The sequence below is a fragment of the Melitaea cinxia genome, chromosome 20, assembly GCF_905220565.1.
Source record: "Melitaea cinxia chromosome 20, ilMelCinx1.1, whole genome shotgun sequence".
Classification (NCBI taxonomy): Eukaryota; Metazoa; Arthropoda; class Insecta; order Lepidoptera; family Nymphalidae; genus Melitaea; species Melitaea cinxia.
In genome coordinates, this window is record NC_059413.1 from 967,327 (window position 1) to 1,039,415 (window position 72,089).

The window sequence follows — 72,089 nt, forward strand, 5'->3', positions numbered from 1 at the left end:
TAAGCATTTAAAAAATGTATAATACTTATACATTTATATCAAAAACTTTCGAGTAATGTGGCGTTCAAATTTACTAATTTTTAATTAATTTTTTTTTTATTATTGCGTCAAAATTACGTTATTGAACATGAGTTAGCTTATATAAGCCTATTTATATACATTATAACAAAAAAAAAAATAGGATAAAGAAAGCTTATTTATTAGACTATATTAATTTATTATTTTTATTCAATAACAACGACTTTCTCGTGAAACGGTTTTGAGACGGCTTTGTACGGGGCTTTTCCATAGTGCGCTGGTGCGGTGCGGCTCCTTCCCTTTTCCTTTGTCTTCAGCCTCAGTCAAGTTCAGGGTGCGATTTTATTGGGGTCCTTGGCGTGGTGGACACGTGCGGTGCCGTTGTTGCTGGTGATACCACGTGGCAGGATTTTGTGGGATAGCTGCTAGGATCCCAACATCAATGAGCACGGATCAGCATCGGGATTCTTCTCTCTGGCTGAGATTTTTTTTTAACCCCGGCTGACATCGTAATGGAGATGGTGTCGTGGAGCTTGGACATCTGAACTCGAGTGACTGGTGGGTGATCATCCAGGGAGTTTCTGCGGAGCCTTGGTCACGGAGACCCGCTATGATAAGTGACCACAGTTAACCTCCAGCCACGTTTCAGAAATAATTCGAACCCACAGTGTAGTTTAAATTAATATTAGATTAATCAAAAATTGTATTTCGGTCTATAGTGTAGATTTAAAATAATTTCGGGTTGTGTTAAACTCGTTCGTTTAATCAATAAATGGAAGATAAAGTTGTTTGTTCATTCAAATTTGTATTAAGCTTAAAAGTGTGTTTCCTTGTATTAAATTACTTTCTACATTAGTCTAATTTAATTTTGTTCTCCAATCCAATCTGATTGCTAACTTTTTTAAATATATATTTACTTCTCTGTGATTTAGTTCGTCGCGTTAAGAAAGAATTAATATTCTCTTATTCTATACTCTTTTAATTTAATTACATTTACATATATTTATTACCTTTTTTTTTAACGCGCGTCAAGTTCTCGTAATGAGTGAGTTAGTGACTTTTCGATGCATTATTTGGACACCTCCTCACCATCTATAGAGCATACATTTTAAATTTCTAGTCTCTTACTTCAAAAACATAGGACTTTCATACAAACTTCCAACCCCCGTTTTATCCTCTTAGGATCGAGTTTCATAAAATCCGTTCTTAGCGGATGTCTACGCTCTATAAAGAACCTACCTTTCAAGTTTGTAGCTGTTATAGTTTCGAAGATTTCGTGATGAGTGAGTCAACCTACCATCCCCCGTTTTAACCCCAAAAGGGAATTGATTTCTAAAGAAACATTATTTGGACACCTCCTCACCATCTATAGAGCATACATAATTTCAAGTCTCTTACTTCAAAAATATAGGACTTGTTAGTTACTATGCTGTACTCTATTATTATTTAGACTTAATAATTCACACACTTTAATTTAAATCAATATTTATTGAAAAAAAAAGGAACACCTATTCCAGAAGCAAAATAAAACAGTCTAGTGCCTAGGTTGCTATCTCCGAAGCCGAAGTCATGAATGAGTCGGCGTTAAGGATGTATGTCTCACAAAGGTTCTTCTTTTCAAACTCTGCCAAGATCGCGGGATCTAGGTGGCGATTGACAATGTTACTGCAACTTAGATCTTCGGTAGCGGAGGCGAATGGAGCTTGTAATTCGTATTCTATAACAGGCTTCAAAGAGTATTGTTGTAGGTTTGAGGTCTTACAAATCTTGCTCGATCGAGGACGTATAAATATCACTTGAGAACGAAGTTGTCGAGGCTCGTAATTACAACGACGTACTTGCAAAATCCTTCCGCAAGCTGCTTTGATGAGCTCCTCAGTGTATTGATTTGAATGAACTACTTGACCTGATATCAAATTAACACAAGCGGTAACCTTTTCGTTCCATGTCACTTGGTTAGACAGTACACTGTCCAACTTCTCTGTATCTTCATCGTTTGTCAACAAAGTGTACATGTGACGAATGACAGCGTCCTGAAGCTCGTCGTCCGTTTTGTAATCTTTAAGGTTTTCTTCGAAAACCTCCTGTATCTCATTCGGGGTGCCGCCGAGACAGTAAACGGTACCAGTTAATCCTGAAAATATACAAGAATAAAGTCAGGTAAAAAGTAATTATTGTAAAATTAAGTTATATTTTAACTTTACCAACCTTGGTCTTCAAAGATTTCAGCCATTTTTAAAGCCACCATTACGCCGCTTTCGTAACCCAATAAATAAAATCCATTCGGTACTCTTGTTTTCTTTAGGAGGGTCTGAAATTAAACAAACATTAACTACCGTAGGACTAAGAAATTACACAGTTGTGGATGGCTCGACACTTATTTAAGCTAAGTTTTATTAATTATAGTTTGAATAGTTCAACAGAACATTTTAACTTTTACATATTACAGTGATGGTTCTTGAGGTGTAACCTAGTCGTGTGTCAGAGCTGACACGCACACTTTCATAATAACAGTCACCTTTGCGAATCGGTCAGCTATGTCCTGTATGGTCTCGTGCGGGTCGTCCAGGCCGGGCTGCATGACGAGTGCGGGCAGCTTGGAGCGCTCGCACAGCGTGCGGAAGCGCGCGTGGTGCCCGTCCGCGCCCGGGACCACGCACAGGTACGTTTGGTTTACGTCGAATTCGTCGTCGCGCTACGAAATTAATTATTGCCATTTATTTATTTATCGTTTCCATGAAGAATATTAAAAGTTTACAATAATACAGTAGTAGCAACTGAAATGTTATTGAGACAGTGCAGTGCAGGAAATATGTTGCTCAAAATCTTGAGCACTCCGAGTGGGGAAGTTCCACGACACTACAGAAGATCGTAGCTAAATAACGCTGCGTTCGAGCAGTGTTGTGTTTCTGTTGTAAGTAACGTGACCAGAGCTCCTGGGGATCGTGGGTAGGTTGTGTGACGTGCAAAACCGACGTTCTTAAAGTTCGATGCGTCTGGTGCTGCAGTTGTCTGTAGGCTACGGTGACCGCTTAGAATCACACGGGCCGTACGCTTGTTTGCGACCTAGTCGCACAAAGAAAATAAATAACTAAAAACCACAGGCTTCAACAATATTGAGTTATTTAACATGTTTGCTTCCAACAGCCTTATAAAAGGGGTTTTCAATGCGACTATCTGTTGCACCTCATAAATTTTTACTGGGTGTTACCAATTTCGATGATTCTTTTTAGCGCCTAAATTATTGTTGATAAAACGTTCCTATTATTCTTAATAATTTCTTTTTTAAATTTTAATTTAAAATTTGGAAAAAGCTGCACTTAAAATTTAATGTCCATTTTAAAACTTTTCAAATACTTGTACATAAATGTAAATAAAATAATTTGGATTAACGACTTCCTGTGGTGCCAAAGTGGTACAAACGATGTGTAAGGATTGTTTAATACTATGATATGTTTTACCTTATTAGAATTGCTTGTGAGTGTCGGTAAAAAGACCATCTCAGTCGTAGCTAGAAGCTCATCACAATCGATGTAGGAAATAAATGTCTCCAAGCCTTTGGGCTCTGTGAAGACCTTTTCTGACAAGCTTTCTCCTAAATCGATGATGCTACAAAAAATAAACGAATCTTGTAAGTCTTACTTAGTGACATCCACTTAGCTTTTGTTTTCTCTAAAAAAATCCAGAAGTCTGCTTTAAGTCTTAGTTCTATTTTGTTTGCATTTTTTAAGATCAGTAATTACTTCCATTTAATTGACTCTTTGCTTAGAATAAATATTTGAAAATAAACTACGTACTTTGAAATAGTCACCAGTTCTATTTCCTCTTCACTGAGCAATGTCAGCCAGACATCTCGCAAGTGAACTCGTAAGACTTCAAGTTTAGTGCCATCGACGCCTAAATCTCTCAACGTAGCGTCCCGTGGTGTATCCTTTGTGATTTGTATTCCTAAAATACACTCAACGCTCAACTAGGAATTACACTTGAGTTAATTAAATAATTTAGCGTTGATTCAGACTCCAAACACATACAAAAATGACCAGATAACGGCACACATCTGAATAACCAATACAAATATATACCATATGCGGAGTACGAACCCGCAAACGCTATAGCGTACAGCACTGGCTTGTGCCAGTGCTATGCGCTAACAACTTGTCAAAAAAAAAAAAAAAACGAGTGTGCTTTAAACCACACGACTAAAATAAAACTTCTTTATTTGCCCCTATAGTAATATATTAAATGAACCTAAAATGAGAAGAGAATGCTGGCTTGCTAACATATCATAGTTACCCTACAGCCAAAAGATCATACGCATCAGGGATGTAAAAAATTAATCTAATTTTACTGTTGTAAAAAAGTCTGTTAAAATATATTTTCGCTGGACTCGATTATTTTATGGAATTACGGAATGGTTGGCCTAATTAGGTCAGTCGACAAATTTTACCAAAAATAATCTCTTATTTATTAACAAATCCCTAATGCTGATTTTACTTTTCCCATTCCCATTACGGGGTGGCAAATTAAAATGACCCGGGGCGCTGAATCTTAAAATACGCCACTGCTAGAGAAATCGAAAGTAAATAAATAGATAATTACCTACGAGTGAAGCTACTTCATCTACTAAAGATGGACGAGTAACCTGTTCCACCGAGTGTACGACTACAAAACGCTCTTTGGAACACAACGCTTGTTCAATAGCATCAATTGCATCGAGTACTGAAATAGCTCCTTTAGTTTCTTTAACAGAATTCTGGAAGTATAAAAAAAGATGAGTAAGACATCATATTAACAGTTTCAAATTTTCTTTAGTTAAACTGCCCAAAAAACTGCAATAATTGTACAAAATTACGCTTCAAAAATTACATTTTGAAAAAAAAAGAGTCATAATAAATTGAATGAAACTGTACACTGTAAGCAGTCGTAGTACTTAATTCTTATTATTTACCAATTTCAAATTGGGTAACTTGATCGAAGTTACGTTTTCTTGCAAGTTTTTCCCAATCACATTTATCCAATCCTCATTTCCAGTATTTACTATTGCGAAGTATCTAAAACGATATTATAATGTCTAAATAAATCGTGAACTTAATAATAGTATGATTAAACGTAATTGGGATTATTTTCCAACCCAGTGAAAATATGACTTATACCTGTCGTCACATGTAGATCATACATGTAAGTGTAATACTAATTTACGTCAATTTGACATAAAAATGACTCTTCCTATGATATCATTGTGACTTCAAATTGACATAAAACTTGACTGCTGAATGATATTACACGACTTACATGTATTATTATTTTTTATTTTTTATAGAAGTAATGCGGCAAAAAAGCATACGGCTTATCTGATGGTAAGCGATTACCGTACATACAGACGCTTGCACCACCGGAAGTGTCACAGACCCTTTTCCGACCCTACCCCCAATCCACCCCTGGATGTGTAAATGACTCACTATGTAATATTTACGTGGAGTTGTGATGGAAAGTCACTGTTTTACGTGCAGCGTACATACCGAGTCTATCATTCTATTGCATCAGTTGTAAGTCCTTTATTTATGTAATATTGAGATAGCATATCCATGTGTCATATTATTTCATGTCTTGAGTGCTTTATTCACATAAAATTGATATAGCAAATTGGCCATACGATTACATAAGTTTCAAATGCTTTATGTACGTAACATTGACATATCAAATTTATCATATAGTTATTTACGTTCTAAGTCTTGTTTTTTGTTATTGATGGTGAAATATGCAAGCAATCTGTGAATCTTGCCTTTACTTCGTTTTCTCATCTAATTATTTACTTAAATTATTATAATAAACAATGGATCCATTTGATAAACGGATCTTTCTCGACCAGTATAGTGTCAATAAGGCAATATTGCGAGCAAATAGTAATAAATCTCGGCTCCTCAAAAGTAGATTTAAATCGTCATTTTACAATTATAATATAACTAGCTGACCCGGCGAACTTCGTATCGCCTAACACAAACTTTATCGTATGGTATTAAAGTTCAAATTGACTTTTAAGTATTATCACAAATCTTTTGTATGGGAGTATAGAAAAGTGTTGTTTTTAGACTTTTTCAGGAAATTTTAATTTTTTTTTTTAGAATTTTTCTCTCCGTAAGAACCATCCCCGTACTTCAAGGAATATTTTAAAAAAAGAATTAGCGACATCGGTCCAACCGTTCTCGAGTTTTGCGCTTAGCAACACATTCAGCGATTCATTTTTATATTATAGATTGCGTAATCTACGAATTCAATATAAATTTTAAAAAAAAATTAAATTACCAACAACTAACACAGTAATATCCCCTTTCACATTTACGTCTTACGGTAAATGATCATGAATTAAAGTCTAAATATTTATTGAAATTGAACAGAAGAGCTCGCAATAGCCCAAATGCTTACTTTAATGATGATTGTGACATGTGCGACGTCAATACTAATTGTTCCAAATTCTTCGTAGCACTAGCAGCTTGCACTTCCGGCGAAACTACGTAAAATATACCTTCAATGCCATTCATAGACTTATTTTTCTCAACAATAGTTGAAAGAGATCCCTTTAAAACGTTCTTGTTCAAAAATTCGACATTTATTCCTTGGGTTTTCCACTTGCTGTAAATTTTTAAAATTATAAATTTGCATAATTAAATTAAAACATAATATAAACCTGAAATATTAAGTATAATTTAAAAGTATTAAAGACCTCAAGTTAAATGAAAGGTAGTCCGATGGATTGGAACTAACTATAATCAGTTTCTTGGCTCCACGTTTTATCAATCTGTCAGCCAGATGGGTTCCTACTACATCGTTCTCTAAGAATAGTAATTGGTGAAGATCGGGTGAGCAGTTTACTCTGAAAAGGACCCATTATTTTACATTCACAGCAATAAAAGTAACAACTAGACAACGTTATCAAAAGAACTCATTATAATATACAATTAAATCAGCACGTAAAATTGAGAAAAAAAAGTCATAAATAATAAATTTTTAATTATTACCTTGTGCGCAATGAATACATATCTACAAGTAGGTACATGTTCATCAAGCATAACGCTATTCTAGCTTACAATAGTTTTAGTTTTACCGATGTAAGGCACAGCAGGAAATATCCTGGTCAAAACCTTGAGCAGCCCGACTAGGAAAATACCTCAACTTACAGAAGATTACAGCTAACATTCTGCTCTCATGCGTGTTCCTGTGGTGAATAAGGTGATCAGAGCCTCTGGGTCGGCAAATTGCTACTAGTTTTTCAGGCGTCTATAAGATACGGAAATGGCTTACCATCAGGCGAGTCGTGCACCTGTTTGCCAATATAGTTGTATAATAATTGTGTTTGCAGGCAAACGAAGAAAAACCGACTTCAATTACATCGACAAGTAATACAACGTAGATCGACGTATATAGTCAAGCAACTACGCGTTATCAAAGATTACTCAAAAAGTAGTTATCAGATCTCGATAAGATTTATACGTGACCACATGATAAACATCAGCTTTCGATTAAATTAAAAATTATCAAAATCGGTACACCCAGTAAAAAGTTATTGCGGATTTTCGAGAGTTTCCCTCGATTTCTCTGGGATCCTATCATCAGATCCTGGTTTCCTTATCATGGTACCAAACTAGGAATATCCCCTTTCCAACAAAAAAAGAATTATCAAAATCGGTACATCCAGTAGAAAGTTATGCGGTATAATACAACGTAGGTCGACGAAAAAAGCGTCAAGTAAAAACGCATTATTAGATATAACTCGAAAAGTAGTTGTTAGATCTCAAATAAATTTAAATGGGACCAATTGGCACACACCAACTTTCGCACCACCACCAAAATTTGTCGAAATCGGTCTACCCGGTCAAAAGTTCTGATGTAATATACATAAAAAAAAAAAAAAATACAGTCGAATTGAGAACCTCCTCCTTTTTTGGAAGTCGGCTAAAAAAGAGTTAAATCTTATAATGCACAAAACAAAACGCAACACTCACTGCGGGTGCACGGCGGCGGGCTCTCCCCGCAGGTCGAGCAGCACGCGGCCGCGGTGCCGGCTAAATACAAAGAGTTTCACCTTACAAAGCACAAAACAAACGCAGCACTCACTGCGGGTGCACGGCGGCGGGCTCTCCCCGCAGGTCGAGCAGCACGCGGCCGCGGTGCCGGCTAAATACAAAGAGTTTCACCTTACAAAGCACAAAACAAACGCAGCACTCACTGCGGGTGCACGGCGGCGGGCTCTCCTCGCAGGTCGAGCAGCACGCGGCCGCGGTGCCGGCTAAATACAAAGAGTTTCACCTTACAAAGCACAAAACAAACGCAGCACTCACTGCGGGTGCACGGCGGCGGGCTCTCCCCGCAGGTCGAGCAGCACGCGGCCGCGGTGCCGGCTAAATACAAAGAGTTTCACCTTACAAAGCACAAAACAAACGCAGCACTCACTGCGGGTGCACGGCGGCGGGCTCTCCCCGCAGGTCGAGCAGCACGCGGCCGCGGTGCCGGCTAAATACAAAGAGTTTCACCTTACAAAGCACAAAACAAACGCAGCACTCACTGCGGGTGCACGGCGGCGGGCTCTCCCCGCAGGTCGAGCAGCACGCGGCCGCGGTGCCGGCTAAATACAAAGAGTTTCACCTTACAAAGCACAAAACAAACGCAGCACTCACTGCGGGTGCACGGCGGCGGGCTCTCCCCGCAGGTCGAGCAGCACGCGGCCGCGGTGCCGGCTAAATACAAAGAGTTTCACCTTACAAAGCACAAAACAAACGCAGCACTCACTGCGGGTGCACGGCGGCGGGCTCTCCCCGCAGGTCGAGCAGCACGCGGCCGCGGTGCCGGCTAAATACAAAGAGTTTCACCTTACAAAGCACAAAACAAACGCAGCACTCACTGCGGGTGCACGGCGGCGGGCTCTCCCCGCAGGTCGAGCAGCACGCGGCCGCGGTGCCGGCTAAATACAAAGAGTTTCACCTTACAAAGCACAAAACAAACGCAGCACTCACTGCGGGTGCACGGCGGCGGGCTCTCCCCGCAGGTCGAGCAGCACGCGGCCGCGGTGCCGGCTAAATACAAAGAGTTTCACCTTACAAAGCACAAAACAAACGCAGCACTCACTGCGGGTGCACGGCGGCGGGCTCTCCCCGCAGGTCGAGCAGCACGCGGCCGCGGTGCCGGCTGGCGGCCTGCAGGCGGTAGGCGCGCGGCGCGAGCGGCGCGCTGTACGTCACGCGCGACAGCGGTCGCACGTACCCGCGAGCTATGCCTTCGCTCAACATGGCCTGCAATTTCTGCGATCCACAACGGTTTACAGTGTTTTACGGTGTTTCTTTGGTTAAAACATAATAGTTTAAAATAAACGTGTTATGTGATAAAAAAAAGCGTAACTCCGAATTGTTTAATACAATAAAATTCTGAAATCTAAACGTAAATTTTACTTGCCACTGGTATCGGCACATTAAAGGACGTGTTTTATCGACTACTAGTCGATAAAACTTTATATATAAAAATAATCTTCAAAGTGAACTATTTGGTTAATAGCAACATAATATTTTCGTAACAAAGCAGTGTTTACAAGTAGGACATTTTTCTTTCCGCCCGAAAAATATTTGTTTATGATTTATTATTTATGACGTATAATATTAGTAATAGGATCTGTACATCTACTGTGGCTAGAGTTTATCATGCACATAAGTGACGAATAGGCTTTAACAGCAGGAAGTAAAGACAGGGACACTATGGACTGTTTCATCTGATTTTTAAACCCCTAATTTTAGATTCATAATTACTTATAGAAATATGCCATATTATAAAGTTGAATTCGATGATAATAAAGAATAATATATTAACAACTTTTATCTGTTGGATACCATTATCCGTCAAATAAGGTTAATCAATCGGAGAAACTGGTCAGCAATACTGATCAGCGATACTGGTCTGGTCTTCGATAACTGTTATACTCTTTTTTGCATCGTGTTATGACTATTAATCTTAACGAATATTGCACATAGTCATTTTGCCCTTACAAAAAAAAAAACTTGATGACAATGTGTAAAGAGAAAGACCTACACAGAAACAGCAAAAGTGAAATAAATAGTTAATGGAGTTATACAAATTAATGGCTCAGCCTATTGCAGTCTACTGCTGGACATAGGCCATCCCGGTTTTCCGCAATCCTCATCAAGCCTGCTCAGGCTCTACACCCCACACTGCATTTGCCAAGGCGTGGTCTCCACTCCTGGACCCGTCTGCTCCAACGGCCGGTTCCAGTTAGTAAACAAATTATACAAACCCGGACACGTAAAATTTTGGTAATCGGAGAATGGCCTGCAAGACCTTTCTGTAACGCTCCTACGTAACGACGCACGCGTCTCGTTACCTAAACAAGCTGCGTCATATTTTGACTTTTTATTTTTATTGTATTTTTTTTCAGTGTTTATTTTAAGTTATTTTTGTGTGTTTTTAAATTTGTTTTAAGTTATTTTTTTTAATGAATGTATTTAAATGTTTTAAATGCAGTCCGTGACCCAATCTTGTGATGGCACGTCGAACACGACCCATACATGTACACAGTGTAACAAAACATTTAAATCTTTGAAAGGCCTCAACATACACGCTACAAAAACACACAGGAAATGTATTAGCCAAAACAGTACACCTTCAGACATCCACCCTATTATTTCGAATGCGCCTACTTATGTAGCCAACGATGCAACTCCTTTCCACACATATCTTAGCCATTTGAAAAATAGTATACCCATAGTTAAAAGAATCCCACGAGGAGCTCGAATAAAAGTTGCTACACATTTGTCACAATTAGCAGTCCTCAGTCAGTGTTCGTCTGATCAAGTACAGTTCAATCGTTCGCTTACGACTACCCCCGAAACAAAAATAAAAATGGTCAAATGTATAAAATGTACGAAAACTATTACAAAGAAACTACCTGGATTGCAGTGTGGCAAATGTAATAAGTGGTTACATGCGTTATGTGCCGGTCTTACTCCTAATCAATTGATCACCTTAAACTCCACCGAGGCTATTGACTGGAAGTGTAGAACTTGCGCGGAAGGTAAATCCAGACGTCTGTCATGTATCATGCCTGATCTCGAGGATGAAGGTGACGATAATACCGACCCAGAGTTTCTTATCCCAGACAACAATATAACGCAGCAAATATTACGGGAAATAAGAAATGAAATCAAGGGCATTGTTCAGTTTGAATTGCAACGTTCGCTTAAGTACTACTCTGACAAGATAGACGACTATGAGGAGCGCATGAAATTATATGAAACCAGGATCAAAACGGTCGAAAATCAATATGGTGATTTGAAAAATAATCTCAAAAACATGTCCTTAAAATATGACGTCCTTGAGGGGAAGTGCAACCAATTAGAGCAAGCACAACTATCCCAACAGCTGGAAGTCTGCGGAGTCAAGGAAGCGGAACGGGAAGATACGATGGAAATAATAAAGAGAGTGGCATCTAAAATTAACACTGACATCTCCGACGTCATCAAAGCATATAGGAAGAGGGTACCAGCCCACAAGCGTACTGAATCGAAAAGGATTGAATCACCACCCAACCCCATTACTGTTATTCTGAGGAACGGTGTGCGTAGTGCTTGGCTGGAAGCGAGTAAAAAGGTAAAAATTCTCAGCTCGTGATATAGGGACGGAAGGTGAACAAAATCTATATCTACGCGAGTCTTTAACACCGGCCACTGCATATCTCCTTTGGAAGACAAAAGAAGAACTAAAGGTACGTCATGGCTTTAAATATGTATGGTGCAAGAATGGAACTGTCCTAGCGAGGAAATCCGAAAATGAGAAAATAATTTCTTTTCACTCTTTACAACAGCTGGATGTGCTTACTCGTAAACTAGAACAATTAAATTAAATTATTTATATTTTAATATTTGTACTATTAATATGTATTTCCTTTTGTTTAAAAAAAAATGGATGACTTAAATTGTGACTCGAAAGAATTAACTTGTATTAACTTTAACGATTTTACAAATCAATTACCGAATTACGGCAAACCGCTATTGTTATTTCATGTAAATATAAGATCTACCCTCAAAAACTTTGCTGAACTCGAATACATATTATTAAATTCCGATAAAACCATTCATTTGTTGATATTAACTGAAGCTAATATAAAAGAAGACTGTGTTAATATGTACGAACTCCCAGACTACTCAATGTACTACGAACTTCGGCAATACAGGAAAGGTGGAGGTTTATTATTTTATGTTCACAATTCATTATCCTTCATTAGACATAGTGCTTCCTGTAAATACTTCGAATGTATTACTGGGGAGTTAATTCTAGACTTTAGTTATAAATTAGGAGTTTGTGCAGTCTATAGACCACCGGATTATAGTAAAGAAGGATTTATTAATGAACTTTTATCCCTTGTCTCAAAATATAACCCAAAAAATAATTATGTTATTATTGGCGATATAAACTTAGACATTAAAAAATATAGCCCTATTACAAATCTTTACTTAAACTCCCTATCCGAATTAGGCTTTTACTCGGGTATAAATCAATATACACGAATAGAAAAACGCACGGACATAATTTGTAAATCTTGTGTTGATCATGTTTTTATTAGAAATGTCACTAATTGTGAAATATATACCGGCGTTGTAAAAATCGTTCTAGCCGATCACTGCATAACTTGTTGTGCGATCTTCGACGCGCGGCTCGGTACCGATGATTCACGCCTGCCTCAGCTGTTTACGAGAATAAATAATAACAATCTGCGAAGCAGGTTGTGCAGTGTTGACTGGAGCAAACCGCTTAGTTATAGTGACCCTAACGATATTTATAATTTTATTTACAAAGAATTTAGGAATGCATATGAAATGAGTAAATATTGTGTAGAATATAAAAGCAAAAGAAACACTTGTAAATGGGCAAACAAAAAGTTAAAGTATATGTGTAAAAAACGGGACGAACTTTATAATATTTGGCGTGCGGATGAAAATAATACTGTAAAGAGATTATTATATAATTCGTATAGAAATAAAACAAACAAGTATACTCAGTTCATAAAAAATCGTAAAATTAAGAATGATATTTGTAAAAACTTTAAAAATCAACGAGAAATTTGGAAAATAGTTAATGATCTTACCGGAAAAATTGTTAAATGTATTGATGATGTAATTATTAAACATTTTAAGCAGGATCCGCTTAGTCTATCTAATAATTTTGCGACCGAATTTAACAATAATGTGAAAAGTATATGTATTGATTGTAATTTGAAAATGTTAAACTCAAACTCGTATGAGATAATACCAGAAACTTCAATCAGACTACAGCGAGCACGTGAAAAGGATGTTAAACGTATAATTTTGCTTATAAGTGACAGAAAAAGTCCAGGTTATGACGGAATTAGGGCAAGCGATATAAAATATACCTCCTCACATCTAGTACCAGTCATTACTCACCTCATAAACCAATGTATAGCTACATCAATTTACCCGGATATTTTGAAAATTGGCGTAATTCGGCCAATTTATAAGAAGGGAAAGCGTGACGATTATAATAATTACCGTCCCATCACTATTTTGTCATGTGTAGATAAAATTATAGAAAGGTACCTAGGGGATAAAATAAATAAATATTTAGCTCAACATTCAATCATTAATAATAAACAATATGGTTTTCAAAAAAATAAAAGCACCACCGAACTACTAAGAAAATTTACTAATGAAGTTAATACGCATTTGGACAAAAAACTTCACGTGCTCGTTCTGCTCGTAGATTTTAGCAAAGCCTTTGATGTATTAAATTACAATATCTTATTCGATAAACTTTCGCGGGGTGGTATACAGGGTCCTTTACTGAAACTATTAAAAAATTATCATCATAACAGAAAAACCACAGTAAGCTTATCTAAACAATGGAGTAACTTAATACCAACCACACGGGGCACAGCACAGGGCTCAATTATTGGCCCCACTGAGTACTTGTTATACGTAAACGACATGGTTAATATAATAAAGGAGGGCACTGTATACCAGTTCGCGGACGACACGTGTTTAGTGGTAGCTCAAAAAACAGTTAAACATGCCCAGGAAAAATTACAACATAATTTTAATCAATTATGTAAATGGGCACACGATGTGGGTCTGATAATAAACGCACATAAAACGAAGATGATACACATTCACTCGTCACACAACCAGACAGACATCAGACCTACCATCGTGGCTCACAGCCACTCTTGTTTGCACTCCTCATGCAGTCTAAATTGTTCGTGTGAAAATATTGAACAAGTGAAAACACATATGTACATAGGCTTAATAATCGATGACAGATTTACTTGGGGCCCGCATATAGATCACGTGTGCACAAAATTAAGATCCTTATTAAGCAAACTAAGTATACTCAAAGCCAAATTACCATACCAGACACTGCGGCTCCTATACGTGGCCTTGGCTGACTCGGTTATCGATTACGGTGTCAGTAGTTACGGTAGATCCTGCAGATCAAACTTGGAAAATATTTACAATTTACAGTTAAGATTATTAAAAACAATTGTACCTAAACGCATACTTAATAATTATAAGAACAACTATAGTCAGCTCTTTCGTCATTGTAATGTTATGAATATATATGATAAAGTTAAATTTTCTGTTCTAACCCAAATTAATAATACAACCTTGTTAAATGAAAAACTAAGACCTATAGGCTTACGTAAACTTGATTCAAACCTTAAATATCACCTACCAAAAACTAACAATAAGTATGGAAAGAGAACTGACGACTACTTAATACCCGAATATATTAACGAACTGCCCAGAGAACTGCAAGAAATGTATAAGAGTACCACGAAAACCAAATCACGTTTAAAAAAATATTTTTTACAAAAATAAACTGAATTAACTGAGTGACTCCCTGTACCCAGATAAACCCGCGAGGTTTTCGTGGTACTTAAATTTCAAATTAAAATGTATTTGTTATGTATTGGCCAATAAATTGAAAAAAAAAAAAAAAAAAAAATCCAGAAATGTTACATTAGCAATTGTACTCAAGACTGGCAGAACCTATTTTTATTTTCATACAGCGCACTACATATAATAAAGACTGATGAACCGAATTTATCCTTGACACAAAAGATCAAAAATAACTGTGCTGTAAGCTCCTCGCCTTCTCCCGCACCTCCAATCAAACATGATTGTAATCGCAACAAAGTCATCCAAAACAAAATATGTGACGGAGATCTCAAAGGTGCCGCTCGCCTTTTGTTCTCCAACGACGTGCTATCACCAGATACCCCTGACACCCTTCAGGCCTTACGGACAAAACACCCTCCAGCTCCTGTAAACCCATTTTTTATCGACCCACCAACAGCAGGGCAAGAATGCCTTCAAATTCAAATCAAAGATGTTATGGATGCTATTTCATCTTTTAAACCAGGTTCGGCTGCAGGTTTGGATGGAATCTCACCACAACATTTGAAAGACTTAACATCGCATCCTGTGGATGATGCAGGTGAGCAACTTGTAAATTCGATCACTAAATTAATCAATATTATGTATTTTGGTAATGTCAATCCAGAATTGTTCCCATTATTTTCGGCGTGAACCTCATCGCCCTCACCAAAAAGGACGGAGGGGTGAGACCAATTGCTGTTGGATCAACACTTCGACGTCTGGCCTCCAAAATTGCTGTTCGACATATTTTACTAAAATTAAATTCGGAATTTGAACCCGTACAGTTAGGTTTCGGTGTAAAAGGAGGCTGTGAGGCAGGCGTCCATGTCCTATGCTCTTTCCTAACTTGCGGCCAGCTTGACGTGTTGCCCAAAATCGACGTCAAAAATGCTTTCAATTCGGTATATACCCTGTCAGAAATAAAACAGCATAAACCGGAAATATACAATTATCTTCTTCTCAATTACGCTGACCCAACAAAATTATTATATCGTTCTAATGAACTGTCCTCGCAAGTAGGTTGTCAACAGGGTGATCCCTTTGGGCCTGCAATTTTTAGTTTGGCTATAAATACGATAATTAAAAATTTAAATCCTAAATTCAATCCGATAATTAAAAATTTAAATTCTAATTTCGTCTGGTATTTGGACGACGGAACCCTAGGAGGTGATGTGGATACTGTGTTTTCGGACCTTTTTTTAATCAAAAATAAATTTGAAGCCATTGGTTTGGAACTTAATTTTAGCAAATGCGAACTTTCTATAAATAACTGTGACTTAAATTTAAATAATGTAAAACAAAAATTTAATATTTCGGTTCCAAATATTAAAATAGTTAACAGTAATTCCCTTTACCTTTTAGGTTCTCCAATTTTTGATTAATCTATTTCTGAATATATTAATAATTCAATCACTAAATTTCAAAATTCTGATGATCGTCTCCTTGAAATTAGTCCACATTATGCACTTTGCATCTTAAAATACTGTCTTTTCGTTCCAAAATTTACGTATGCGCTTTTGGAATCACCCAGATCTTTTAACACAAGTAGACGACTTAATAAAAATGAGCTTAGAATCGATTAAGATATGCAAGTATGCAATGCATATTAAGATATGCAACTAAACGAGCAATCTTGGACCCAAGCATCCCTACCTATCCGTTGTGGTGGTTTAGGGATTCGCAAAATTTCCAGTGTCGCTTTAACAGCCTTCCTATCTTCTGTCCATAGTTCAGTAAATCTTATAAGTAAAATTTTAAGGGCATCCCCTTCAAACTTTGAGATTGCTGGTTTGGAAGAAGCTAGAAACGCTTTCTTAATTGCATGCCCAGGTCAAAATTTTCCAGTTTCTCCAAATTCACAGAGGAGCTGGGACGACATAAACTGCAAATTGACTTAAGACAATCTTTTAAGCTGTAGTACAGGTTCGGCGCGTGCTAGGCATTTGGCCGTGGGTACCCATAAGGCCGGCTACTGGCTTCATGCGTACCCTTCGTCAAATACAGGAACATTTCTTGAGCCTGACACGCTCCGAATCACAACCTGTCTGCGGCTTGGGGTTCCGGTCTGCGCTCCTCATAAATGTCCCTGTGACAGTGATGTCGACAAGCTAGGACATCAAGGTCTTTCATGCCTTCTTGAGACATGCTGCACATAACGATATCATATGCCGGTCCCTTGCCACCGTCAACTTGCCAAGTGTACTTGAGCCGACTGGTATTGCAAGAGACGACGGCAAGAGACCGGATGGTATGAGTTTGATTCCATGGAAGATGGGCCGGGTGCTGGTATGGGATGCAACCTGTTCAGACACGCTGGCCCCTTTCCATCTACATGGAACCAACAACAGAGCTGGTGCGGCTTGTGAAGCGGCTGAAAAAACTAAAACACACAAATACAGGGGTCTAGGCTCCGAATATGATTTTGTCCCATTCGCTGTCGAGACGTTTGGTTCGTGGGGTCCTAGCCAAAGAGCAACACGGAGGGGAGTAGCCATGTACAGGCGTTCCCCTCTGTCAAGGTATAAGGCCAAATGGCCATATGCATACCATAAAACTAGTTGCAGCCGCACTGATCACTAGACTAAATCTAGTTGCGCGATTGAATCAACGTCTTTCAAAAATGCCAGATTGTTCTGTTTTTTGCTGCAAAAAAAGATTTGCCACGTCAAATTTACTAAAAAATGGCGTTACCTTTTATACGTAAGTATTTTTAATCACATTATTACTTGTATACTTAAACCTTTTTTAAACTTAAAAATTACAAATATTATCGGTCGTGTTGACTCGATTTGTTTACCAACACAGGCCGCTTGCCCTCATACAATATGCGGATCGGTCGAGCGACTGATCGAAGTCTATTTCCGAGAAGTCACTGTCGCCGAGCGATAGTGTTGTTACCGGTTTGTTTGTAGATGGTTATCGATAAAAACGGCAAAGGCAAAAGAGGAGACAGATATTTTTGAGATTTTGATTTATTTAAAATATTATATTGCTAGCTTTTTTTAATAAACATAGTTATATAATAAAATTGCATTAAATTAAATATAATACACGTATTATGAGTATTAATACATTTTACTAGAATTACTTAATGTGAACTTCGACCATAATGTTTTATATAAAAATTTGGCAGGTTTTCTAAAATCCAAATTTAAGGGATACGTGGAAAAAAATTTGTAATAACAGATTAACTTGGACGCCCAAAAAAAATAGTGTAATTTGTTCAGATCATATCAATACCACTAACTTTCAAGTGTTGGCGAACAATAGCACCAAGGGCACCAAACCAACACTAACACCACACTGTTTTTGTCCCGTAAGTTTTTTTTTTGTCTCATGTACAAGGTAATCAAGATATGGTTCACCTTAGTCATAGTAGTGAAATGAAGCTTAGATTTATCAACTTTGAAAATTAACAATGTCCATCCTTTCAGAGTTATCGACAAATCATTAAATCTAGCAGATGACAAGCTATCATCTTATGATGCCATTAGTGCTACGCTCCCTATTCTCGATTCGTTGACATCATCGTGTACATCATCAACTCCTCAAAATGTGTTAACTTTAAATCGTTTATTGTAGACTGGCATTATTTGGCACAATAACGTTGCACCAAACGTATTGTGACATAATTATAATAGTTAGACATATGCTGTCGCGACACTTTTTAACCGACTTCCAAAAAGGGAGGAGATTCTCAATTCGACTGTATTTTTTTATATATGTTACTTCAGAACTTTTGACAGGGTGGACCGATTTTGATGATTTTTAATTTAATAAAAAACTGATGTTTATTACGTGGTCGCGTTCAAATTTCACCAAGATCTGATAACAACTTTTTGAGTAACCTTTGATAACGCGTATACATTAGGTATATTGTATTACTTGTCGGTGTAATTGAAGTCAGTTTTTTTTTCGTTTGCGAGCAAATACAATTATTGTAGATAGTGATGTGTTGTACAAAGTCTTACTACATTATATATTTCTATTATCATTAGTTTTTGCAGCGCACGTAATGTAAGGAATTTTTTAGGTTATTTTTTATCCCTTGGGTTACATTATTGGAGCTTTAGTAAGGATCCCTAATATTTTTGAAAATATAGTATAACCTATGTCGCTCAAGAATAGTGTAGCTTCTCAACGGTGAAATAATTTTTTGAATCGGTCCAGTAGTTTCGGAGCCTATTCAATGCTAACAAACAAACAATCAAATCTTTACTCTTTATAATCGTTTATTTTACATAGTATACATCGTTTATGTTACGTAGTATATAATAAATTAAGTCTATTTTTATAATAACATCTTACCTTTGTATCACTTTAAAAGCCTTATTTCCCTAACCGAGTACTTGAATTTATCGATAATGCGTATCGATAGTTGTTACAACCATGGCTGTAAGCAATTTGTCATTGTAGTTGCGTCGTGTTATTATACTGTAATGACACAGAATGTATCTATATGTGTGTGAAAAATGTAAGTGTGATTTTAATTTAGTATGTGTGAGTTTCGTAGTGACAGACGATTATTATTGTGTGGGAATTACATAAAGTGTGCATGTGTGTAATTTTACCCAGGCAAAAAACGACAGACAGTTTTGTATCGGTAACAAACCCAATGGCTACTCCCCTCCGTGTTGCTCTATGGGTCCTAGCACTATAAGACTTTTTAAGAAAATAACAAAAAGGTTATTCGACGTCATAGGAGACCGAAGAGCTGGCAGCTACTTCGGACAAAGAATTAGTCTAGCTATCAAAGGGGGAACGCTGCCAGTATCTTCGGAACCTTGCCTAAAGGGACTCCTTTTAATAATATTTTTTTAGTTATTATGTTATGTATATATTATATACTTAAGGTTTTTTTAGTTTAATGTAATTTAACTTAGTTATATAGTAATAATTGTATATATTATGTGCTATGTGCTCAATCAATTTTATTTTTCTACTTGTAAATAAAGCTTATGATATGTATATTTTTGCCCTCAACTAGTAGTATATTTACTTAAAACAATTCTTTAGACTGAATTTTTTCAAGTATTAACAAATCGAACTTCACATTAGCAACTTATACTCACTTTCAATTCACCCTTTTTATGATGCTCCAGAATTGAATTCATATCAATAGATGTGTAGGATATTGATTGAAGTAAGTACTTCATTCCAAAGTTGTATTCCTCGCGATTTAATAAAACAGTCGTATCAATTACAATTGAGGATACATTGCAACATCTGAGGGTAGCCTGTCAATAAAATAAAAGGATATAAAATTACATTTGTCTTTATAATTCACGTGTAAAGACAGTTAAACAGTAACTGCGAAGTTACTTGCTGATTCTTCTCTGCAGCATCTGTGTTTCGCGGTATTTTTTTGAATTTACTCATAATGAGAGGCTGTATGGATCAAACTGACTTCAAATCCAGATACAGCGCTTCAAAATACATAGTCCCAGACAGGTCTGGTCAAAGGTACAGAGTTTGTTTTTTTGTGCCTGTGTAATCAATTAAATGACTAAGACAAAACAAATATAAATTTAATTTGCAGAATGACGATATAATGATGCTTTTGAAATTTATGTATGATTTTTTAAAATACGATCACCGTAACGATGTGATTTTATAATTTTACACTTACGTTTTTTATTTCTCCTCGAACACAGCATATTGTTAAATTGACACCGCGACCTTTAGTGGCACTTAGGACAGTATCAGCAAAAGTTATATCACGTGAGTTTCCAATGTATTCCTCTGAAATTGAAAAGTACGTTGCAGAACGTAGTGTCGTAAAAAGCGCCAGAAGATAATTTTATATTCTATTGAGGTAAGGGAAATCAGGAAATTTCTTCCTCAAAATTTGGAGCAGCCCGACCTCAACTGTACAGAATATAAATAAATAAATAAATTAATTAATTAAATAAATTTTACTGGTAACAAACAAAAAACACTGCTTACATTAGATAGAAAACAACAATATTTGATGTTATTATTACAAAGCTATTAAAAAATTAACTTGTCACTTGTGATATCACCAATCGGACGCCCACCCAGTATTGTTGAGATATCGTTGCCCCAACAATGATTTTCAGCGAGTACCGTGTATATAATTGTTGCAGTACGGACAGTCACAACATTAAAAAATATTAAAAACAAATAAATAGTAAGAAATCATTGGCCCCAATTCGTCTGTTGCAGACGATTTAAACAGTGTCAAGTTGAGTTAATTACACATCTCTTTTCGTGACTGAATAAGCCCATACGTGAGGGACAGCCTCTACCACATGCCTTGCAGGTAAACTGGGAGGTGTCAGTGACGGAAGAAGCTCGTTGTTGTCGCATTTTTCTTGTCGCTAAAGTCCAAACCAAGCTTGATCGTGTACTTTGCGTCCGTCCACAACAACTTTACGCCACCTGTCACGGTTTTTGGCAACTGCTTACCAGTTTTGGTGGTCGATACCAAAGGCGTGCATATCTCGTTTAGCACAATCCTTGAACCGTAGCATGGGCCTCCCCATGTTATTTTTGCGATTGCTACAGCACCAAGCAAGATCCGCCGAGGCAGGCGCGAGGGCTCCATTCGATGCACATGCCCTAGCCAACGCAACCGCTTCTGCTTGAGTAACGCTGTGAAGCTAGACAGCTGTGCAATCTTAAGAACCCGCTCGTTGGTAACTCTGTTCTCCCAGGATATGCCCAAGATGCTACGAGGATAGCACATATGGAAGGCGTTTAGTCGACGTTCTTGTTTCGCGTACGTCGTCCAGGTTTCAGCTCCGTAGGAGAGAATACTCAAGATTCATACCTGATACACGATCATCTTGGTACGCGTGGTAAGATGTTTATTTTGCCTTACTCTCGTATTAAGCTGCCCGAAGGTGGTCGCCGCTTTGCCGATACGAATATCGATCTCCGCATCAAGCGAGAGATTGTTTGACACGGTAGACACACGAGGGCACACCATCCAACATAATTTTCGGTATTTTCGTGCTTCCCTGCACCATCATAACGGTTTTTTGGCATTTATCACTACTCACCCGGGCGAACCTGTCCAATATGGTCTGAAGCTCGAGAGCGGAGTTAGCGATAAAAGCTGCATCATCGGCAAATAATCGTCTGTCTACAAAAATGTCCTCACGATTACGCTTGAATTTGAGAAGTTTTGTGATGTTATAGAGCTTCCCATTGGCCCTCGTATAGAAATGGATACCCTGTTGGTCGTTGCCAAACGCTTCTCTTAAGAGTAATGAATACCAAACGGTAGGGGCCAATACGCAGCCTTGTCGTACACCTCTACGCATCTCAAACGGATCGGATGTGTTTCCGTTGAATACGACAGAACCTTTCATATCTTTATGGAAGCATTTCGTCAGGCTCAGAAGTTTTGATGGACACCCAATGCTCTCAAGTCCGGTATATAGTCCATCTCTGCTAACCATGTCGAAAGCCTTATTTAGGTCAACGAACACCATAAACAGAGATATGTTCTGCTCCCTACTCTTCTCCTGTAGTTGCCGGAGCGTAAACTCCATATCGATTGTAGAACGCAGTGCACAAAACCCGCATTGTGATTCCGGATACACGCGATTAGCTAGTTTCTGGATTACGTCCTAAGCCCCCTCATCCTTAAGGAAAACGCAGAGTTGCCTAAGCTCTGCACCACCCTCTCGACCTCACTGGCGAGGCCCACAGGAATGACGAGTCGATACGTGTGGAGTCAGTTCGGCTGCAGGAGTCTTTCGCATTTAGAGCTATGCCACGAATGGCTGACGGAGACCCCGTTCCGGGTTTCAAGTGAAGTTTTCCTTCTCCAGGACTCTGATAATTTTGAGCCAGGTTAATCCCTCGGTCGCCTTTTACGACACCCACGGGAAGAAAGAGGGTGGTGCTATTCTACTCTAACGGCAGCACATGGCAAAAATAGTAAGAACAAAATTAATTTATATAGGGATTTAAGTAAGGAATATATCTGTCAAACCGCATTGGAGCGGCGTGGTGGATTAAGTTCTAATCCTTCTTCTACATGAGGATATTACAGGCTTGCAAGAGAAACTTCGTCTTGAAAATCATGTGATACAAATGGCTACAAATTTTCCCTAAACCCTTTTACTGTTTCTAGAGAAAATCCATATGTCATAATATATCATCCATAATATCACAGCTAAATTATACTGCTCTCAAATAGTGTTGTGTTCCTGTGGTGAGTAAGCTGGTCAGAGTTCCCGAGGAAGATCAGAGGTAGGATCAACAAAGTGCTGGCAATGCTCCTGGAATTACTATTATCTATAAGATACAGTATCAGCTTACCATCACGGAGACCATACGCTTGTTTATAACTTAAAAAGCATGTTTAAAAAATACCTTTCAAATCCGGGAACAATCTTAGCAAGAATTGTTTTTTCTTGATGTCGCTGACCGTTGTGAAGATTTGACAACCGTGTGCCAGTGCGATAGATATAACTGCTTGACCGAGGGCACCGGCTCCACCGTGAACGAGTATATTTGCGCCTTTCAGAAAAGTGCTCTTTATTTCCTGTAATAAAAAAAATAAAACTCAGACGTACGTATATTGATTACATAATAATAATTGTGTTTGTAATTGATCAACGCGCCAATTGATTATTGTTGAAATTACAATTCCACATGAAGATAATCTCGCAAATGTGGAAAAAGAAAATTTTAGTAAATATTCAGATCGTATTCACGACATTACCAGTATGTGGAATGTGAACTCAACAATAATTGTTCCTATCGGTCAATGATTATTATCGGTCAATAGTTTTATTAACGAAGAGTTTCGACCAACACTTTAAGAAACTTTCGCTTGATGGTAGGATTAAGGGTGGGACACAAAAGGTAGTTTTGTTTCAGACGGTCTAACTCTAGAGGCTTAACTACGGGCGCCCGGGGTATCAACCTGCCACGGCATACTATTCTAAATTATGATTTTTTTTGTATTATATATTTCTATTTTTTTTTTTCAAATGTATATACGTATAATGGTTTCAATGTGTATACGTATAAGGAAAGATATTGAATAAAAGAAATTAACAATAAATAAGAGATTAATAAACGCTTCGAGCAACGGTCCACGGGATCAATCAAGTGTCAGGTATCCGGGAACTAAATACCCAGATCAGGCCAAACATCTATATGGCCAATACAAACATATACAATTAATAAAGAACATAATTATGTAGTAATATTTACCAAACAGTAGAATGCCAAACAATACGCCAAGGGTACTGTAGCAGCGTCCTCAAGGCTCCAGTGATCAGGCACTGGCCACAATAGATCAGGGCTTGCTCTTACGGTTGTTTTGATTGATTTGTCATAAACAATGCCCATAACCCGATCTCCGCTGCAGATACACAAAAAAAATATGATATTGAATGATAGCTATAGTCAAAGCTATTATATTAATATATAGAAACAAATGCGATTGGATTGATATATCTATTATTTATTTAACAATAGTTTTTGCACACTAAAATAGTAATAAGGATCAGTAAATGAGGCCAAAGATCGCATTTACGGACAAAATCATGAAATTATAGCCCAGCGACCTATATGAAAAAAGGTATGAACCTATTTTTTGATTTGAAATCTAATATTTTAATTAATATTTTTATTCATATTTTAAACTAACTTTTTAGTGCTGCTACCATTACCAGGCCAGGCAAATATTTGTCGCGAACATAAAATAAACTCGTGACCTCTAGCTCAGCAGCTTCTTGCTGTCACTAAACAACTCTTCGTCATTCGTCATGAATCGTCATCGTAATTACTGGACTGTTAAAGCTTTGGTTATTATATTTTTTTGGAAAAGGGTCGAATCGTAAACCAACACGCCGCTTCATTGTGAGTTGGCGGATATATCCGTCCTACGAGTAACGAGTATGAATGACGTTAATAACTTACTTCTCAGTAGTTCCACTGAAGTCGAGGAGGGTATTTTCATTGTTCTCATCTGAAGCCATAAAACCACTCTTTTTCTTGACCTCTATGTCATTTATTCCAGCGTAATGAACCTAAGAAATCATTCAAAACTATTATTGAAGTCTAAATGTTCATCTTTAAATAAGTTAGATTGGTATAAATTTCACAATATTACTATGCAATTATACAGTGTAAAAAAGTGATAAGCTAACAGTACGAAAGACGTACCTTCACTTTTACGCCACTATTACTTGGTTCTGATGCCTCCGCCCAGTACAAAGTGTCAAGTTCACCAGGTTTCTTAATTTCAAGAGACATTTCACGTCCTTTAATTGGACTTTCAATTACAGGTAGATAATATTCTCCACTCCAAATTCCCTTTAAATTGATGAAATAAGATATTATTTTCGTAAACTCAATTGTATTGGAACCTAAGCATTTCATGTATCGACATTAAAACCTTAATAAAAAAAATATTTGTGAAAATAAAAATTGTAATAATTAAACTCATCTCTGGCATTTTTTCTTAATTTATGTATCAATCATGCATGCATATACAATCTTTGGATAAGAATTGATCCAAAAATATATCAAATAAAATAAGCAGAGAACCGCAGCTAAGCTAAAATGAGCTGGCCTAGTAGAAAAAAATCGTTAGTTCTTTTTTTTTCATATAACTAGATCGGCAAATAAGCGTACGGCTCACCAGATAGTAAGCGATTACCGTAGCTTATCATCATCATCATCATTTCAGCCTATCACAGTTCACTGTTGGACATAGGCCTCCACAAGTTCGCGCCAAAATGGAGTGAACTCATGTGTTTTGCCCACAGTCACCACGCTGGGCAGGCGGGTTGGTGACCGCAGGGCTCGCTTTGTCTCACCAAAGACGCTGCTGCCCGTCTCCGGCCTGTGTATTTTAAAGACAGCAGTCGGATGGTTATCCCACCATCGGTCGGCTTTTTATTTCCAAGGTGGTAATGGAACTGTGTTATCCCTTAGTCGCCTCTTACGACACCGACGGGAAGAGAGGGGGTGGCTATATTCTTTACTATCGTAGCCACACACCGTAGTTTATAGTTGTCTGCAACATCAAAAGCATCACAAGCGTGTTGCCGACCCATTCCCCAATTTTCCCCAGGAGCTCTGGTTACCTTACTCACGAACAGGAACACAACACTGCTTGAAAACAGTATTATTTAGCTGTGATCCTCTGTAAGGTCGAGGTACTACCCCAGTCGGGGTGCTCCATATTTTGAGCAGGAAATGTCCTGCTGCGACCAACCTCAGTTGAAACGTCTAAGTATACTATTGTTTTATTAAAACCTTTAGAATTGTGCAAGAAAAAAGGGTAGAAACCTGCAGGTTTTGAAAGAATTTCCGTATTATATTAATTACATATATATGTCAAACTAAAGGGTACAAAATTTGCAGTAACTGTCAACTTAATCTAGTGAAATAAATTCCTTCAATAGTAGATACCTAATTAATTATTGTTAAAGATGAACTTTTCGAATAGCAAATATCGCATAAGATATAAAATTGTTTACTGAGGGCAGTGTTTACCAAATGACAAAAATACTGCTTCAAAGACAATGTTCCAATGTGAAAGTCATCGTTACCTGGACTTTAGTTGGATGCCACAACGCCAGTTCAATACATAATGATCCTGTTGTGTGAGCGCATACCGTGCGGTACAACATAAACGACGGACTTTTTGCAGTTTCTTTAGTGTTCTCGTTGTTAATTAAGAAAGAGTTACGCTTTCTTACTTGAAGCAAAGCTTGCGCTAGCTGTGAAACAATAAGAACTATAAGGGCCTATTTTACCGGTCGTGGGTAAAGTTTATCCTCCACATAAGTTACGAATACTCATAAACAGCAGGAGGTAAAACAGGCTGTTAGAATCTATTTCGCCTTAATTAACAAACTACAACTTTCGGATTTACAATTACGAATAAGCTTTTATCCGCTGGATAGCGTCATTATCAAATGGCACAACAAATATACAACAGACCCTAAGAATTGTAAGCCTGACGAAGCACATAAAACACGGAGTAGTTTTGTAAAATATTGTCAATCAAGAAACAATGAGAATGTTTAGTTTTCTAATGTCTACGCGATTTTCACTCATTTTAATAAAACAACTTTTTCTGATTTTATCGCGGTTTTTACTCCCTTCTCCCGTCCTCCCGTGACTGTGGTTGCTGTAACGTATCCGAAACGTCTAATAAACTTAACAAACCGCGATAAAATCTAAAAAAATTGTTTCATTATAATAAGAATGATAGTATTATTATTGGCTACAAAAAACAGTAAAGTTACAATAAAGTTCAAATACGTTTATGTTGTACGATTTTATATTGTCACCATGATCAAAACCAGACTTGGATCAGAACAGAACAACATTGTATTGTGGATTTTCACTAATTTTTAAAAATATTAAGCGTATATCATACATACATTTTCATTATTTGATAAATTGTTCACCAAAACCACATCGACATCTTTCAAAAAGTCACGTTGTTTTAAGATTTCGTCTCTGCACACAGTTGAGTATTGTATAAGTATTCCGGGAATATCATTGATATTCATCTTTGATTCATAATATTTGGCTTTATCAGTTTTATTATCAACGATTTCGGCAACACTTATTTCCTGTTTTTTTAAATTCTCAGCAACTACTTGTAAAATGACGTAGAGCGCGGATGTTTTCTGTAAGTAAATGATATTTTTTTATAAATCTTTATAATATTATTAAAACTTTTATTAAATGAATATATACTTACATCAAGTTTATCTTTAGTTAAATGAGGGACAAATTGCACAGTTTTAAGTGCGACATTACTGTTTACCGATGGTAGATCATAGAATCTCAAAGTAAACATGTCAACTCCTCCGCAACTGGAAACGAGATCAAAGTTTAAATAATGTAAATATACGATTAATACGAACTATGATTTCAATTTTAAATAACGCACCTGACTCTATCGCGATTTACACTAACTATTGCGTTCATGACTGTTGTTCCATCATTTAATATTTTCATATGATCTAAGTGATTGTCGAGATCGATAACAATTTTTTTTACCGTGTGCAGTTGGGAAACAGATTCGTAGTTTCGTCTGAGCACGTTTAGTTGAATCAAGCCGTCGATAAAAGTAACCCAGTTATTTTTCCACAGAATGTTAGCTTCGTCCAAAGTTTGGTTTGCGTTATAAATACAACGGAAATCGCCTCTGCGAAAAAAAAACGCTATAAATTAGTTTTTTAAAACATATATATATATATATATATATATATATATATATATATATATATATATATATATTTATATCTAATAATATGCCATTCAAAAACTTACGAATAATTATAATCTCTTGAATTGAGAAGATTATAAATATCTTTTGAATCTAAAATCATACTTCCGTCAGATTCGTTGGTAGCGTGTATCATTTTCTCCTCATTTTCTATATTTGCATTTATGTAACCCGTTGCTACTTTTATTTTGTTACTCAAAACCTAAAATATAAATACACAAATATTTACTACAAATTAAAAAAAATCTTCTAAAATTTTATCTACTTTGAATCTTATAATCTCTCGTATTTTATTTTCAAGCTTTAAACATGATACCAATTCACTTAAACAGTTTATCAGAATTTTGGTGTCAACGACATATATAAATAATTACTTCGAATCTTCCGGTGCCTCTAAGAAGAGTCACGTTCAGTGTGACCTGCCGTTGGTCGTAAAGAACTAGTTGGGAATGTTGTTGCACTTCCTTGAATACCACTGATATCGTTTTCTTCTCGGCTCCCAACGACATCGCTAAAGTGTCCCACACCGCCACTAATACCGCCGCAAACGGATATATGTTCTTTTCTGTAACATTTTTGTTATTATTTAGTAAATTAATAACAACAATGAGTTTGTTGCATTTCGTAGCTCTCACAGACAAACTGATATCTTGTTTAACAGCAAATCAATATATTCTTTACTTTACTGAGGTAGAATACTGCAGGAAATTTCCTACTCAAAATATGGAGCAGCTCGACTGGGGTAGTACTTCAATCATACAGAAGATCACACTAGCTAAATAATACAATTGTACCTGTTGGTGTGTAAGGTGACCAGAGCTTCTGAAGGGAATTGGGAATAGAGTTGGCAACGCGCTTGTGCTGATTTTGGTGTTGCAAGCGTCTGTAAGCTACGGTAATTGCTTACCATCAAATGAACTGTACGCTTGTTTACCGACCTAGTTTTATAAAATATATATAACGTGTACTGGTTGTTCATAACAGTGTAATTTTAAGAATTATATTTTATCAAAATCAACTTTGATACTGCAGGTATATGAACTAATTTGACAGAACTTATTACTAAGAAATGAAACAATTATGATCAAGTTATTGATTTTATACAATCACCAGCCTAGAACAAAATAATAATTTAAGTTAGTGTTTTGTTTATAATGTAAATATTCTCTATAATTATCACAACTAAAAGCAACCCGCTAAGGTTGTTGTTAATGCAAAAATAACATTATTCAAACATACTTCAAAAGAACATTTGAACAGTAATTTTAAAAATTAAAATGTTAATTACAGTCAGAAATGAAGCTACCACTGATTCGGAATGTAGATTCTGAAGGGAAGAATCGACAAGAAGCTCCGATTCTTATTTGTGCGATTTTATTAAAGGTATATTCGAATATCATAACCCAGCCACGAGACGATTACTTGGGGTCACAGTTTTGTCATTTTTTCCTCTATACCTTATATCATCATAGACCTTTTTTGCAAAAAAATACAGTCACAATATCTATTGTACCCCACAGTAACAGACCGTAAGATAAAACAGTAGCAACACCTTACCTCTTATAACATGTCCTTTCAAATAGGCGCTGCTATCGTCCTGAGTAGATGTTATAAATTTACTAGCGGCTGCTGTTTTTCTATGTGCAGATACGTAAAGCGGTAAATTCCTAAAAAAACATAGGTATACTCAAATAAAACTAAATTAAATGTTTAACGTTTATTAATTCTTATGTTATTAAATTTATTTCGGTAAATGTAATTCAATATTAGTACTCACCATCGTTCATTATGAGCCCATTCTACCAAGTGAGACAGCATTGGTGTTCCAGTTGAAACAGGGTATTCGATTTTAGGATAAATTGCTTCAACTTTTGGATTATATCCTTCCATATACAGTCTGTGGAAGAAACGTAGAATTAGTTTTTAGATAGTTAGTTATTAGTTTAGTAGAGTTTACACTTTTAGGTAATCAAAGATATTTACTTTCCAATAGCTTCAAGGAAAAATGTTGCATTGTCTGGGTGTCCACGTCTCGTGAGTGGAATGTGTTTGCAGGATTCTGGCAGCGATCGCTTAAGGATCGCCTGTAGAAGACCGTGTGGAGCAATTTCTACTAACACAGCGTTGGGTGGAATCAAAGCTGAAGTCTCCTCAAACAGGACTGGGTTCTACAAAAAAGTTGTCAATGATGATAATAACCATACCAAGTATATTTTACTATGCACAAAATATACTATAATAAGACATTTACCAGCAAGTTATTGGTGTGGTATTCTGCTGAGGAATACTTAGCCAACGGCTCACCCCACCTTTCTTGTGGAACAGATGTCGACAACCAGCGTTCGCTTCTGGGCTTTGGAGATTTAATCACGTCTGTTAGATACTTCAGAAGACCTGGACCTACATTTAAAAAAAAAAAAACAAAATTAAAACTGTTTTTAACAAATTATAAAGATAAAATAGAAAAAAAACAAGTGTGTAATGGAGTGGTAAACCCAGTGGGTAATACCAGCAAATTAGTGATAAACATTGAATAGTTGTTTATATTATACAGTACAGATTACTGTACTGTACTGACACATATTATAAATATCAGTGTTACCTGCTTCAGCAATATAACGCGAGTGATACGCAATGTTTGAGCACGGCACTTCCTTTGCGAAAATCTGCTTCGACGTCAAGTCGGCGACGAACTCTTTCATAATGTCGGCTGGTCCGGAGATCGTACACGAATCGGGGCCATTGTGGCACGCTACTTCGATCTCCGGTGGACACAGCTTAGATATCTGTAAAAAATATTATTCACAGATATAGCTCAATGATCTATTATATTCGTATGAATAACGGAGCTATCATTACAATATATGCATGTAGTTCAATCTCATCATCATCATCATCATTTCAGCCTATCGCAGTCCACTGCTGGACATAGGCCTCCACAAGTTCACGCCAAAAATAGCGCGAACTCATGTGTTTTGCCCGTAGTCACTCTTACGACACCCACGGGAAGAGAGGGGGTGGCTATATTCTTTAGTACCGTAGCCACACAGTACTAGTTCAATCAGCGTGAAGTTAATTCTTTTTTTTTTAATATTTACACAATACACACACGGTCGTCTGTTCCTAAAGTAAGCAACTTAATGCTTGTGTTATAGGTAACAGTCGACTGGTATATAGCTACATTTTTTTTTTCGATAAACATACTTATAAATAATACATATATATATAAATGTTTATATTACACCCAGACTCGGGGTGGGAATCGAACCCACAACCCTCGGAGCAGAAAGCAGGGTCACTACAAACTGCGCCAACGGGCTAGTCATAATAGTAATTCATACAGTTAGTGAATCAATGGCGCTTGCAAATGTTGTTACTTTGTTTTTTATAGTATACGAACCACCCGATGGTGGGCAGTTTTCGTAGCCTATGGACGCATGTAACAACAATAGCATTGCAACCGCGCAACCTTGCTCCTGACCTTCCTCATGATCTCTGGCCACCTTACTCACCATAAGAACACCACATAGAACTAACGTTGAGTCGTATTAATTTGCTGTGATGTTCTTTAGGGTTAAGGTCATTTCCCAGTCGGGCTGCTCCAAATTTTGAGTAGGATATTTACTGCTTTGTTCCACTTCAATAAGTATAACTTACGTACTCGAAGATGTATTAGAAATAGGAAATAATGAAATAATATTAGGTCATTTTACTCTGTTGTTGTTCTTTTGCATAAAAACAGCGAGTGTGTAGTCTGCATCTATTAACATTAAATTGCATGGAACTTAGATATATTATCCAAGAATTTTATTGTCTTTTATTAAAATAAATGTTTAATAAAATCATTCAACGACCCTCGTAAATGAACTTAAAAGTTTTAACTTTCATGGTAACTTGTTCTACGTTCATCAGTTCTATAAAAGTACTATAAAGTATACCTGTTGGAAGCCAACCCCCACAGCTGCCATTGATCCTTTTATGAAAGGAGTTTGCAGGGAAACCAATCCTCGACTATATGCAGATAGTATCATCTCTTCAGCTGTGAAGCAACCATCTGCATATGCACACCCCAATTCACCGACACTGTGACCTTAAAGTAAAATAAATTGTGTTACCATCCATCATATAAAATAACTAAAATATGAAATGGAAACGATGAATATAAATATATTTAAAAATATGGTATATCAAAATCAAAATCAAAAACAGCTTTATTCAAATAGGCCTCAAGAGCACTTTCGAATCGTCATTTTACAAAGTAGAACTAAAAAGAATTATTATTTTTGTAAAAGTAAGGCTATCACCGATTCGGAATGTAAATTCTACAGAGAAGTATCGGCAAGAAACTCCGCAGTTACTCTTTTGAAAAATAATATATAAACTGTGTTTCAGTACAAAATTAGAAACATGTTGCATAAAATACAGCGTCACTAAGTCCACACATCTTTATCAACTATGTAATCCTGTACCGAATAATAAGTTTTATCTATTTTTTTTTTTATTAAAAACTTTAAATTTATGTTGAAATTTCAAAATTGTTTGTGGGATTTTGTTAAACACGCGAATACCATAACCCAGAAAGGAGACGATTACTTTGCGCAGTCGGAACTTGGAGTTACAAATTTGTAATTCCTTCTCGTGTTTACAATGCGATTATTACTATTTATTTCAAAAAAATGAATATTGTGGTGAATGTACATAGTATGAGATGAAAACACTAAAGTAGGGCACAGCAGAAAATATCTTGCTCAAAATCTGGAGCAGCCCAAGTGGGGAAGTACGTCTACCTTACAGAAGATTGAATCTAAACAATACTGATTTCAAGCAGTGTTGTGTTCCTGTGGTGAGTAAAGTGGCCTGAGCTCCTGGGGAAGATCGGGGGTAAGTTCGGCAACGCGCTTGCAATACTTTTGTGGTGTTGCAGGCGTCGGTAAGCTGTGGTAAACACTTATCATTAGGGCCGTATGCTTGTTTATGGTTCTATCCGTAAAAAAAAAACATCAATTTTATTGCCTATCTAAAGTAATAATTATGATATACCAATAATGTTGTCAGGGAAGATTCCCATTTCACTGAGAATATCGGTAAGACCAATCTGAACTGCGGCGATTCCAACGAACGAGTTGAGAATGTTGTCAAATATAGTTTTATCGGGCGACGTTATAATGTGGACTATATCGATTCCTTTAGGTTCCAGAACTCGACGACAACTGTAATATAAACAGTAATATGATAAAATATATATATATATAAATATATATATGATAAAATATAAAATGTATATTTATTATTTTCTTAATTCATGACAAGAATTAATGCTGTAATAATTTCAAAGCCATATTATATAATAATCCTTGTGGTTCTCGCCATCGTGCCTCGGAGAGCACATCTGTCGGTCTCGATTGTTATTAGCTGATAGCGATCTTAGCTTTTAGTATGGAATTAATTCACCAACTTGCAATGAATCAGTGTGGTGAATTGAGCTTTCCCTTTTCTTACACGGAGAAAGAATCATATATTGCCCGGCAGCAAAATGTTACAAACTGAATCAATTAAAAAAAATATATGACTTCTAGCATGCCTTAAAATGCTTCGTGAAACTGTTAATAAGGTACACACCGTTCAATAGAAGCAGCAAAGATCGGTATTCTCATGAGCTGCGCACCCATACCCGCCCACTGCGATCCCATACCGCTGTACACGAACCATAGAGGACGTTTGACGTCATCGTAGTAGTCAGCTTTCTCGGATAGACTAATTGTTTCATTTTTCTCGTTTGTATCTGAAACACAATTTCATTTGTAAAGTTGGAGTTTTACTTACGTATAAAACTGTTTTGAGGTGCGTGGGGAACAGGATGTTAAGTTTTTCGTTCGCCATCGCAAAGGGAGGATCCTCCAACCAGACGGTTGTTGTGTCTGGTGGACTACTGGCCCCAACGGTTGTTATCAAGTTCTTGTATATATGTTCAATTGCTCTGATAATTTTAATATAGCGATGTAGGATACGTCAGTTCTTAGTTCGTAGTTCTTATGTTACGCGATAGATGTCGCCCAACTGTTATTCTGTATGTAATATTTTAGTTCTGGAGTACAATAAAATGCAAACATTAAAAATATTTAAAAATGTCTCACCAAGTACCGTATATCCTCTTCCCATGTGGCCAAAAATGCTCGTTTTGTGTATATTTCTGAACAGAGCCAGTTCTTCGGGATCGATGGGACGAGTTTTTAAATTTTCAAATATTTTCTTTACAGACGACTCTTGTCTTCCCGATATTGTGACCAGCTGCGGTATGCTTGACTTGTAGCGTGAAGGATCCTGCCATTTCAAAAAGTATAAGGTCGCAATTAATTCTAATCCATCTACTTTGTTAAACAATTCACGGAAATATATTAGTTTAACTTTAAATAAGGATTTATTGTAGAATTATTTGTATGTATGATACACGCAATTTTTCCGAATTCCCAATCCCTTTTAACAACTTTTATTTATGAACTAGCTATAACTCAAGGGTCACTTACAAATTTTGAAAGAAATTTATACTTAATAATTTAATTTAAAAAAAAAGAGAAAAAATATACTTTATTTTGTGACTGGACGATTTATAAAATCCGATCTCTCATCTTACCTTGGGCTTGTAGTGACCGTTCAGCAAAACATGTGAGTTGACACCAGATACAGACATTCCATTAACGGCGGTATAGTTTCGTCCGAACTCCTGATGGTCAGTCACAACGCGCATGCGTCCCTCGCGCAGAGCTGCCACATCCTGTCGCGGCACTTCACAATGCAGATTAGCGGCTATCTTGCCAGTATGGTACGCAAGAAGAACCTGTAAAACATTGCGTACTTTTAATATTAAACAGACAAGAAGTTGAAGAAAATGTTCAATAATAATAATAATAAATAGCTAAACGAATAATGTATTCTTCAAAGTACCACCTAACTATATTAAATCGTGTATATTTTTTTTAAACTTATTTATACAGACAAAAAATTAGGTCTCGTGTTTGAGGAGGACTATATTTTTAACTGTATTTTTAATAGTATAGACAGGTTATTTGAGTTCTAACTGCGTTCCTTCATATGGGGAGTTCTGTTGGTGTTCATCGTGCAACAATTGCTGCTTACGAGTACCTTCATTGGAGAGATACCAATCGTGGCCACAATCCTCGTCACTGAAAGAACGAGGAAGAAGAAGAAGAAGAACAACAGATCACTTTCCATATAAAAAATATCCTGGCCCATTTTTATATTTGGCTTTGCTTAAATATACGAGCTGCTTTGATATACTCGTTACGCATAATAACTTTCGTGAGCTCGTAGCACGGCTATAATTTACAATAAAAACATTCTACGTGAAAAAGAATGCGTTTTCAAGTGCCGTTCTTTAGTTGCATGCGGCAGTTAGTATTAATATTTTAATTTATCAACGTTTCTTGGGTTAAGATAAATAGTATTGGACAATTATGCAGAAGTCGTAGTACATTATATTAAGACAAAGTAGATTTAAAAAAATAGCAAGGAAAGTTTTTTTATGTGGAACGTGATCAGCCATAATACATACAGAACCCCCACCCATTTGAAGAAATGAAGTTAGGAGTCGAACATTCTGTATAGTAGACTATAGCTGACTTATTATACGAGTATGTATAATTTTTTTATAGAATTTCGTCTTCCCGACTAGAGCTACTTTGTGTTTAGCTGAAATAATTCCTCTACTTACGGTAGCCATTAAGAAATCTCTTTTAGTTATAAAGCTATTTATTTTTGGCATTGTGATTGGCATGATGTTGTATTTCATAAAACTTATAATTTATCAACAATAGTTTTTTGGTCTTTGTTTTCCTCTTATGGTTTTTTAGGTACAACATTTTAAGGAACTTTGTATTTTTTTATACAACTAGGTCCACAAACAAGCGTACAGCTCATCTGATGGCAAGCGATTACCGTAGCTTATAAATGCCTGTTAAACAAGAAGCATCGCATGTGCGTTGCTGACCCTACGCTCAATTCCTCCCAGGAGCTCTGGTCACCTTACTTACTAACAGAAATACAACAGTTCTTGAAAGCAGTATTATTTAGCCGTGATATTCTGTAAATTCGAGGTACAAAAAGGGAAAATACCTCAGTTAATTTCTTTGAGTTTTTTTTTACTTTCAATCTTGAGTTTTCCAAAATAAGTTGATTTTTCAACATTATTAAATTGTTAGTTGTTGTACCTATAACAACTAACAATTTAATACACCAGGTCAATTAATACACAAGTGGGTTCCGGGTCTGTATAGCGGTGATATTAAACTTTATATACCTTAGTAATAGCCGATATTCCCGATGAAGCTTCTCCGTATCCGATATTGGACATAACGCTTCCAATCAGAAGCGGGTCAGTTCTGTTTTTACAGTATACGTCTTCGATTGCTTCTAATTCTGCTTTGTCAGCTTCAGCGACAGCTGTAAATGCAAAATATAGGTAAATATTATTTTCTCGATATATAAACGAAACGAGCGTAACTTTTTCTTTCTGTTTTGTTTTCCTTATTTTCTGATCAAGTTCATAGGTTAAAAAAAAATTATAAAAACCATAGCCATCACATCACAGCACATCACCACAGCCTTACACTACAAATAAATAGTAAACCATGAGAAAAATACATAGCATCTTCATTATTATTGTACCAATATATTTACTTCTGCACCTGATGGACGGTTTTGCGCATTATGCGAAAGTCAAGTAGCTCGTATATAAGCCGTCTAAATCAAAAAGGTTAGAAGTTTTGTTTTCATGAAAGTAATCTATAGCATCTACAGAATCCAAACTTCGAAGTTCGATATGCAAAAGTCAGAGATTCTATACAAAAACTAGCTGAATCGGCAAACGTTGTCTTGCCGCTAAACGCTATTTGAAAATAGGGGTTGTTGGTAGAAGGGTGAAAATTTAGGGTTGTATGTATTTTTCAACGCCAAATCATAATAAGATAAAAAATAAATAATTTATAAAAAAATGACTGATTTAATTGATTAATCAAATTCCGTAGTCAACAACTCATACATCAGTTTACTCAAATCACTCAAGTACTTCCTAAGATTTGCAATTTTGTGGAAATAGTAAAAAATCTAAAGTTACTGCGGTGATAAAAGTTGCATAAGAACTGAACTGATCTTAACTGAATCATTATGCTCCAGTACGGGACAAAGATCTTCTCCACATAATTAAGAAAAGGGATTAATTTGATTTTACTATACTGCTCCACATCGGGTTGGAAATAATTTACCTACAATATAACCAAACCTTGCTTGATGCTCAAGGAGGCGTACAAGTACAAAACACATCTAATGCGACTGAAACGGGAGTGAAGGCTAAAAAACTAAAGTCGAATCAATAAATGATATTCTTTCAAGTTGTACTGCTAAAATAATAAAGTTAAGCAAAGTATTTGTTACCTGAACCAAACGCCTCGACGTATTCTACAACGTCTGGCTTAATCTTCGCTTCTTCATAGAAGTTCTTTATGAAGCTAGCCACATCTGAGGGGTTTCTGTAGAAACCATACCTCGGGCCTTTTTCGCCTTGCAGTATCGATCTAAATTCTGATTTAACATGAACTACCTCAGCGTAAATTCTATAAAAAAAATATAGAAAAGATTGTAACGTATTTATTAATATGTACTAATATTATTATATATAGTTTGATACTTCCAAACGGAAAAATTGCTATAATAATTTATGATGAATTAATTTTAAGAAATAAAGAATAATATTTCGATAAATAAATACACATTCTTTTGTACTTTCAAAAGCACTATCGTTATTACTTTAACAATGTTTCATTACAAATATATCATATCGACGTTATAATAAAAATAAAAAATAAAAACAGACTAATATAAAAGAAACAGAGTACCAACAAAATTCTTGTAAACGTACACACACGATTGATTGCTACGAGGCTGTCAACTTGATGCCTATATTTTATGTATCTAACGACTGATACACAGAAGTTTTGAGTAATTGTATATAAGACGTATATAATATAATACATATGTCATACGTACCTACGAGCATCCTTAGCTTTTTGCAAGAAAAGGACATTGATAGCTTCAGATTTAGCGCAACCTGCAGGATCATTGTCGAAAGATTTAGTTTTACCGTCCATACTCAATTTCATGATTCTATAAAATGAAAAAGAGGTTAATTTTATTGCGAAACTCTTCGCGGTTTCATCGAAAAATAAAAAGAAATTACTGTCAAATTGTGTACTTGATTGTATATCATTTGAGAAATATATCACTTCATGACCTTTAATATTAGTTTTTGAGAGAATGTTGAAGTTACTTTAAGCTTTTAAGTAGAGGTATACATATATATGTATATATTTATATTATTATTATTATTATAGGCTTGACGACTGTTTTAATATTGATCAAAGTTGCATGTGAAGCTAGTGTTGAATAAATCTTTACCTTCCGTAGTGAACAGAAGATTGGGGATGTAAACACAAACTAGCTCCTCCTACAATAGCTGCTTCGCATTCACCGCGTGTGATAGCCTGGTACGCCAGCTCGAGTGCCCCCGTGGAACTATTGCAGGCCGCGTCTATAGCCATAGATGGACCTTTGGCGTTCAACCAATACGATATACGGTTCGCAAACATAGTTTTACTGCATCTGTAATATATAAAAATTAATCAAGTATTAACCCGATAATGGAAACAATGGATGAAAGATTGTTTAATTTTTCATCCACAGAAATAATACATAAACGGACTCTTTCTTTATTATGTATGTTTAATCGACGTAAGTGAAGACGTACCCAGCAATACCAAAACCGGTCCTAGTACTAGCTACATAGAAACAAGCCTTCTCCGTTTCAGAGAAACAACTGCCGATATAAACACCAATTTTCTTTCCATTGAGTTCTGTCGGACTAATACCTTAACAAAATAAAATAACGAGTTAGCCATCTTTTTTTAGATTTAATTGAATATGAACAATAAATATTATAAATACGATTAGCTTTCGTTTTTTCTTCAAAGGTTCTCACCTGCGTCATATATAGCTTGATACGCTTGTTCCAAGATTTTCCTTGCCATAGGATCCATGTTGTTACCTAGGCGGTAATGCACTTTAAAGAATTGGGCGTCAAACAAGCTAAGTTCTGGCACTTTACCAGTGTATTGAGCAACTTCAGGATGATCATATGTCCAACGAGGATTTTCGGCATTTACTGGATTTATCTAAAGAATTAGATTAAATTATAAATTATAGTCTAATTTTATCAGCACAGGCAATCATAGGTCGTCTTACTAATCATAGCTAATTAGGTTTTGTTAATTGTCTATTTTATTTAACTGTTGGATGGAGTAGACGCAGGTTAAGTAACTCGTTTATAAAGACAAAGTGAAACGAGTGTACTATAGAAGTGTGAATATACCCGTTAGATTGAAATTTTTGATACAATTTTTGATATGATGATGTTTTTAGATATTACATTAAAAAATGTTTAGAATTCCCTAATGTGTGGGTAACATAAAAATAAAACCATTCAATTATTTTTATAATGAAACAACCCCCCCCCCCTGCGAGTCCTCCCGTGACCATGGTTGCTGTAAAGTATCCGAAACATCGGGCATTTTAATAAAACGCGATAAAATCCGAAAAAGTTGTTTCATTATAATGAATGAAATTCGCGTAAACATTAGAAATCTTAACGTATGTATCAGAATGATATGCTTACAATAACGTTATTGATTTTATAAGTCAGCTTTGGAAATTACTATAGATTTATTTAGACGATTATTAGAAGCGTACCTTGTTGTATAGTATATCTGAGAGTTCTTTAACGCTGTGGGACTCCGGGTACAGCCCCGCCATACCAGAAATTACAACCTTATCACCGTATGTGTTGCTCATGTCGACGTTTGGTGGTTCGGCGTAGGTTTTCGTAATCGGTGCCATTTCTGAAAAAAAAAATATTGGATTATTTATGATAGTGTCTAGAATACCAATATAACCATTCTTTTGTCTACCTTTTTTACCCTGTCCATGAAACTAGAGCTAATAAAAACTCAAATAATAAATAATATGTATTTTTATTTATGGTTGCAATAATAATAAATATTTATTTTTATTTATGGTTGCTTCTTAACCTATTGCAGTCCACCGCTGCACGCAAGCGTCCCATACGTCCACCAGTGGACTGTAATAGGTAAGGGTACGCCATATCTATATGAGTTATTTCTAATAATGCGTATTTACTTGACAATTTTTTCGTCTACCTACGTTGTATTACTTGTTGACGTAGTTGAAGTGTTTTTTTTGTCATTTGCGAGCAAAAACAATTATTTAGATAATTAATATAAATAACTTTTTTTAATTTTTTTATATCACTAGCGTATCAACAAGCGTACGGCTCACCCGATGGTAAGAGATTACCGTAGCTTATAGATGCCTGCAACACCAGAAGCATCGCGAGCGTGTTGCCGACCAAATCCCCAATCCCCCCAGGAGCTCTGGTCACCTTACTCACCAACAGGAACACAATACTGCTTGAAAACAGTATTATTTTGCTGTGGTCTTCTGTAAGGTCGAGGTACTACCCCAGTCGGGCTGCTCCATGTTTTGAGCAGGAAATTCCTGCTGTGCCCTACCTCAGTTATATAACTTCCTAACGCCAATTGATTTTATGTTTACTTGAGAAGAAACCAATATTATATCAACATTATCTAATACATAAATAGTGATAATTGATACATTTAAATTATCAGTTTGTAACCGCTCTGGTGTAGTCATGCATGTAAGCACCTAAATATCAGCGGTAGTGCTGTCGATTCCCGCCCGAGATGGACGTCTCCAAATATTTGTCAATATATCCACCAACGTGTAATGGAGTAGCGTGGTGGATTAATTTATAGCCTCTGACCGTTGCCCTACACTTAGAAAGAGGCCTGTGCCAGGCAGTGGCATGTTACAGGTTGAATCCATCTAACAGTATGCGCGATAAGTATGTACATTTTCGAACAAAAAACAAAAGACGTACCAACAACAGGAGATGACCTTCTTTAATAAATACTTTAAATATAAAACTTATATTATACGAAACACGTCTTCTACTTGCACCATAAACGGTACAAATAAAATGTTCCGTGTAACTAATTATTTATTTTTCGGTATCACTCTTTATATAAACTATTCGTGCATAAATTTCAATTATTGCTTATAAAGTTTGTATTAACCTTTCATCCTTTACTATTGAAATTCAATTAAAACCGTGTAGTAGTGAATGTAAAATAACATATGTAATAAATTTGAATTTAAGATGTTGATGTTGAAACAAATTAATACAAATACGTATATTGAATATTGATAACTAGCGGTCACCCGCGGTCAATGTTCGACCAAAAGTTATAGTCTCTGATAAAGAATTACAGATCGATCTCACTCTGACCCACGTCTATAAGCTGTTTCCAGGGGTGGTAACGAATCGTGTAAAGATTCGATGAATTCCAACCACCGGAGTAGGCTGGGTTTTGAAATGTATCACCTCTCTTTAAGAATCGCACCGCCACACTCTTGGACCACGTCCCGGCGCGGTACCTCGTTGGATGACGGCGGTAAAGAGCCTCGCCAAGGCTTTTATGGTAGGTCGCTCTGCGGCTTTTGGCAACTCCAGCGAATCGAACCGGTTTTGGAGTTTCAGTTGGAACCGCTCGGAGCCACTTAGTATTTGTTGCAGCGTAGGTCGGAGATTAGACTCCATCAAGCGGGAACGCTCTTTTCAGATGTATATATCCAGAGAGCCCCGCAATAGCCGGAGCTCGCTGTCGGTGTTAAACCTATTAACCACTGAGTCATCTCTGAATAGGCCTTTTATCCGCTATGATGAAATCTATCTCGTTCCTCGTCATAGTATCAAGGCTTTGCCATGTGCACCGCCTTTGGGTCCTCTTCTCAAAAAACATGAATTCATTAAGAATAGCTGCTTCGAGGAAGTTGACGAGCATCTGCCCCCTGTGATTGCTGTACCACGTGTGGTCCGATTCTCGATTCGTCGCGGTCTTGTACTCTCACTTTAGCGTTGAAGTCTCCCATAACAATGTTGTAGAAGGCCGAAGTAGTGCCATGTATGGCCCTTGTAATATCTTTATACAAGGCTTCGACTTCATCGATAGAGTTTGCCGAGGTCGGCGCATATGCCTTTCAGGGAGTACCTGTCAGTGAGTTTAAGTGAAAGGTACGCTACCCGGGTCGACACACTGCTGACTTCGACAACGTTGTTAGTGAGAGTCTTGTGGACCAGAAAACCGAAGCCAACATGAGAGAGCCCACCACCTTCACGGAAGTAGAACAATTGCCCGGAGTCCAGGATGGTCGTGTCCTCCCCAGTATGCTCCACTTAATGTGACTCACTTCTACTTCAAGTTCGGTGAGGTGACAGTATCAGTATAATACATATTATTAGGGATAACGCATAATCTGCCCATCAGATATCGCTTCAATTTAAATGTGGACTACACGACAAAAACTAGCCTTATAATAAAAGAGAATCATCAGAATCGGTACACTCAGTATAAAGGTATAAGTATAAAGGATGTAATACGCAGTATTTTTTTAAAATTCTGTAGGTTCGAAAATTTCACCTCTTTTTCTAAGTCGGTTAAAAATGGTTTTGAATAGTAATGAGTAAAATAAAAATAATATATTATACATTCAAACGACGGTTGACATATGTACATTGTTTATGCAAAAATATTTACGTCTAAGTCGTGACACAATGGAGAATTATATATTAAACGTACTACGTGATAAATATGCAAGTATATAATAATATTAAAATATGGGAACCAAAGGAAAGACTCGCTGCTAGTTAACATTTATTACGGAACTGAGTTACCTACATTGAGCATAATATTATTTTAATACAATTATTTTCATAGTACCCGCACTAGTCGGTACTTACATATATATCACTACGTTTTCCCGCGACTTCGTCCGCGTTGCATTTAACAAAAAAAAATATAGTTTAGTTCGCAACGTTATAAAAAAAAAAATTGTAAAATAAAAGTAGCCTAAGTTACTTCTTACTACATCAGCTATCTGCCAGTGGAAGTCCTGTCAAAATTGGTCCAGCCGTTTCAGAGATTAACCGGAACAAACAGACAGTCAGACCGACAAAAATTATAAAAAATGTTAGTTTGGCATATGTATCGTGTATACATCCATATGCATAGTAAAAGGCAGTTATTTTAATATTTTTTTTTTTTTTTTTTTTTTTTTTTTTTTTTTTTTTTTTATTTTTTTTTTTATTTATAAATTTTGATCCACGGGCTCAAAATGCCCGTGCCTTTGTTTATCATGCATGCATTATAATACTACAGGCGATTTTTCTACTTATTATACTACAGATCGACAGTCCTGTGACTGCCTAGTAAAACTAGGACGTGGTCCGACGCCGACGGTTTTTTTTTTTTTTTTTTTTTTTTTTTTTTCCTTACTAAATGCTGTTTATGCAGAAGTATACACATAATTGCTTTCTAATTTCTAACATTATTATCTTTCTTATCTATGTCTATATTTACACTTATTTGCCTAGTTATCATATATGTACACTTATTTCCTAGTTACCATATATGTACACTTATGTTCTACTTACAATGTACACTTAACCTATGTTACTGTTAGTAAGGTTTTTTTTTTTTTTTTTTTTTTTTTTTTTTTTTTCTTATATATATATTATTTTTTTATATAGTTATTATTTGTTTATCTATGTATAAGTTATCTATTTCTGTTATTTACTTAAATTTCATAATTTAATAAAGTGTAAAGTTGAGATAATATTAATAATCATATAACAATAATAATATATTAACTAAAATTAAAATAAATATATCAACATGCAAAATAACTGCTATTTGTAACTATTTGATAAATCAAAAGGATATAAGAATTTATATATTTATATATATACTTTCAGTTCTTACTACATCTACGTTATTTTAATATTACAAACAGACACACCAATTTTACATTTTTATAGATGTATAGACTTAATGCATTACTCCACTATTTCAGTACATTTTTTTTCTTATACCATCGTAACTAATACCTACCTACAAGGAGCTCTGGTCACCTGGCGAGTAAGGACTCGCCATAGGAACACAACACTGATTAAAAGCAGTGTTATTTAGCTGTGATCTTTTGTAAGGTCTTCCCAGTTTGTGTTGCTCCAGATTTTAAGCAGGATATTTCCTATTGTGCCCTGCCTCAGTTAAAATGTAAATGACCTTTGTAGACAGACTACAGACAGTTTTGTCAAACAGACTTGAATTTACATCGATGCGTAACAAGAATAGGCCGCACATACGTATTTAAATCGGGCAACAGATTTTTTGACTTCACGTGTACTTCGTTACAAATTAATTACAATAAAACACGTGTAAAGCATAAATTTATTCAAAATACGTTAACATTGATCGTGAATATGTAGCAGTTAAAATTCAAAGTTTAAAAGTACCTAAAAATTTATTTATGATCAATTTAGAACCGCAGTCTCGATATTTTTAGTTGGTGCGGATGTGTGTATACATTATTATTGTTTAAAAACATATGTATCCTACATGGTGAAAGAGGCCTAGTCGTGACATGTTACAGACTGAACTGTGTATTCAAAAAGTACCATCAGATATAGCTCAAAATAAATATGACCATATGAGAAGCACCAACTTTTAAATAAAAAAGAATCATCTACACCAGTGTTTCCCAAAGTGGGCGGTAACGCTCCCTTGTGGGCGCTGGAGTACTAAAGGGCGGTAAGAGACCTAGAAAAAAAAAATGATGGCATTGTGTAGAGGCTTGGGGGGCGATTTGTCATCTCTCGACTACAACTTGTGAACATCAACTAATATTCATTAAAATATTCAAAGGGGGCACTATAAAATAATTTATTCTCTCAGTGGGCAGTAGACAAAATAAGTTTGGGAACCCCTGATCTAAACGGTACACCCAGTATAAAGATATGAGGTAACAATACAGTCGTGGAATGTTAAAAACCGAATCATGATCGATCGTGATTGATAAAATTGTTTATAGAACTAAATAATCTGTTAAATGAAACATTCTGTATATCAAAATCTGGCAAATAAAGAATTATCTATATATTAATACGTGAAGCAAAAACTTAGTACCCCTTTTTACGAAAATTACTTAGATAGGAGAGAAGAATGCTAATATTTTTTTTAACTATGCATAAACATATAATAAATCAATAAAAAAAACATTACACACACCATGTATTTGACACAACACGCATATTATACTCTTTTGTTGATTGTCAGTCTCTATTCAAATTGAAAATTTTAACAAAAGGCTCTTTATATTCATAATTTTTTTTTGTTTTCTTTAATTTAAATATTTAATTATGGTCGAATTTCGACCACTGGGTGACAACTAGTTACTATTAATATATCGCCGTAACGTACTCAAAACTTTCGAAAGAGTCGACAAAATTTATAATAATAGTTCTGTTTTGTGTTCCTTGCTGTCAGGGCAAGGTTTGTAGAAAATAAATTAACAGAAATAGATAAAATTAATATACTAATTTAGTAATCACTAGCTGTACTCGCGACTTCGTTCGCATGGAATAGTGACTTTACATGTTCAACGTAATTCTTTGAATTGGCGTAATTTTTTTATTTATGAACCGGTTGACATGAAACAAACACTAAATGTTAAGCTAAGCTTGCCACAATATATATATAAAGCTATACTTAAATCGAATAAGCCGTTTCATAATCGAGTTAGTACCGAGCACAAACGCACAGACAAACAGACAAAAATTCTGACAATTATTGTTTATTTTTGAATTTTTTTTTGTATAACATTCACACGTAGGTAAGCAACTAGCTAAATACCTTATTTTAATAAATACAGATATAAATATTACATATATAATTACAAATACTCAGGCGGGAATCGAACCCGCAACCCGCGGAGCAGAAAGCAGGACCACTACAAACTGCGCTAACGACCTAGCTGCATTACATGCATACATATACATTGATTAAGGTTCCAATAATATTTTTTTCTCATATATCTGAAACAGTACTGATCTGTACAGACAGCGTCCCGTTACACATTTATTATATGAATTGATTGATTATGACATTTACATTTTTGTAGTTAGAGAAATTAAATTTTAAATCACATGTTTCTATTTAGTTTGGCACAGCAGGAAATACATGCTATAGAATCTCAACGTTACAGAAAGTCACAGCTAAATAACATTTCATAGGTAATGTTGTGGTCCTGTGGCAATTATAGTAGCTAAAGCTCTTGGGGGAATTGGAGGTAGGGTTGTCAACGCGCTTGCTCCAGTGTTGCAGGCGTTCATAAGCTACGGTATCTCCTTGCCGTCAGGTGGACCGTACCCTTGTTTACCACTTTTGTAGTATAATATATACATATTTCAAAGGATATGTATAAATCGAATTTAATTCCCTAACACGAATAGCGTATGATTAGAACATACAAAAGTTTGTCAATGTCTAGACTTTGTTTCTGCGTTACATATGACCGAACAGCCAAAATAGAACTTCGATTCTACTGGGAGTCGTTGGCTGTTAAATATTAAGTGTTAATCAATACAACAGCAATGCAGCGGTATAACATTAGAATACATATATATTTTTAGTTAAACTTTGAACTATTAATTGAACATAGCATTGTTTTCAAACATTCAAATGTATGCGTACCGCTTCGGTGAAGCTTTGTACCATGTTTAAACTAAAAATGCTCTGATATATTTTAATTATCTAAATTGTTTTGTTGTAAAAGTGTAGTGTTTTGAGTTTACGAGTGCTTTTATCGAAGTTTACGAGTTTTTTTATCTACTTTTTTAATAGTGTAAATGACAGTTGTTTTAAAATGATTTCAAAAATTTTAAATAAAATCGAAATCCAAAGTTACTTTAATTCGAGTAGACTTCAAAGGCACTTTTGAATCTTACATGTGGCATTCTTCTTAGAAATAGTAGAAGACTCACCTGTATATATATATAACTAGGTCGGCAAACATACGGCTTACCTGATGCTAAGCGATTACCGTAGCTTATAGATGCCTGCAAAACCAGAAGATCGCAAGCGCGTTACCGACCCCTATCCCCAATCCCCCTCAAGAGCTCTGGTCACCTTACTCAGCAACAGTTTCTAAGTGGCTTTTTACCCGACTTCAAAAAAGGAGGAGGTTACTCAATTATCGAGGCAGACTACAGGCTATATATCATCACGTTAAGAATAATAGGAGCGGAGCACTAATGAAAAATGTTTCAAAATCGGGTTTATTTTTCAAGTAACTATCCGCAAACGAAGTCGCGAGCAGTAGCTAGTATATATATATGTCACATATCTCCAGCAACAGGCAGGAAACTCCATAGTTATTCTTTAAAAAAAAATGGAAGAATGTAACTCTCACTAGTGTGCTGGTAAGATGTAGTAGGTAGGTGCAGTTGTCTGCGACAATGCTTTGCGCTCCAGGGTCGAGGAATTAATTCCCAAAAATATTTTTTTTTCTATAATATGTTTATTACGTTTAAAAAACCCGCCTGCCCAGCGTGTTGAATGTGAGCAACACACATGAGCTAACGCCATTTTTGGTGCGAACTTGTGGAGGTCTATGTCCAGCAGTGGATTGAGATAGCCTGAAGTGATGATGTGATGATGGTGAGTGATATCAGCTAGCTCTGAAGACAGGCATTATGTTGTCTACTTAAAAAACGTACTATAATATTACACCACCGTCCTTGGTAAATGAATCCATTGGATAGTCATCCAACACAAATATATTTTTTCAACTCGTACCAATAGTTTCTGGGATTAGCGCGTTCAAACAGACACTTCAGCTTTATTATATTAATATTGCTACATATTTACATTTATTTATTCCTACTTTTACCCTAGTTTATATATTTTAGTACTCCTCCAGTGGCAGGTTGAAGTCTAGGGCGCCGGTAGTTAGAGCTCCAGGCTGAGGAACATCCTCATAATGTTGGCTGCCTTTTGTGTACGACACTTGATCGATCTGACAGTCGGATTTTCTTAAGGTGCTGATCGAAACATGGCTTAGTAGCAGTATGAACAATAACGAGTTCATAGACTGTTGTTGAGTTTGTTGTATACAGACTATAAGGCTAAACTCAGACGGTACTTTTTAAATTTTCTTCGTAAGAACCCCTTAAATATCTCAGATATATTGAATTATTATTTTTAGACAATTTTTTCCCACAAAAATATACATTCACATCGGAAAGAAACATTTGTCAAAATACAAATATCTATCCCGAGCGGCAATCGAACCCGCAAACCGTCAGTATTTTAGGCATGTCGCACCTCTACACCACAACGGTTTTTATCTTTTCTCATATATAAAATTCTCGTGTCGGGTCGTGTCATATCGGGTAGGTTTGAGAATCGGCCAACATCTATTTTTCATACCCCTAAGTTATAAACGGGTGGGGATGAAGGGGTTAATAACATATATTGCAAATAACGTTTGCGGGATCAGCTAGTATTATGTAAATAGGAATGAATTACCGAAATGCATTTACCTAAATTTCTGAGTAATTTCTCCGGTCACGATTTATTAAAATAAAAAAAAATCCGTATATTAACTGATACTTATTATTCATTGTTTGCATTAAAACAGTTGTTTATTAATTTAAATTATATGAATACAGCATATATTAATGTTAACATTTTTCATATATTATCGCTTTATTTAATGTCTTCCTTTCACTTATTCTCGTAAGCACGAAATTGGAAAATAATAACGAGATACGTAGTCACTGCACCGATTATCTGAAATAAAAAAATTGTTTGTTAGTTCCGATAAGCAACTGTGGACGATAATCGTGATATTAAAATTGTAGGAGTACGCAAAAGAAAAGAAGAAAAAAAAGTTTGTGTATCAGCGACACACGACTGGAGTTTACTCCTTCAGATCGACTGTCTAGATAGGCACAAAAAAAGTCTTACTAGTCTAAGAAAAAGATTAATACCATATCAAATGGTAAATAAACGAATCAAATAACGTCGTAGCGCCATCTTGGTTATCCAATAGATGGCGTTATGAGAAACGTAACGAGGTCATTCGTTCAGTAGATTTTACTCCTCATATTTTTTTTCATACCTTACATGAAAATCGATTTTTAAGGAGTTACCTACAAAAATCAACCTAAATCTATCTTTTTTTATTATACATTATTATTTCACAATCCACGGGCTCTTAGTTGTCCATGCCATTACACTACATGAAATATTTGTTTTATTATGGGCGTGCGTTTTTACAGAATAGTTTAACTTAAAACCATCAGTTCTAAAACTGTCTAGAATTGCTGGGATGGTTTGACACTGACAGCTTTTCCTGTTATAAATATGTTAAATCTATTATATCAAATTCTCGTTCTCTCGTGTTTGTAGTTAAACTCCTCCGAAACGGCTTGACCGATTCTCATGAAATTTTGTGTGCATATCGAGTAGATCTGAGAATCGAACAACATCTATTTTTCATGCCCCTAAATGTTAAGTGTAGTCCACCCCTAATTTTTTTTTAATTTTTAGGAAAATTATTTATTTATTATTTTATTATGATTTAGCGTTGAAAAATACATACGACCCTAAATATTCACCCTTTTACCACCAACCCCTATTTTTAAATAGTGTTTAGCGGCAAGACAACGTTTGCCGAGTCAGCTAGTCTAATATATAAAATTCTCGTGTCGCAGTGTTTGTAGTTAAACTCCTCTGAAACGGCTTGACCGATTCTCATCAAATTTTGTGTGCATATCGGGTAGGTCTGAGAATCGAACAACATCTATTTTTCATACCCCTAAGTTATAGGGGAAGGGGGTTAAGAGGGTTAATACAATATTATGAAATATTGTGTGCATATCGGGTAGGTCTGAGAATCGGCCAACATCTATCAACAGCATCATGGCTTCGCCAACTTTTGAAGAGGCTTGAAATGTATATAAATTATTTAAAGAGACGTTGTTGATTTAATGAATAACGATGGATGTGACGTAGTCACTGTGTAACAAAATACCTATTTTTAATATGTACGATTTTATTTATGTGTTACCCTCACATTAGGAATTCTAAACATTTTTGAATATCATATCAAAAATTGACCGCTCCAGCGGGATTCGAACCCGCGTCTCCGACTGACCGTGTCGGCGCTCTAGCCAATTAAGCTATGGAACGATGTACCCGCTAGAGCGAAATTTTTGATATGATGATTTTTATTTTCGGTTTAAGCGAACCGTGGCGCCGTCTATAGTGAGTTCTTTACAGAGACCCGTAACTATTCAAAGTTTCATATTACAATGAAAATCTTTGACAGGAGACGACACCATGCTATTTTTAATATGTACGATTTTTATTTTTATGTTACCCTCACATTAGGAATTCTAAACATTTTTGAATATCATATCAAAAATTGACCGCTCCAGCGGGATTCGAACCCGCGTCTCCGACTGACCGTGTCGGCGCTCTAGCCAATTAAGCTATGGAACGATGTACCTATTTTTTTTTTATACAGAATAAAAAACTACTCGACAAATCTCTCCCAAATTTAAATTAACCACACGACAAGGGCCAGTTTTCGAATAAAAAAAAATCATTACAATTCGGTATACCCAGTAAAAAGTTATAAGGAAACACGTATACTAAACACAGTCGTAATTTCATACAGTATAAGTCTTATCTTTTTCATCATCATTACAGCCTTTACAGTCCACTACTGGACATAGGCCTCCACAAGTTTACGCCAAAAATAACGTGAACTCATGTGTTTTGCCCATAGTAACCACGCTGGGCAGGCGGGTTGGTGATAGCAGGGCTGGCTTTTTCGCACCGAAGACGCTGCTACCCGTCTTCAGCCTGTATATTTCAAAGCCAGCAGTTGGATGGTTATCCCGCCATCGGTCGGTTTTTCAAGTTCCAAGGTGGTAGTGGAACCTTGTTATCCCTTAGTCGCCTCTTACGACACCCACGGGAAGAGAGGAGGTGGCTATATTCTTTAGTACCGTAGCCACACAGTACACATCACATATCTTTTTAAAAGTCAATTAAAAGACCATAATATTTACCGTCACAGTTAGGTGTCTTGAGAGAATGCACATGCCAAACGGTGTGTACTGCGGCCGATTCTCGTGAAGTTGCTTGTAGAAAATATTTAAATCCACTAACATTGGGTCCATTGGAGCCACGAAGCGCATCAAGTAAAAAACTAGTACTTGAATCTTGTCCATCTGAAAAACAAATTAATATAAAATACTAATAATTAAATTATAAGAAATTGTTTTGGTAGTTGTCTCTGAATTTATAAAAAACGGTTTTTAATAATTGTGTTTGCTGGAAAACGAAAAAAAAACTGACTTCAATTACATCGACCAGTAATACAACGTAGGTAGACGAAAAATTAGTCGAGCAAATACGCATTATCAGAGATAACTCAAAAGTAGGCCAACATATCTCGATCGAATTTAAATGGAAAGACATTTTAATGAGACAACAAAGCATGAGCTTTCGAAAAAACAAAGAATCGTCAAATCGGTAGGCCCAGTAAAAAGATATGAGGTATAGCGAATTAAGCAGGAGGTAAGCGGTTCATTATCAGATAACTCGAAAAGTATTTGTCAAATCTCATTTTAATTTAAGCGGGACCAACAATTAATTTCTTGATAAATGACTAATTACCTCTTTTTGCGTCTGATATCCTGGTTCCACAACGACGAGCATGCAGAGGAAATGATAAATGCACCAGCATATTTGAAGGAAAATGCTATTTATTCGTCCGGTGGATGTATCTGAATACAAAATACAAAACATTTTATCCGACTAGGTCCACCTGAGACAAGCGTACCGTAGCGTGATAGACGCTTGCAACACCAGAAAGCTCGCTAGCGCGTTGCCGACCCCAATCGCAGGATATCTGGCCACCTTACTCACCACTGCAACACAAAACTATTTGAGACCAGTATTATTCCCCCCTCTCTTCCCGTGGTTGTCGTAAGAGGCGACAAAGGGATAACACAGTTCCGCTACCACCTTGGAACTTAAAAAGCCGACCGGTGGCGGGATAACCATCCAACTGCTAGCTTTGAAATATACAGGCCGAAGACGGGCAGCAGCGTCTTCGGTGCGACAAAGCCAGTACTGCGGTCACCAACCCGCCTGCCCAGCGTGGTGACTATAGGCAAAACACATGAGTTCACGTTATATTTGGCGTAAACTTGTGGAGGCCTATGTCCAGCAGTGGACTGTATAGGCTGTAATGATGATGATGGTTATTTAGCTGTGATCTTCTGTAAGGTTGACAGAATACTCGGATACTACCTCAGTTTGAATGCTCCAAGTTTTGAGCAGGATACATCCTGTTGTGTCCTACTTAAATAAATTTTTAAGCTTATTCATTTTTTTAGTTTTTTTTTTCGAAGTAAAACTTTTTTACTCACTCTTGACTTGGTGGTGAATTGTTGACGAAAGCGTTACGAAAAGTGTGATCGGGTGACGCGAACGGAAATTGAGAGGGAGTTATAAGTAAGTGATGATAGAAAGAGAGGGTAACGTCACGTAGGGGCATGTAAAGGAGTTTTACTTCAGTCGTGTCGTCTCAAGCACACTCGTTTTTCAAGTAACTACAACTTATAATTAATAGATGATTACTGACATATTGCGTTTATCAAATAATACGGTGTTATGATTAATTGTAAAAAAAATGATCCGATAATGAAAAGAAGCAGCAAGCCGTGCCCGTCGTCAAGATAGCGCATAACATCACAGATGGCTCCGTATGCGATACTCAAATCACGTACTGTCTTAATTTCTCCGGGAAACGGATGTTTGTAATCTGAAAAACAACTGACATTTTGTTATAAATAAATAAACGCCTCACACTCAATGCCTCTAGACTTCACTCACGTGTCAAGGGTCTGGAATCACATAAAATTTACAAAGAGAAACGCCCAGACCAAGATGAACATCTGTTTTTGCAATACAAATTCGGGGATCGAACCCACAACCTCAATAGCAGCAGCTAAAAGCCAGTCGTGTGACAATTGCGCTAATGCATCGCCAAACAACCCAAAATATTTATTGAATTTTTAATAATGAGTGTTTATTTGGTGTGGGGTAATCACCTAACACTTGACTAGCCTGCTGGCCAAGTGTGCAGTGCTCCGGGCTTTGTGAGTTCAATTCCCGCACCGAGTTGAGTAAAATATTTATTAATATACTAGCTGTCACCGTTACTTCGTCCGCGTGGAATTAAATAAAAAAGTTATTGTTCAGTTCGCATTTATAAAATAAATAAATTTCTATAATAAAATTAGCTTTTTTTACTGCTCAATAGAACAGCTATCTGCCAGTGAAAGTCTCGTCAAAATCGTTCCAGCCGTTTCAGAGATTAGCCGAGATGTGCCGTGTATATATCCATATCCATTTAGTAAAAAGCGGTTATTTTAATATTACAAACAGACACTCCACTTATTTATTTGAATAGATGTATATTTATCAAGAAAATATATAGTTATATCGGTCGGCTGTTACTAATGACACAAGTGTTAAATTCTTTATCTTCTGAATGGACGATATTTATATAAAAAAAAAAAATATATATATAATATATTTACCAGATTTTTCCCTGAAAGGTAAAATATTGTTACGAACACACAAAGAAACTAGCGCCATCTAGCGGTAACCATCGAAACCACACAAAGACAGCGATAACATGAAATTCTCTACTCAATACTAGATGGCGTTAGAGGTACTATTGTGGAACTATATAGAAGTATAGTCTCGAAAACCGGGTACATGCGCGAACTTTCCAGAATGGTCTGGGCCTCGTCTCGGCCGATATAAATAGCCGCAGCGAGGCGAGCGAGGACAGTTCAGTTCAGTTTGAGCGATCTTCGAGGCGACTTCAAGAGTGAAAACTAGCGAATCCTACGACATTGGCTACGACTAAGGACATTGTGAGTGCTTAGTGTTTGAACTTAGTGCTTAGTGTTTGAACCTAGTGCTTTGTGTTGGACCTAGTGCTAGTGAATAAAGTCTTGAAAAGAGTCAGCAGGTCTTTCTCTCCAAATCCTTCGAACCCTAACACGTAACAACTGGTGTCGGAAGTGAGATTTGGAGATGCCATTGACTCCGAGAGAAGACTCCAAGGACTTCAAGGGCGTCAGGACAAGGGCACAACGAGCTGCGGAGGCCACACCTACTGGGGACCAAGCTCCGCCCACCATGGACCAAGCCCCGCCCACTGACCCCATCTACCATGCCCCGCCCACTGACCACGCCCCCCTGGCCCCGCCCACTCAGGCTCAGGCCCCGCCCACTCGGGTTCAGGCCCCGCCCACTCGGGCTCAGGCCCCGCCCACTCGGACGCAGGCCCCGCCCACTCAGGCTCTGGCCCCGCCTACTCAGACTCAGGCCCCGCCCACTTTGTCTCAAGCTCCGCCCACTGGATCCGCCCACCTTACCACGTCCACCAGCGACACCGTAGCTTCTACAGACTCTCAAGTGGCTCTTCAATTAGCAAGTTTAATTAAATTAATGGAGCTGCAAAAGGCTGAAATTCGTGGTGCTTTGCAAGAATCACAAGAGCAACAAAAGGCATCACAAGAGCAACAAAAGGCTGAAATTCGTTGTGCTTTGCAAGAATTACAAGAGCAACAAAAAGAGCTCCAAGAAAAAACGCTTGGGGCTGTAAAAGATGTTAGTGACGCGGTGACCAAGCTTCGAAAAGATGTCGACGTAGTGGAAGAACGAGTTACCGGGTTAGGATTGGATGTCGAAAATGTGAAAACCGGCCTCACTGAATTACAGAAGAAAGTAGTGCGCCTTGAAACCACGGGAGTCGCGATGTTTAGTGGAAGTACCGGAGTGGCGCAAGGACCGAGAGTGAAAGTGCCTCCGTACGACGGTACTACTCCGTGGAACGCTTATCGTCAACAATTCCAGACTGTTGCTACTGCCAACGGATGGACGGAAGAGCAATGCCTGACCGCTCTCACTGTTGCGCTCAGAGGGCAAGCTTTGTCGGTTCTGGAAGCACTGCCACAAACAGGAAACGGGTTCCACGGCTTGATGGAGGCACTTGAATCCCGATACGGAGAGCGACACCTGGAACACGTGTTCCGTGCCCAACTGCGTGACAGAGTCCAACGCTCAGGAGAGGGACTACAACAATGGGCGTTGGAAATTGAAAAACTCGTCAGGAAGGCACACCCAGGAGCCGACACCAAGATGGTAGACACGAATATTGTTCAAGCATTTGTCGACGGAATCAAAGACCTGGAGGTCAGAGCTGCAGTGAGACTTCGACACCATACCTCGCTAAAGGAAGCATTGGCGCATGCTTTGGAAGTAGAGGCTGTTCGCCATGACATACGGCAGACCCATAAGATCCGCGAGGTCTCTGAGGAAGTTAAGGAGGTCAAGGCTCCTACGAAGAAAAGCTATGGAGTCATGTGCTACAAGTGCGGCGAAAGAGGCCATCTTCAACTCAACTGCCCGCAGAAGGAGACCCAGATAGCAAGGATGAAAAGGATCGAGGAACAAATAGAGGAGCTGAAGAAACAAGGGGCTTCGTCCCCTGCCCGGGAGCAGGGAAACGAATAAAAGCCAGGACTAAGGGGCGAGTACTGGCTGACGCGGAGGAAGCCCCAATAACTGTTATCTCCCAGGCATGCAGCGGGAATAGTCTTGCAATTCAGGGGACTATTAACGGGACGGATTGCAAAATGACTCTAGACACAGGCGCCTCTAGAACAATAGTGAACCCGAAGCTGGTAAAAGCCGCAAGGGAACACAAGAGGAGAATTAACTGTCGGCTTCTTACGGCCTCCGGTCAGCCAATACCCGTCCTGGGAGAAATGTCAGTTACGATGTATGTAGGGGGGTCCTCATACTCCCATAACGTTATCGTGGCTGAGATTATGGATGATTGCATCTTGGGTTTGGATTTCATGAAGAAACACAACTGCAGAATTAATGTCACTGACGGAGTTTTCAAGTGTGGTGAGGAAGAAATCTTCATTCTTGGTGGTGCTTGCGGGAAAGTCGCATGTGTAAAGAAAGTCATTATACCTGGAAGAGCGGAAGCTCGGGTGTTGGTGAAACTACCGACAACTGGAAAGAAAAAGTCAAACAGATGCGTATTGATCGAAGACACACCTACCAAGACATCGGCGCAAAAACTGATGACGGCGAGAACCCTTGTTAGTGGAAGCAGTAACGCTGTGGTCAAGGTTTTGAACCTTGATGATCGCGAGATCTGCTTGAACAAAGGTGACGTCATTGGAAAATGTGAAGAAGTTGTCTGGATGAAAAAGTGTAGTTCGATGACAGGCGCAGACTTGGCAAAGAGTAACAACTACGAATTAGTGACTGAGCTACTCGATGACTGCAAGAGTAATCTTACTTATTCGCAGAGCATAAAAGCCAAGAAGTTTTTACAGCGCTATGCGGATATCTTCTCCAGTCACGAAGGGGACCTTGGAAGAACGTCGGTGGTCCAGCACAGGATAGATACCGGAAGCGAGAGACCAATTCGTCAACGAGCAAGACGAATACCAATCGCAAAGGAAAAAGAAGTTGAAGGCCTTTTGGAGGACATGAGAAGGAATAAGATTATTGAACCGTCTGCAAGTCCGTGGTGCTCACCTGTTGTATTAGTGAAAAAGAAAGATGGTAGCACGAGATTTTGTGTGGACTATAGGCGTCTCAATGATGTCTCGAAGAAGGACAGTTACCCGTTACCTCGAATCGACGACACTTTGGATACCTTGAGTGGCATGAAATGGTTCTCAACCCTAGATCTAAAATCTGGATACTGGCAGGTGGAAATTCATCCAAAAGACAGGGAGAAGACAGCTTTCTCGACCGGTAAAGGTTTATGGCAATTTAAAGTCATGCCCTTCGGATTGTGCAACGCACCTGCCACATTTGAGCGACTCATGGAGTGTGTACTGGCAGGCTTAGTTGGAGAGGCTTGCTTAGTCTACTTAGATGACGTCATCATTGTCGGCCGTGACTTCGAGGACCATTTGCAAAACTTGGAGCGAGTTTTCGCTAAAATAGAGGGGGCCAAATTAAAGTTGAACCCGAAAAAGTGTCGTTTATTCAGGAATAAGGTCAGTTATCTCGGCCATGTTATCTCCAGTGATGGAATCCAGACAGACCCGGAGAAACTGGAAGCAGTCCAAAAATGGCCTACCCCTAAGGACAAAACCGAAGTGCGAGCATTCCTCGGTCTATGCTCATACTACAGGCGTTTTGTTAAGGGATTCTCAGAGATAGCCAAGCCATTACATAGGCTGACAGAAGATAAACGACAATTTAGTTGGGATGGGACTTGTGAAGATTCTTTTCAGAAACTGAAAAAACATCTGTGTGAAACACCAATCCTGGGATATCCACAAACCGAAGGTCGGTTTATAGTCGACACGGATGCAAGCAACACGGCCATTGGAGGGGTGTTATCTCAAAAACAGGGTGAAAGAGAAGTAGTTATTGCGTATTTCAGCAAATCTTTATCCAAGCCAGAGAGAAACTACTGTGTGACAAGAAGAGAACTCTTGGCTGTTGTAAAGACGCTACAACATTTCAACAAATATCTCATCGGCAGACAGTTTTTACTGCGAACTGATCACGCAGCCTTGAAGTGGCTACTGCAATTCAAGAACCCAGAAGGTCAAGTAGCTCGATGGATTGAGCAGCTTCAGGAGTACGACTTCAAGGCGGAACACCGCAGCGGAAAATTGCATGGGAATGCCGACGCACTCTCACGAAGGCCGTGTTCGGAAGACTGCAAACATTGTGTTAAGCAAGAATCTAATGAAGTAACATTAAAGCTAACAAGAACGAGTCCTTTGGGTATCTGGGAGAATGATGCTATGAGGGAAGCTCAAGAAAGAGATGACGACCTTCGGCATATCATCACATGGAAGAAACGGGGTGACGTAAAACCAATCTGGAGTGAGGTTGCACCCACTGGCGCTGTCACTAAGGCATACTGGGCTCAATGGGACAGTCTGTTACTTCAAAACGGAATACTCTACCGGAAATGGGAGAAGACTAACGGCAGAGAGTTCCACCTTCAGATAATTGTCCCAAGAACGAGAGTACCAGATGTTCTCCGTGAAATACACGATGGCGTATCAGGGGGTCATCTAGGTGTCAAGAGGACGTTAACAAAAGTGCGAGAACGATTCTACTGGTTGCATTGTCGAGATGATGTACAGGATTGGTGCCGCAAATGTACTACTTGCGCTGCTGTAAAAGGACCACAGACCAGGAGCCGTGGGAACTTGCGGTTGTATAACGTCGGTGCACCGTGGGAACGAATTGCAGTTGACGTAGCGGGGCCATTTCCTGTAACGGAATCGGGAAACAAGTATTTTATGGTCGTCATGGACTACTTCACCAAATGGCCCGAAGTGTTCGCCATACCAAACCAAGAAGCTACAACAGTCGCTTCTAAGTTAGTCGAAGAAGTGATATGTCGCTTTGGCGTGCCTCTAGAAATCCATTCCGATCAGGGCAGGAACTTCGAATCGCAAGTATTTCAGGAAGTGTGCAGAATCTTGGGCATGCATAAGACGAGGACCACCGCGTACCATCCACAGTCTGATGGAATGGTTGAGAGATTTAACCAGACCCTTGAGAGGCATTTGGCCAAATTGGTAGACGACAAACAAAAAGATTGGGACCAGTATATACCACTCTTCCTTCTGTCGTACCGAACCGCCGAGCATGAGAGCATAAAAGCTACCCCGGCGTATGTCAATTACGGTAGAGAATTACGAATACCAGTAGACCTATTGACTGGAGGGGCACCGGAGGGACCAAATACCGTACAAGACTATGTCAGCGATTTAAGGGAAAAAATGCGCTATATACACGCCTTGGTTCGGGAAAATGGGTTACATTCAAGCGAGAACATGAAAACCAGATACGACCGGAAATCGAACACGAGCGGCTTCAAGGAAGGGTCACTGGTGTGGCTGCATAACCCAACCCGCCGGAAAGGGAAATCGCCAAAGTTGCAGACCAAGTGGGACGGTCCATACAAAGTGGTTACCCGACTGAATGATGTGACTTACAGGATTCAAAAGCAACCAAGAGGGACATTCAAAGTGGTACACATAGACCGTCTGGCGCGTTACCATGGCAGTAACAACGATGCTCGGGACGAGCATCTCTAAGAGGGGAGTAGTGTTACGAACACACAAAGAAACTAGCGCCATCTAGCGGTAACCATCGAAACCACACAAAGACAGCGATAACATGAAATTCTCTACTCAATACTAGATGGCGTTAGAGGTACTATTGTGGAACTATATAGAAGTATAGTCTCGAAAACCGGGTACATGCGCGAACTTTCCAGAATGGTCTGGGCCTCGTCTCGGCCGATATAAATAGCCGCAGCGAGGCGAGCGAGGACAGTTCAGTTCAGTTTGAGCGATCTTCGAGGCGACTTCAAGAGTGAAAACTAGCGAATCCTACGACATTGGCTACGACTAAGGACATTGTGAGTGCTTAGTGTTTGAACTTAGTGCTTAGTGTTTGAACCTAGTGCTTTGTGTTGGACCTAGTGCTAGTGAATAAAGTCTTGAAAAGAGTCAGCAGGTCTTTCTCTCCAAATCCTTCGAACCCTAACACGTAACAATATCAATAGCCTTAATACAGCTGATGGGTGCGACAGGACTTTCGTTGCAAATAAAATTGTTTTTTCTCTTCTTGTAAATGTTCTTTATTTCGTCATGTATGAAGAACAGGCGATGCTCATTTGTTCCTAAAATAAAAGTACTAGTATAGAAATATGTTATTAAAAGTTATTTTTGTAGACGTCAAAATTCAGCAGCATATTGGTTCGAAGGACAGACGAAGCTCCCTAGAGATGAGAGTGTGTGCAAATCACACGCAGCGGTTCCTTCCCATATTATTTTCATGCAACGGCCCTGGTATGTCGTTAATTGAAAAGTAAACTATAAAATTATGTGGTGTCATGGGACACCAAGTAGGAACGAAGTTCCTTCGGATGGTATAGAAGCAACACAATTTTTAAAAAAAATGTTGAATTTTATATACATTTTCTAGTTCTTGATTTCTTTTTTAATTTTGTTGATTGGTTTTTAATTAAGTACAAGTATTTAGGAAATTTAGTAATTTAGAAAATAACAAATACCCTAAAATAAAATAAATCAAACAAAATAATAATAATAATTATTCAAACGATTAAGTGAAATAAAAAAAACACGTGTCTTTATTTATTTTTGTCGACAGTATAAAATTACATAAATAATTTAAAAAAAAAAGTTTACTAATAATATTTTAGTTTTACAAACGTCATATTATACAGTCGTGTGACTGATATTACGTCACTTCCGTTGTATATTTTTCTTACGGTTTTAGTATCACATTTTTTTTAGTTCGCTCGCCCAGCCAAATGTCAAGCCTGCCGTAAAGAACTTCGTCCCAAAAAGTTACTAATAATAATAACTTTAGTAATAAGAAACAAAACTCATCTCATACTTTCTTTGTCTGTTCTGAAGAATATCAACCGCTCTAGAGCGTCATTCAACAACTGTAGTGCTGACAGAAGTTCAAGAGCGGTCAATATAAATTGTAGTTGCAGGAGCAAAACTAGAAAGTACTCGTAGTAAAAGAAAGAGTACAGAAGTAGCGTCCTCACTGAAAATAACAAAACCTTTTTGGTATAAGCTACTTGTGTATCTGTCAAAACTTTAAGTAATTTAAAAATAATATCAAATTTAAATGATTATTTTTAGTAAGTGCAACTTACGGCGTGTGCGTGTAAATGAATGCAAAGCATTTTTGTAAAATGCGTACATAGGTACGGTTGTAGTAATTATGAAACTGGCGAACTGTCTACCATTTAACAAAAAAAAAAAAAAAAAAAACGTTCAAAATATAAATTTGGCGTAATGTTATTGAAAATTGTAACAGTGTTATAACAAAATATATAAGCACTGTGGTAAATAAACCCTTTAGATCAGGTATCATATCATAAGCTTTTAGGTCAACCAGGTAAACTTCTAATATTCGAATCAAGCGTCCAGTTCAACTTTTCGGAGAACAAAATCTCTACACGTAACTTGTACATTATTTTAACTGAGGTAGGACACAGCAGCTAATATCCTGCTCAAAATTTGGAGCAGCCTGACTGGGGAAGTACCTCGACCTTACTCGTTCCTGTGGTGAGTAAAGTGACCAGAGCTCCTGAAAGGGATTGGGGATAGGGTCGGCATTGCTCTTGCGATGTTTCTGACTTTGCAGGCGTCTATAAGCTGCGGTAATTAATTACCATCAGGTGGGTACGCATGTTTATCGACCTAGTTGTAGAAAAAAAATTAGATCCCCCTTGACAGCTTGAAATTAAATCAAATTCTTCAAATACGTTTGTTCGCTTCAAGAACGTGCGGAAATTAACTGCACAAGTTTGAATCATTAACTGAGTTTAAATATAATTATAATAATGTTATTGGACACCTTCTTGACCGTGAACAAGAATCTCTAACACATAGCCGTAAATATCGAAGAATACCAGGACCCATAAACCAATCCAACTTAATATTAACAAACGAATCTTAAGCTTTTCGCAGGAGCTTGAGTTATTTTCATTTTTAATAAAAACCTTGATCTGAAACAAAAATACGATATTAAACAATTATATTTTTATTTTTTCACGCACGGTGCTTTTTTCTGCCTCTTTAACCTTGGTAAAAAAGGAGAGGTATTTTTTATGATTTAGGTATTACCTCGTTACTTTTTACTGGGTGTACTCTACCTATTTTGGGACTCTAGCTACGTTGCTCACCAAAGAAACACAATATTACGTGAGCGAAGGGCTATTTAGCTCCAATCTCCTATAAAGTTTCAAATACATTCCCAGTAAGTCTGCTCTAGAAATTCTGCTCTAGAATTGTAGTATTTCCTACCCAGCTAAAGTAGGGACAGTAAATGTTGTGTTAAATTTTTCTTTTACCATACACTTAATTACACTAAAGCTGCTGTGATATCCTATTTTCTCGCGTTACTATTTGATTCATAAGGTCGATTTCAGTTATTGTTGATTAGAATTCTCAAGTCGAATGTTTCTGCTAATATGAATCAAAGTTTAACATTTACACTATTATGACTTAATAATGATCTAAGGAATTTTGAAATCTCACTCATCATTTTTGAATATCATATCAAAAATTGACCGCTCCAGCGGGATTCGAACCCGCGTCTCCGACTGACCGTGTCGGCGCTCTAGCCAATTAAGCTATGGAACGATGTACCCGCTAGAGCGAAATTTTTGATATGATGATTTTTATTTTCGGTTTAAGCGAACCGTGGCGCCGTCTATAGTGAGTTCTTTACAGAGACCCGTAACTATTCAAAGTTTCATATTACAATGAAAATCTTTGACAGGAGACGACACCATGCTATTATTAATACCTACGATTTTTATTTTTAACCGACTTCAAAAAAAGGAGGAGGTTACTCAATTCGACCGTATATATTTTTTTTTATTTTTTTTATGTATGTTCAGGGATAACTTCTTTGTTTATGAACCGATTTTGATAATTCTTTTTTTGTTGGAAAGGAGATATCCATAGTTTGGTACCATGATAAAGGAAACCAGGATCTGATGATGGGATCCCAGAGAAATTGAGGGAAACTTTCAAAAATCGTAAGGGTGACTAGTAAATTTAATCATGTTTTCATTAAGTACTATAAAGCACTACTTTTTAATAAAGGTCTGGAGTCGATCTGATGATGGAGAAGAAAGATAGTAGAGGGAACTCCTCAACAATTTATAGCAATTACCTGGTTTTTGAACTTAATTCGTTTCTATTGATGAGAACTTTGCACCTGTATGAGTTATAAGTGCCATTACAGTCTGATGATGGAGACAAAAGATAGTCGAGGGAACTCTTTAACGATTTATAGCAATTACCTGCTGTTTGAACTTAATTCGTTTCTATTGATGAGAACTTTGCATATGTATGTTATAAGTGCCATTTCAGTCTGATGATGGAGACGAAAGATAGTCGAGGGAACTCTTCAACGACTTATAGCAATTACCTGCTGTTTGAACTTAATTCGTTTCTATTGATGAGAACTTTGCACCTATATGAGTTACAAGTGCCATTACAGTCTGATGATGGAGACGAAAGATAGTCGAGGGAACTTTTCAACGATTTATAGCAATTACCTGCTGTGTGATCATCTGTGTCACAGGACCAGGTTTGATGATGGAGCCCATAAACACTCGAGGGAATTTCTCAACAATTTACAGCAGTTATCTTTTGCTGTTTGACGACCGCTTTGATATAATGGTGCATGTGCCGTGTCGGCGGAGCCTAAACACCGACGGTCGCGGGTTCTATTCCCGCTCGGAGTGGATATTTATGTTTATACAAATATTTATTTTCGGTCTAGTTGTTAATCCTTGTGGTTCTCCCAACCTAGCCTCAGAGAACACGTTAGGCTGTCAGTCCCGGTTGTTATTACGTAAACCTGATAGCGAACTTTACTCATAGTATGTCGACGCGTTAGCGCAGCGGTCACAGCACCGGCTGTTGCGCTGGCGTTAGTGAGTTCAATCTCCGCGCACGACAGATATTTGAATTGGCCATATAGATGTTTGTCATTGTCTGGGTGTTTGTGCTTGTGTATTGTGTATGTTTCCGGTCCCCCGACACAAGAGAAAAAGCATCCTTGTTAGGTCTACCCATCACTAAAAATTGTAAAATAAAATAATTTTTAACAAAAAAAACCGACTTCAAACAGGAAACTAAAAAGTAAAAAATAAATTTACTTAGTACAAAGTAATTCGTATTTTGATTTAGTTAATCAGAAATGATTAAATAAATATTTTAAAATTTTGAAGTTGGTGCCAAGTAAATACAATACAAATACAACCTGGCTACAATAACAAATACAAACAACATACACACAACAAACAAGTACAAAAAATATTATTAGATATGTCAAAACAATAACAGAATAATAACAGTATTCAACCTAATAGTCAATGAAACAAATTATGAAAGAAAACTGAGTACAACTTACGAGTAGATACTAGAGTAGTTATTGTTTTACTTGGCACCGACTTCAAAATTATAAAATATTTATTTAATCATTTCTGATTAACTAAACCGAAAATAAAAATCATCATATCAAAAATTTCGCTCTAGCGGGTACATCGTTCCATAGCTTAATTGGCAAGGTCATGGTGTCGTCTCCTGTCAAAGATTTTCATTGTAATATGAAACTTTGAATAGTTACGGGTCTCTGTAAAGAACTCACTATAGACGGCGCCACGGTTCGCTTAAACCGAAAATAAAAATCATCATATCAAAAATTTCGCTCTAGCGGGTATATCGTTCCATAGCTTAATTGGCTAGAGCGCCGACACGGACAGTCGGAGACGCGGGTTCGAATCCCGCTGGAGCGGTCAATTTTTGATATGATATTCAAAAATGTTTAGAATTCCTAATGTGAGGGTAACATAAAAATAAAAATCGTACATATTAAAAATAGCATGGTGTCGTCTCCTGTCAAAGATTTTCATTGTAATATAAAACTTTGAATAGTTACGGGTCTCTGTAAAGAACTCACTATAGACGGCGCCACGGTTCGCTTAAACCGAAAATAAAAATCATCATATCAAAAATTTCGCTCTAGCGGGTATATCGTTCCATAGCTTAATTGGCTAGAGCGCCGACACGGACAGTCGGAGACGCGGGTTCGAATCCCGCTGGAGTGGTCAATTTTTGATATGATATTCAAAAATGTTTAGAATTCCTAATGTGACGGTAACATAAAAATAAAAATCGTACATATTAAAAATAGCATGGTGTCGTCTCCTGTCAAAGATTTTCATTGTAATATGAAACTTTGAATAGTTACGGGTCTCTGTAAAGAACTCACTATAGACGGCGCCACGGTTCGCTTAAACCGAAAATAAAAATCATCATATCAAAAATTTCGCTCTAGCGGGTATATCGTTCCATAGCTTAATTGGCTAGAGCGCCGACACGGACAGTCGGAGACGCGGGTTCGAATCCCGCTGGAGCGGTCAATTTTTTATATGATATTCAAAAATGTTTAGAATTCCTAATGTGAGGGTAACATAAAAATAAAAATCGTACATATTAAAAATAGCATGGTGTCGTCTCCTGTCAAAGATTTTCATTGTAATATAAAACTTTGAATAGTTACGGGTCTCTGTAAAGAACTCACTATAGACGGCGCCACGGTTCGCTTAAACCGAAAATAAAAATCATCATATCAAAAATTTCGCTCTAGCGGGTATATCGTTCCATAGCTTAATTGGCTAGAGCGCCGACACGGACAGTCGGAGACGCGGGTTCGAATCCCGCTGGAGTGGTCAATTTTTGATATGATATTCAAAAATGTTTAGAATTCCTAATGTGAGGGTAACATAAAAATAAAAATCGTACATATTAAAAATAGCATGGTGTCGTCTCCTGTCAAAGATTTTCATTGTAATATGAAACTTTGAATAGTTACGGGTCTCTGTAAAGAACTCACTATAGACGGCGCCACGGTTCGCTTAAACCGAAAATAAAAATCATCATATCAAAAATTTCGCTCTAGCGGGTATATCGTTCCATAGCTTAATTGGCTAGAGCGCCGACACGGACAGTCGGAGACGCGGGTTCGAATCCCGCTGGAGCGGTCAATTTTTGATATGATATTCAAAAATGTTTAGAATTCCTAATGTGAGGGTAACATAAAAATAAAATTCACAAATATAACGAAAAAAAGACCTGGTTAATTTTTTCCAAGCAATCGATCATGCACTGAGTTCGCGCGGAACCCCTGTATGTACCGACACCAGTGATAAGCATCACTATCGAGAGATTCGTCACCCAAATCACTTTGGAGGTCGGTGTGCGGACGCGCAGCGAACGCTCCGGCTCTGCCAGCATGTCCAGAGCGAACCCGGACAAAACAATGAAATCTTAAAATGAAATATTACATTAATAACATACTCTCTTTGCGAAGCCAAATCTTATAAAAAAGTAAAATTAGATGTGTTTTATTTTTTATTTTAAGAGCGTGGTAAACCAGCGTGCGGTCAAAGTGATGGTAAGTGGATTCTGTAGCTTATGGATACCTTAAAAACTAGGAAATTGTCTTTATTTGAGTAAATCGATGATGATTATGTTTCTATAATTCTCAAAGGCGATTTCTCAAACACGATTTAGTTGTTGTGAGCGATCAAATTGTATTTATTGTATACTTCCTATCCGTCACTACTATATCATGTCCTGTGCCCAAAGGTTATCGGGAAGAAATCGCTCTTCAGCGATAAGATCGCCTTTGTATATCTTTTTGTTGTAATTACTACTGTTTGTTTATATTTTTGTTTACAATAAAGAATATATTATTATTATTATTATTATTATTATTATTATTTATCTGAAGTGAATAAGTGTGTAATTGGCTTCATCACTGTCGACTTTTCAACAAATCATTTAAATTTATCGCACGTGTACTAATGACTTTTCGAATCCAACTAATCACACAGAACTTAATAATCAACATACTTACTTATAGCAGTGATTAGGAAATAACTATAATAGGCTACAGGACGAGATATGGAGAAGCCAGTTGGTGATAGCGAAATCGGTGCTACTCCAGCAAGACGCGACACTCTAAGAACAAAATGTAGCGCATGTCCTGTGGGATACTCTGAAAGCTTCTTCATAACTATGAGAAAAGGAAAATAAATTTATTATTTATAAATATTATATATGTATATGACGTCACTCTAAATACAATATGGAGGACTTTTAAAGATGGTGGACTAAGTTTTTATGCTTTAGAAAAGAAAGCTTTTATATTATATAAATTTAAGAACGACTTGAGACGGTGATAGTAAAAATTTTAAATGAAAAAAATATTTTATCACTTTTGGTGTATTTAAAATAAAATCTTGTTTTTTAAAAAGTTTTTTTCGTATAATTTTTTTGTAATATTATAACAAAAAAATAGTTTTAAAAAATCTGAAAAACATGCTTTAATTAATAAATAAAACTAAAAGGTATAATGATCTTATTAAATTAGTGTATTTTCATCGGTCCTCGATAAGCCTACTAAGTTTAAATGAAATCTGAACGCTTAACGCGGGACAAAATGAAGTCTAGAGTCGGTTACAAATGTACAAACATACAGGTGTAGCAAATAAAAAGCTTGTAAAAATAAGCAATGGGTTAGATTCTTATAAGACATTTTAAACTGACAGATACAAATCTTAGCTCATATTTTTAAGTGTTCGAACTAATTGTAACGAATATAACCCAACAGATAAGAAAATTAATTAGGCTGAGGTTATTTATATTGTTTTTTGTTCCGACTGTTAGCCTATGTCCAGCAGTAGACTGCGATAAGCTATAGCACATATTTTTAAGAGATATTTGAAACGAACGCTTAAGTTACATTTGTCGTCGGTGATAAATAGAAATATATTAACCTATGATGTGTGGCGCGAACTTGGAGAGGTCTATAGCCAGCAGTGGACTGCAATAGGCTAACTGACTGACTTACTAACAAAGCGTTTTAAAATAATATCACAATTTAACACCAACTTCTAACGATTAATGTTGAGTAAATAGAAAAGTTTTCGAAGCATTAAATATTTAAGACCAGTATCGAATAAAACAAACGAACGGAATTATCATATTTACTTAACGATAAGTCATACGTCTAGTTGTATTTCGCTTTCGCCGCTTTTGAATTGACACACGGTTTTGAGTTGTGAAATGATATGAAAACATTCATATCACCGTAAGGCGGATTATACACACTTAATGGTTGTCAAAAAAATATTCACAACTTAGAAAATAATAGTTGTAGATTTTTTTAACCGACTTCAAAAAAGGAGGAGGTTACTCAATTCGACCGTATATATATAATTTTTTTTATGTATGTTCGGAGATAACTCCGTCATTTATGAACCGATTTTGGTAATTCTTTTTTTGTTGGAAAGGAGATAGCCCTAGTTTGGTACCATGATAAGGAAACCAGGATCTGATGATGTGATCCCAGAGAAATCGAGGAAAATTCTCGAAAATCCGCATAACTTTTTACTGGGTGTACCGATTTTAATGATTTTTGATGTTATCGAAAGCCGATGTTTATCATGTGGTCACATTTAAATTTCATCGAGATCTGATTACAACTTTTGGAGTAATCTTTGATAACGCGTATTTACTTGACTATTTTTTCGTCTACCTACTTTGTATTACTGGTCGATATAATCGAAGTCGGTTTTTCTTCGTTTGCCTGCAAACACAATTATTTTTGTTTTTCATACGAGTAGGTCGTTAAATAACTATACGGCCCGCATGACGGTAAGCGGTTACCGTGTCTTATAGACGCCTCTAACAGCACAAGAATTGCAAGCGCGTTGCCGGTTCTATCTCCAATCCCTCCAGGAGCTCTGGTCAGCTTACTTACCATAGAAAAAATACTTGAGAGAAATGTTACTTAACTGTGATCTTTTGTAAGTTTGAGTTTATCATTACGTAGGTACGTTACAAACTTCGGTAATATACCCGGTGAAATTTACATTTTAAAATAAAAATTAATGTAAAATATTAAATTTTTTAACGTTATTCATTAAATAATTATATTCAATTAAAAATTTAAAAAAGGCTTTACGAAAAAAAAAAATTATGCCTGATACGGCATAAATTAATTTATGCCAAAAATAGCTCACGTATTTTTGAAAAAGACCTGATACTCTTCGAAGTGCTGGATCGATTTTTACAGAATATACCTAAGAACAACACCAAGGAAACTCGTACTTACGCAAAAAAGAGTTTCCTTTAGACCACACGACTGAAGTAAAACTTCCCGACCCTTACAGTAATATATGTAACGTAACTCTTTCTTTCTTTCTATATTCACTAACTTATATCTAGCTCTCAACTTTCGTTTGCCCTGCCCGATTACACTTTTCGTAACGCTCTCGTCACGTCTCACATTCACTAGCTTCCTCCCCAAATTAAGCATGCGTAAAGAAGTATTACTTCAAAAACTTTTGCATCGGTGTTCAAAAAAAAAAAAAAAGTCTTAAGTTGTTACGTTCAATTCTCAGCTTACTAAAGTTGACGTAGCACTTATCTGTACAATTAAATAAAATTGGAGTGTCTGTTTGTAATGTTAAAATAACCGGTTTTCACTAAATGCATATGGATGTATTCACGGCACTTAAACCAAAATTACATTTTTTTACAATTTTTGTCTGTCTGTCTATCTGTCTGTTTGTTCCGTTCACTGGCAGATAGCTAATGTAATATAGAGTAATTATGTAGTAGTATGGCTATTTACTGAACGATAACTTTTTTTTAAAATTCCACGCGGACGAAGTCGCGCGCACAGCTAATCTAAGCATAATCGTGTGGTTTCTGACAAGTATATTGATTTTGTTTCAACCCACTGACAACTTGACTTGAACAGTTGACTTCAATAATAATCTTTGTATGATAATTATATGTTTCAATCTTTGCTTGATGTTAATAATCTATGTAATACTATCTGACCCGGGAAACGTTGATTTGCCAATATACATTACAAATAGTTTACGACCGATTCTCAGATCTACCAAATATGCACAAAATTTTTCAGAGGAATCGATCAAATCGATGTCCGTCTGTCTGTAAGATGTGTGCGGTTTTTACTGTTTTTTTTTTTTTTTTTTTTTTTATAACGATATATATCCACGGGCTTATAATGCCCGTGCTCTTGTTATTCCAATTATTTGTTTGTTACTCTCGATACCTTGGCACCTACATATGCAACTTAGAGACTAATTAAACTAAGCTTAGTATCACTAATCCCACGTGAGTCCACCGACCAAAATTTAAAGTTATGCTATCTTAATTTACTTATATATATAATTACTACTATTTATTATTACTTTTTCCTTTTCTTCACTTTTATCTTACAACTGTCCAGGGGTAGAAGCTGTGTACATTTCTTGAAATTTTTGTATTTATACTGTTATTTTTATTATCTAAGTTTATATTTACACTTATATGCTAGTTATCATATATGTACACTTATTTCCTAGTTACCTTATATATACACTTATGGCCTACTGGCCTACTTACAATATACACTTAGCCTAGGTTACTGTTAGTAAGTTTTTTTTTTTTTTTTTTCGTTTTTTGTTTTTTTTTATATATATTCTTATATATTTATCACCATATATGTATTTTTTTTTTAAATTAATATTATATAATTAATCTTAATTAATTTGTTACACATGTTAAGTATAAATAATTTGTACACGTTATGTTATATGTAATTAATCCTATTTAATTTAGTAATTATTATTTATATTTATATAATTAATCGTATTTAATTTAGCACTTAGTACTTATGTTTATATACACACTATTTATTTATTCAACAAGTGTCTTCACACGTCAATAGTTTTCAACATGTCGAGCACACTCTCAGTGACGGCGGCATCTCTGTGATGAATCGCCATCTTGAGACTGTGCTCGAGTATTTTCTTATCCGCGGTCTCCGCTGCCCTCGCCACAAAGCGACCAATTGCGTCGTCACGGTCGTCGGTGTAATAGACACAGGTGTTGGTGTGTCTAGTCACCGCGACTACAGCGTGCGAAACGCTGTCGTGGATCCTGAGCCTCCTCGCCTTCGTCTGGAGGACAATGACGTCCTCGTAGGTCTGGCCCTGCGCCTCGTGGATGGTTAAGACGCGCGATCCCTCCCCGGATCCGTATCCCTGGTCAGTCAGCAACCTCTTCTCCTCTTGCGTAAAGACCAGGTATAAGGTTCGGTCTCTTCTTGCAGGAATACGCGCGCCCGTGAGGCTCTCCACTCGCAAAGATCGGATCTTTGGGCTTGAGCTGTATACGTCTTTATAAACTTCGCTGATGGCAAGGGCTACGTCTTTGGGATTTCGATGCGTGCATGACAACTCGCACGAGATGGTTGTTATCCGGGTTGGTCTGCAGTACCGCATTTCGAACAGGTTGTCCCTGTCGATGTACGGCAGCTGGTTTATGTCTCCGATAAGGACTACCTTCTGAGCTCCCGATAGTCGGGCGGCCATTACTATGGCTCCGAAGTGGTTCATAAGGGCCTCGTCCACCGTTAGGCGGTTGATTTTTGAGCCCTCGTTGAACCCATTAACTAGAACGGAGGCCATAGTGCGCACCTTTTGCTTGGCTTTGTTGCCGTAGCGGTGCGCCAGTTTTTCTTTTAAGTCTTTGGCCGCCTCGACTGTGGTCGTAATCACGACCTCCGTGTCCTCATCGAAGTCCCCGACTATGCGAGTTGTCTTGCCGCATCCCGGTACCCCGTTTATCCACTCCAGTGATGGTAGTTCCCAGGGCTCGGTCGGTAAGCCGTCCCGGTCGCCCGAGATGGTTTTCGCCATCCGTAGCATCCGGTCCCCCAGCATTACTTTCGTGCATCTGGCCACTACCACCACTGGGTCCCCTTCAGGTGTTTCGAAGGTTTGTGACTCCTCGTCATTCCCCTCCGACTCGACTGCGCTCACGAAGCCTGCTGTGCTGTTATATGCTGCCATATACCTACCCGACATCTTGCCCTTGAGTATTTGTCGGGTTTCACTGTTGTATATGGCCGCTTCGGCTTCCTCGAGTTCCACCTCCAGTAATCTTTGGTGATCGTACTGGTAGGCCTGCATGATCTTTTTGCAGGTGGCCAGGCTTACCTCGCGGTTTGCCTTTATTATCGCCAGGAACTCGATTAGGGCGTTCTCCGCATGTT

At 37.2% G+C, this 72,089-nt stretch overlaps 2 protein-coding genes across 2 annotated transcripts; both read right to left on the reverse strand.

Moving 5' to 3' along the window:
• Nucleotides 1–1,486: 1,486 nt before the first annotated feature.
• Nucleotides 1,487–40,107, reverse strand: LOC123663600 (fatty acid synthase-like). Its single transcript, XM_045598272.1, has 49 exons — nucleotides 40,027–40,107; nucleotides 39,260–39,452; nucleotides 39,029–39,149; nucleotides 38,680–38,883; nucleotides 38,272–38,388; nucleotides 37,660–37,838; nucleotides 36,527–36,669; nucleotides 34,844–35,047; nucleotides 34,347–34,533; nucleotides 33,832–33,994; nucleotides 33,253–33,422; nucleotides 32,151–32,302; nucleotides 30,815–30,998; nucleotides 30,464–30,612; nucleotides 30,196–30,380; nucleotides 29,990–30,109; nucleotides 29,765–29,879; nucleotides 28,587–28,772; nucleotides 28,257–28,414; nucleotides 27,874–28,131; nucleotides 27,682–27,796; nucleotides 27,356–27,607; nucleotides 26,516–26,686; nucleotides 25,122–25,271; nucleotides 24,876–24,985; nucleotides 24,165–24,315; nucleotides 23,316–23,487; nucleotides 20,596–20,708; nucleotides 20,039–20,203; nucleotides 9,139–9,311; nucleotides 9,027–9,086; nucleotides 8,915–8,974; nucleotides 8,803–8,862; nucleotides 8,691–8,750; nucleotides 8,579–8,638; nucleotides 8,467–8,526; nucleotides 8,355–8,414; nucleotides 8,243–8,302; nucleotides 8,131–8,190; nucleotides 8,019–8,078; nucleotides 6,740–6,889; nucleotides 6,442–6,648; nucleotides 4,967–5,069; nucleotides 4,618–4,771; nucleotides 3,816–3,966; nucleotides 3,480–3,627; nucleotides 2,537–2,713; nucleotides 2,227–2,329; nucleotides 1,487–2,152 (listed from the first exon to the last, which is right to left on the reverse strand). The coding sequence occupies exons 1-49, from the start codon at nucleotides 40,087–40,089 to the stop codon at nucleotides 1,560–1,562; spliced, it is 7,209 nt and encodes a 2,402-aa protein (XP_045454228.1). The 5' UTR covers nucleotides 40,090–40,107; the 3' UTR covers nucleotides 1,487–1,559.
• An 8,882-nt stretch (nucleotides 40,108–48,989) lies between these two features.
• LOC123663601 (gustatory receptor for sugar taste 43a-like) lies at nucleotides 48,990–55,617 on the reverse strand. The gene is made up of 6 exons (XM_045598273.1): nucleotides 55,601–55,617; nucleotides 53,900–53,910; nucleotides 52,939–53,118; nucleotides 51,966–52,075; nucleotides 51,356–51,517; nucleotides 48,990–49,064 (listed from the first exon to the last, which is right to left on the reverse strand). Exons 1-6 carry the CDS (start codon nucleotides 55,615–55,617, stop codon nucleotides 48,999–49,001), a joined length of 546 nt encoding a protein of 181 aa, XP_045454229.1. The 3' UTR covers nucleotides 48,990–48,998.
• Between the last annotated feature and the right edge of the window lie 16,472 nt (nucleotides 55,618–72,089).

Excerpts from the sequence above, each read along its gene's own strand:
- LOC123663600 (XM_045598272.1), bottom strand. The coding sequence starts at position 40,089 with ATGGCGGGGCTGTACCCGGAGTCCCACAGCGTTAAAGAACTCTCAGAT. Across the intron at positions 34,534-34,843 it reads ACGGTCACTACAAGCCCAAG|GATCCTTCACGCTACAAGTC; the intron begins GTAAGATGAGAG and ends TTGAAATGGCAG. Across the intron at positions 30,999-32,150 it reads TGGGGGTTGGCTTCCAACAG|ATATCTAAGCTGTGTCCACC; the intron begins GTATACTTTATA and ends TATTTTTTACAG.
- LOC123663601 (XM_045598273.1), bottom strand. Across the intron at positions 52,076-52,938 it reads TTATTTGATAAACGCAATAT|ATACATCCACCGGACGAATA; the intron begins GTCAGTAATCAT and ends TTTTGTATTCAG. Across the intron at positions 49,065-51,355 it reads CAAGACACCTAACTGTGACG|ATAATCGGTGCAGTGACTAC; the intron begins GTAAATATTATG and ends TTTTTATTTCAG.